Here is a 72089-nt window from a genome sequence, read left to right as displayed (position 1 = left end):
GGAGCCGAACTACAGTCAGACTTGTTCTCTTTCATGGACTGTTTTAAAGAGACAACATTGTGTTTTCTGGGGTAATTTTATACTGTAGAAGAAACTAAATGGTTGAATACTCTTCAGGAAACTGGCTACAATCATTGTTGTAAATATGTTGCTGTAAATACGTCGATAAATATGTTGTGAGCATTAACAATGTGCAACCATGTCCCTGGCACAAAGGCTGCCAAAGATGATATGTAAGTTGGTAAGCATGACTATGTTTCAATGATGCTTACTTGCAAAAACAAGTGATGAGGTAGATGGAGCCTATGATCTCTGGTTTGATAATTTTTGTTCTAGAGTATAGAACAAAAGGAAGGGGCCAGTGTTAAGACTGAAAATTTGTATATATTTGGTATTTTGTTCATAACTTAATCATGTAAAATCTATTGTGAAATAATCTATTAAGAAAATATGTGACAGTATAATTTTGTTTTGAGAGCATGATTTTGGAGACTGTGTGGGGAAAGGATCACAAGGCCCATCCATCCCATCGGTGTTAGAAGAAGAGAGCCTATTTGCAGTAAGCTGGGCAAGAAATAATAATTCTCAGTCTGGAGGGGACAGCAGAGATGAGATATGAGGGAACTGGTAACTCAGGTCTTCTATATTACGACATGGAGATGGGAGATTTGCCAAAGAAGCAGGATGGATTTTAGATTTTTTTTTTTTAGCTACAGATAAAATAGCACAGTTCAAGACATGGAAGACAGAGAAGCAACCACAAGTTCACTATCTAAAAGATTTTACTTTTTCAAGTCTGTAAGATATCCCTTGAGAATACCCGAATAAATAAGCACAAGTCAAAATGGGACACATTTTAAAAAGAAGCAGAGGAAAGACTGAAGTAAGACATGATTAATTCACACTAGAGTAAGCTTGGAGGGGATGCTCTTGACAGACCGTGATCTACAGATACCACACCTCACAGGCAACTGGGGACTTGCCTAAATGAACCGTAAACGTCACTTTCTCCCTCTTCAAGTGTAGGAAGCAGCATATCTCGGTCATGCGTCTCCGCTTTAGTATGTAGACTTCCAAGTGAGCATGACGGTGCAAGAGGACTGATTGCAGGCAGATAAAAATAACTCATGGAGAGAGACAGGATGTCAAGTGTGACCAGCAAACAATGCCACAAACACACTCAATGCAAGTTTCTCTTGCTGGGCTTTGACCACATCCGGAAACACAGCACCACACCTCGTCAGTATTTCCAGAGCTCATTTCCTTGCTGGAGTAATATCTCTCTTTGGCATGAGAAAATGGAAATCATTGCTCTTTTTTTTTTTTTGATTCAACTGAATGTCGTTGCTCCCAGAATACTGCTTCCCAAAGCAATCACAGCAACAGGAAATGAGTTAAGGAACTATGGAGTAGGACACAAGCTTAGTAATGTTTCACAGGTCATTCCATGTTAGTGGGCAAAGTTTCAAGAAGTACATTTTTGGTAAAATTATTTAATAAGAAGTTGTTTTTCTGAGGCAGAAATTTTGATTAACTAGATTTATTTATGTCAGAACATCTCTTGCTCATATACTCCCTCCTCTCTCTCACCGATTGGACTCCTGGAGCTCCACCTGGGGTTTGGCTGTGGATCTCTGCATCTACTTCCACCAGTCACTGGATGAGAGTTCTATCATGATAGTTAGGATGTTCAGCCATCTGATCACTAGAGTAGGTCAGCTCAGGCACTCTCTCGACCATTGCCAGTAGACTATAGCGGAGGTATCTTTGTGGATTTCTGGGGACCTCTCTAGCACTCTGCTTCTTCCTATTCCCATGGGGTTTTCAGAACATCTCAAGGCTAACTGGTAACACCAATAATGCTGAGATACAATATGAAATCTCAAGACAGTAGAGTTTGGGTATTTTCAAACATTGTAAACAAACTACAATTTGATAAACATACACATACATGTACAACATACAACATATACCCATTACCACAGAATTTGCAGTAAAGTCATCATCCCATTGGATAACTTGGAGATCCATTTGGATTGTGTTTTGTTGTAAGCAACAGAATGTTCAAGTTTACTACTTAAATAATTGGGGCTTATTTCATTTATAAAGCAAGAAACAGAAAGGCAGATATATGGCTTTACTCAACTGCACAACAATATCAGAAAAAAAAATAGAATTTCTGTTGACCTTTTCCTCTTAGTTGCTAAAAGGCTGCTGCAGCTGTAATATCATATCTGTGTATAAGGAAGGAATAGAAAAGTCAGGAAAGATGAGGTTGTAATCTTTATCTTTTCCTTATAGTAAGAAAAACAAAGTGTTTTCCAAAATCCTTATAGCAAATATTGTCTTGGGCCTTTTTATCTGGAATCAGACTATAGGGATCACATTCAACTACTATGCAGGGTGGGAGGGCAGAATGAGGCTTTGGGGATCTGAAAATAATATTCCCATGCACAATTAGATGCTTGCATTTTTTTCTCCCTCCTCCCAGCTCATCCTTCTTTGCCTTCCACAGATACTGAGTCCTCCATCTTTACCAAGCCTCTTATGCATGTGCATGCATGTGTTCAGGTCTTCTTTTTGGAGACCCCAACTGCTATGAAGATACATTAGGAAGTAAAGTGTACTTAAAGCATGTCCTTCTTTTATTTGAGCTCTAAAATTTGTTTGGGACTTTGTATTCCTTTTAAAATAAGAATTATTGGTTGGATATAGTGGCACACCTTTAATCTTAGTTGGAAAGAAGAGACAGGCAGATCTCTGTGAGTTTGAGGCCAGTCTGGTCTGCAAGGAAGTTCTAGGAGAGCCAGGACTATGTAGTGAGACCCTGCCAAAAACAATAAAAGCAATTATTATGGTTAAATCTAAGGTATATATGAAAGATGATCCTGGACGAGAGAGATGGCTCAGAGGTTAAGAGCACTGGCTGTTCTTCCAGAGGTCCTGAGTTTAATTTCCAGTAACCACATGGTGGCTCTCAATGATCAGTAATGAAATCTGGAGCCCTCTCTTGGCATGCAGGCAGAACACTGTATATATAATAAATGAATAAATAAATAAGTAAGTAAATAAATAAGATGGTGGACTAAAGGCTGCCTCTGCATAAGCCTGTCAAGTTGTGAATCAGAATAAGAATAAGAACAAGAACACCGGGCAGTGGTGGCACAGGCCTTTAATCTCAGCACTTGGGAGGCAGAGGAAGGTGGTTCTCTGTGAGTTCGAGGCCAGGATGGGCACCAAAACTACACAGAGAAACCTTGTCTTGTTTAAAAAAAAAAAAAAGAACAAGGAGAAGGAGGAAGAGAAGAAGGAATGTGTCTCAAAAAGAGGAAGGACTTCAGAGCTCCATGAAGGAAGTGAAAGGCTATCAGAAAAGGTCGGATGGGCGAGGTAGGGAAGAAAGTGGAACCCAGACTTCCCTGCACAGTTCTCTGGAAGGGAAGGGGAATCGAATCCACCGCCAAAGGGTAATCCAGAGGAAACTGGGCATCCCTGGCCTTAGGACAAGCCCACAGCCCTCACAGTCCACAAACACTTCAGGAGTTGGTGAGACAGTGACCCCGCCGGAAAGTGCAGGAGCTACAGAAAGAAATCCCATGCTGTCAGGCTAACAGCGCTTGGAGTGCAGTGGCCCGGATGCCATCTTGAGAGGAAAATCTAGGGGCCTGAGATCAGGGAACATCCACAAGTAAGGCCACCTCCATTTTTCCTGCTTCAGTTTGTGCTTGAGAGAGGAAAGGCCCAGAGCAACAGTTGTGGAGAGTAGGAAGGCTAGACACTTAGCAGCTGAATAGATAGGGGGCAGGAAACTGGCTTAGGCTAGGACTTGCACAAAAGAGATAGCTCCGGCCTCAGTGGCTGGGGACATGCCTCATCAAGAAAGAATTACTCTGGACTTCGATAGTTCTGAGCCTGAGGCCAGTGGACCACCAATCTCATCGATGACTATGGACCTGAGAACTCTGATATCCATCCCAGTATGTGTGTGATACACACAGAGGCATCCCTCCAGCAGGGTGATTTCTACTTAGTTGTCTTGAAAGTATGAAAACAGGTCCTCCTTGGATTGACCAGTGTGGTAGTTTCTTCCCATATTCCTAATAGACCTGGAAGACACCCCTCTGCTAAGGTATTAACCAACTCACTGGGCACGATCTGCAGAGTCTTTGGAGGATGAGAGGATATGGATAGACCACTGAATACAAAGCTATGCGTGACTAGCAGAGACCACAGAACAAAGAAGAATAATGAGTCCTGTGAAGACATCAGACACTGCTCCAAAGAAAGGCAGCAGCAACGTGGACGACGGAAAGCACAAGCGTCCATAAGTTCAAACCCTCCTTCGCTCCATGCATGTAAGCAGCAGACTCCAGTTCATGGGCTCAGAAGGGAGCTCTTTGGAAGATTAACTGTTGTTCTTGAAATAGTACCACTAAAACACTTTGAAAACTGGTCTGTATCAATCATCTAATCACGCTGTGAAGCTTAGAGCGTTAACCTTTTAAGTGAAAGTCTTGGTGATAATCACTGTCTTGAAGACAATCAGTGATTCTTTCACTGGATTGTACTTTTTTAAGCTATGTTTTCTTTGTTACTCTTCTTTATGAATGAATATACATTTGTTTATGCATTTTTTCTAGTTTGGGACGATGTTTATTTGTATCGGTTTGAGTTTCTTTTTCCTTTTCGCTCCCTCTATTTCTTCCCCTTCCCCTACATTTGCTAGTATTTTGTCTTCACCTTAATGTATAAAATATTGCTATGTTTTTCTTTTATTCCTTTATTACATTTATCTACCTAATGTTTTAGAGGTTTTCTCATTAGTAGGAAGCCCTTTATGATTCTAAGTTTTTAAATTTTTTTCTTCTTTTTATTTCTTTCTTCCTCTTATTTTACTATATTTCTCCCTTTATCAGTCTCCTTCCTTTATCTCATTAATTTATTATTTCCACACTCAACATAAATAATTTTTTTTTTTTTTGGTTTTTTTCAAGATAGGCTTTCTCTGTGTAGTTTTGGTGCCTGTCCTGGATCTCGCTCTGTAGACCAGGCTGGTCTTGAACTCACAGAGATCCGCCTGGCTCTGCCTCCCGAGTGCTGGGATTAAAGGCGTGCGCCACCAACACCATCACCACCGCCGGCCCCTAAATAAATTTTAACCTCATAAACACATTCTTCAGAAGCACAAAGTAAACTAGAGCAGCTCATTATCAACAATCTAGCCCTACTGAAAATACTTAAAGGAATATACAGAGGAGGGAGGGTAATGTCCCAGTTCTGAGAGCACAGGGAAGAATGAATTTTATAATAGCGACTGAACAAGGAAGCGAGGAAGGAATCAGAGCAAAGCAGGAAACACCTGACGTTATAGGGGAGAAAGTAAAGAGTACACAATTAACCAACTTTCAAAAAAAAATCAACAATATTGTAGGAATTAGAAATATCTGTCAATATTAACTTTAAATGCAAAATAGCTTCATTCATCAATAAAGAGATGCAGACTGCCTGGCTGGGTTAAAAACAACAACAACAGAGGTGTGGTGGTATTGTATTGCCTGAAATATTGTGCACGCTAATAAACTTATCTGGGGTCACAGAACAGAACAGCCACAATATTAAACATAGAGGACAGGCAGTGGTAGCACAAGCCTTTAATCCTAGCATTCCAGAGGCAGAAATCCCTCTGGATCTCTGTGTGTTCAAAGATACAGCCAAGCATGGTGACTCACGCCTTTAATCCCAAGGAGTGATAGCAGAAAGCAGAAAGGTATATAAGGCATGAGGACTAGAAACTAGAAGCTTTAGGCTGGTTAAGCTTTCAGGCTTTGGAGCAGCAGTTCAGCTGAGATCCATTTGGATGAGGACACAGAAGCTTCCAGTCTGAGGAAACAGGATCAGCTGAGGAATTGGCAAGGTGAGGTGGCTGTGGCTTGTTCTGCTTCTCTGATCATTCAGCGTTCACCCCAATACCTTGCTCCAGGTTTGATTTTATTAATAAGACCTTCTAAGAATTCTGCTACACAGAGGCAGCTAATTTTGTCTTTAAGAAATACACCTTACTAGTAAAAGTACCAACAGACTTGTGAAGAAGGAAATCGGGGTGAAATCCTGTTCACAATAGCTTCCAAATAAAACACAGTAAAATAAAATAAAATAATAAATGAAATAGCTAGAACTAAACAAGGAGGAGAAAACTTTTGCAGTGAAAACAGTAAGACCCTGAGGAAGGGAACCAAAGGAGGCCCTGGAGGACAGAATGCTAACACATGCTCACGGATGAACAGGATTAATGCCGTGAAAATGGTTATATTAAGTTATATCTCTATATTTGAATATTCCGAGGTTTTTCTCTTATCTCAATGAAATCTCATCAAAATTCTAAGGAAATTCTTCACAGATCTAGGAAAAGAAACCCCAAATTTATGTGGAACCATGAGAAACCCCCAAAAGTGACAGAAACACTTAGTAGAAAGAGAAATGCTGAAACATTCACAATACTTGATCTCAAATTGTATCCCAGAGCAATAGTAACAAAACCAGTATGGTACTGGCACAAAAGTAGAAATATAGTCCAATATAATAAAATAGAAAAACCAGAGGTAAATCTGCAAAGCTGTAACTCCTTTAATCTTGACAAATTGTCAAAAAAAAAAAAAAAAAAAAAAAAAAAAAAAAAAAAAAAAACCTGGAGGAATAGAACAGCTCCTTTAACACACAGTGCTTGTAAAACTGGATTTCACCCTGTAATGGCACGAAACAGGGTTCACTTCTCTAATCCTGCACAGAAACCAATTAAAAATGGATCAAGACTTAAACCTTGAACATGTTAGAGGAAAACAGTAAGAATACTTGATACCAGCATAGGCAAGGATTTTCTGAAAAGTCCAATGGCACAGAAAAATAAGTCGACAAATTGAGAAATGGGCTTAGACGAAATTAAGATCTGCACAGCAGAGAAACTAGCCAGCTGAATGAAGAGACCGCCTCCAGGTGGGAAAATCACTGTCAACTCTATAGCTAACGAAGGCTTGACATCAAAGGTATGTAAAGGATTATAAAAACATAATCCCCAAACCCACTTCATACAACCCACAGACGGATGGATGAAATAGGCAGACAGTCCTCAACTGAGGAAATGTTGGAAATCCTTCGAGATCAGGAGAGTGCAAGTGTAAACTACCTTGTTCTGGCTAGCTGCATTCTGAGTGGCTGTCATCAAGAGAAGAAATCCAGCTTCAGTTTTCACAACTTCGGGAAATGGAACCAGCTTAGGTGTCCATCAAGGGGTGAATAAAGAAACTGCGACACATAAACACAATTTAATTTTGTGGAGCCATCAGGAAAAATGAACTTATGATATCTTCAGGAAAATGGACATAACTGAAAATCATTATGTGTAGTGATATAAACAGATGAAGAAAGACAGATAGCACATCTTTATGTCTCTCTCTGTTTCTCTCTGTCTCTCTGTTTTTGTTTCTGTCTCTCTCTGTCTCTCTGTCTCTCTGTCTCTCTGTCTCTCTGTCTCTCTGTCTCTCTCTCTCTCTCTCTCTCTCTCTCTCTCTCTCTCACACACACACACACACACACACACACACACATACACACAGAACATACTTTTAAAGACTGTGGCTTGCCAGTGAAATTCTGTTATTTCAATATTGCCAAGTGTGAAAAAAATATTTACCATCTGCACCAACTGTTCAAGTCCTAAATTGAATAAACATTTGATTTTGTTTAGAAATATTTAACTTTTGGAAATAGTTTTTTAATTCAAAGTTAATTACCACTCATTATAAAAATTCAAAACAAGTAAAAGTTTATATAAGAAAAATAAATCACATGCCTACTGTTAGCCTTTGAGTGATATTTGTCCAGACTTTTAGAGTTTACATGTATTTTTGGAATTTTGTTTAGCCTCAGAAGAGGCAAAGGATGGTACTATCTATCCTATCTGCCATGTTAATGGAGGTAGTTTTTAGGAATCGAACAGTGTAATGCAAATTAAAAGAAAATTAAAAGGAGCAGGTGCAGGACCAGTCGCCATACCTCCTTGTTTAGACTTCCTAATGAATAGCTACCATTAGTGAGATGCAGCTGTGTCTCCCCTCCACTGTCTTTAGTCTAGTCCCCTGCTCTTGCAAGAAATGGTGTAATTGATAGAGAATGGAAGTGTCAGGAACTCGGAGCTGGTGACTTCCTGAGTTGAGATACTTGGGACATTTCTCAGCTTCGTTTCTCAAGCTGGGTGTGGGTGGAATAAGATCACACCTATGATGCTGCTGTGACTAGTTGTCTCTTGCAAGTTTTCTTAAAATTAAATAAATGCAGTGTATGAAGACCAACATGCCTCACACATTCATTAAACTGAACTAAGAACTACAGATGTTGGAGACACATTTTTGTTATCATAAAAATAATTTGGTCCTTTTATACTGGTTGTAACAGATTTGGGTAATATAGAATTCTATCGTCTGCCCCAGAAATCTCACTCTTCCTTATTTATTACTGCTAATTTAATTACCATAGTTTTTATAGACCTACTAATATTTCTTCTTCTAATTCAGTTTTGGTAATTTGTATCATTTTAGAAATTTAGTTTGTCTAAATATTAGCATTGTATGTGTCAAGTTGGTCATATTTTCTTATCAGTATTTATTTCCTATAGTATATGTATTTACTATCTATCAGCTTTGTTAATCAATCAGGGCTTAGGAAATTAAGCCCTGCAGAAGAAGGGGCAGAAAATTTTAAGAGCCAGAGAGGATGAAGGCTACCAAGAAAGCAGTCCCTCTCAGACATACTAGGTCTCATTGATATACATTTGAATTCACAGAGACTGTGGCAGAATCCAGAGGGCCTGCACATGTCTAAACCAGATGGGTCCCCCAGCACTGATAGGGGAAAGTTGACATTAATTTCCCTCCCTAACCAAAAAGTTGTCTCCAACTGATAACCAATTGCAAAAGAAAAATTAATTTTCTCCAATGGAATCTCACTTAACCACACTTAAGGCACTTAAGGGCAGGCCCATGCCCAGTAGAAGATGATCAACACAAAATGAACTCAATGGTATTTTTGTAGATTTTTGTTTTGTTTCATGTTGCTTTGTTTGGGTATTTTTTTTTTAACTTACTGGGTTTTGTTTGTATATTACAGTCACCCACCCACCCATTTTTTAAATGGATTGTGTGTGTTTCTGTCTTTTTTCATTTATTTTTCTTAAATTCTGGTTTATTTTGTTTGTATTATCTGCCTGCTTTTTTTTTCCTAAAAAGAGAGAAAGAAGGCATGGCATTGGGTACATGGGGAGGTAGGAGTGATGTGGGAGTATATGGGAGAAAGGAAACCATGATCAGAATATATTGTCTGAAAAATATTTTCAATAAGAATATATAATAATCCCCATTACCCATCTGTCTTGTGGCGACAGGGGCAGGAGAGAAGTTCCTCCTCACCCCCCCAATCCCCAACCCCCACCCATCAACACTGGAGGCAGACGGGAGAGGCAGCCCTGTGGTCATAAGAGTGGGAAAGCCATCCCTGACCCCCACCAGCTGCAACACTCTGGAGAGCAGGCCCTGCATCTTCCAGAGCAGCACAACAGAGCCAACAGGTTAGGGCAGGTGTAGTTGAGCCAGAGAGGAAATTGTGACCATGGGAGAACTGTCCACTGGCGGACCAACCCTATAGCTGCCCAGGCCCAGAACCAGGGTTATGACTTGGCCTGCCCCAACATCCACCCCATCCATCTATGATCTTCTGGAGCACGTGAAGGGACCTGACCCTCAGACCCAAAGCTGTAGAATCTCCACAACACAAGGAAGCAGCAGAATGTCCAGGAAGATTCCAAGTCGGGGCCCAGCATTGAACGTGTAGTGAGACCAGGGGCCTCGAACCAGACCAATGACTCTTAGTAATGAACATTTGCAAGTAGAAATGTTTGGACTAAGGAGCATATGGCGTGACTTGTTGGGTCGCACTGCAGCTTCCATGACAGGAATTTTAATTACTTTCCTTTTTCCCCCCTTTCATTTTATTTTCTTCATTTTTTTTCTCTTGAATTTTGTTTTATTTGGAGTGGGGGGTGGAGGGGTGGAGGGCGGATGAAAGGGATGGGGAATGAATGGGATTAAGATACATGATGTGAGCCGGGCGGTGGTGGCGCACGCCTTTAATCCCAGCACTTGGGAGGCAGAGCCAGGCGGACTCTGTGAGTTCGAGGCCAGCCTGGTCTCCAAAGCGAGTTCCAGGAAAGGCGCAAAGCTACACAGAGAAACCCTGTCTCGAAAAACCAAAAAAAAAAAAAAACATGATGTGGCAAACACTTAGAATAAATAAATTTTATTAAAGAAAAAGAATATATAATAAAATAAAAATACTCCCTCCAAAGTTTTCTTGTGTCATTTTGGGGCCCACTGCTTTCCCAGTCTCTAGCTTTTGAACTTAACAATATAATTTCTATTTTAATTTGAATCTCTTGGCATTTTAAATCAGATTATAAAATGAAAACAATATTTTTCTATTAATCTATCATCAACCAACTCCTGTTATACCTGCTGATAAGTTATAATAGACTTTTTGAAAATTCCATAGACTCTATAAGCCAGTTTTACTTCTGTATTGGTAACCCATGTCTTTGATTTCTCTTTAAAATTATTATTGAAACTAAAATCTCCAGGACATCATTAGTGATGGGAATGGATGTCTTCGGCCTATACTGATTTTAGAGGGAAAATAGCATTTCACATTCAAGGATGGTATGATGTGAAGGCTTTATTTTATAAGAATTGTTAATTATGTTGAAAAAAATTCTCTTTTAGTCCGACTTTCCTCGGGGTTTTGTTTCTCACTAGTCTGAAATGCATGCTGGGATTTGCCAAGTTATTTCTCCTTTATTCTAACGGTGATCCCGTGTTTTTAGTTTGTTGATCTGGTGACTTACACTGATTGGGTTTTTTTGGTTTTTAGAGACGGGGTTCACTGATTGGTTTTGAAATGTTAAATTTTCTTTGCATTTCTGAAATAAGCCTCCTTTGGTCACAATTATCCTTTTAACATGTTGCCTTATTATAGTTGCTAAAACTCTACTAAGGATTTTCTATTTGTGCAGATGAGGAACAATTTACCTCTAGTTTTCTTTTCTTACAATGCCCTTTAGAATTTGTTATAAGGGCAATGCTTACTAAGCATTTCACAGCTAGCAGATGCTGTCCTGGGTAATTTACATATTATGTTCAAACTTCTATTTTGATACAATTTTGGACTTTAGAAAACTACTATATATTCTCATATACTTCTATTGATTTCACACATCCTAACCACCTACTACATAGATATTATTTTCTCACTCATTCTCTGTTGCTTTTCATTTTCATGACTCGTATTTAAAACAGGGAAAATCCTATATATTTTCCTTATATCTCCTTTCTATCATTTTATAAAGTCATTGGGTAATTTCTGTCCTTAATTTTTCTTGTTATTCTGTGCAGAACCAGGTTCCTGATTTAAGCCATCTCAGATATTATTTCAGAGTCAATAAAATTGATCTGATTAATTAAGCTGAAAATCTCAAGATGAATTGCTATTATTTACTCCGCAGTGCTCTTGTAGATAAATCTATTTATAACACTATGAAGTCCATGTCTGACAGGACAGATAACGGCTATCTAAAACTAACCTTCTCCATGAACCACCCCTCCTATTCTTGTTTTTAGAGCCATCTCCTCTCTTAGAGAGATTGTAGGCTGATTTCTAAGGGCTACACCTCATGACTGACATTCCCTGATTATGAGCTTGACTAAGGAAGAAAGAGTGTGAAAGATTGAAAGCAGAGGAGAGCAGCTCATTTTGGTGTTGGTGACTAAAATCTGTACCTCCTGCCATGCAGCTAGGAATCTCACCAGGCTTTCTTAGCTGACATTCCTCAGATACTTTCAAGCCCAGGGTTGGTCATCAACATATTCTTTTTTTTTTTTTTTGGTTTTTCGAGACAGGGTTTCTCTGTGTAGCTTTGCGCCTCTCCTGGAACTCACTTGGTAGCCCAGCCTGGCCTCGAACTCACAGAGATCCTCCTGCCTCTGCCTCCCGAGTGCTGGGATTAAAGGCATGCGCCACCACCCGCCCGGCTCAGCATATTCTTTTGTTAACTCAGAAGCCTTTCACTTTCCCTTACGCTTTTCTGTGTGATGATTATTCTGGTCAGTTTGACTGGATTGAACAATACCTTAGAGATTACTACAGCACACCTCTAGGTGTCCTTGCTACAGTATTTCTATTGACAAGTATGTCATGAGCTCTCTGATCTAATGAATGGATTATTCCACGGATAGATTAAAAAATTGGCTAGAATATTGGGAAATGATAGATACAGACAGTAGGCCTGGTTAGAAGAAGTAGGTTGAGAGCTGTAATAGCCCTGTCCGTACTGTTCTGTTTCCTGAGAGCCAGATTCCTCCACCACTTTCTTCTTGCCATGATGGACTAAAACCATGAGCAAAAGAAATCTTTCCCCACCTAAGTGGCTATCATCCCAAAGTAATAATAAAACTAATGTGCCCTGCCTGCACCTAGGTAAGTATTCCCTTTATTTAACTCTTTCCAGCCTCCTTTGATTGTTAGCATTCCGCCCAGCCAGGACTCTAGCTGGTGCATCAATTCTCCGTGCTCCTGCTCTTGTTCTTTGCTCCTCCTCTCAAGAGTGCTCCAGTTCTCCAGTGAGAACTCCTGTCCCCAGAAGTACTCTAGCCCCAGTCATCTCTTGTTTTGATCAAAATTTAATCTACTACATGTCTTACTGGTGGAAGATCAACCAAACGAAGATTCACTGTGTCAGAAGCTCTGAAGTTTGCTGCTTGCATTGCAAATGTCCTCAGGCGTTTGGAGTTTGGGGGGATCCTTCCTTTAATCTCAAGAAAACTGTTTTTAATGAGGAAACTTCATATTCAGATGATAAAACTCGTATTATCATCCTGTCCTTCAAGTAAGCCTAGCCCTGCATGTGTAAGCAGTTCAGAAAAAAAAAAAAAAGCGCTTAATCCAGTGTTTCCTGAAATACACTCTTCACAACAATAGTCCTGCAAAATATTTAAGAGTAAAAGGGTAGTTACTTTAATGTAACACTTTTAGAAATAATTTTATATACACCGATTGGTAACTAAAGCCATTAGAAGTCCTACAGTATATAAGTATATATACTTACTTTGAGCTTTTTATATTTCAAACAAAAACAAAATTTCTCAGACTGTGTAGGCTGTTTGCTTGTTCCTCCCTCTAAGACTTGGAAGAGCATCTCCATAAAGGGACGAACTGTCTTCCTGAAAACCTGGACAGAAGCTTCTCCCATGGAAGAAAACAGCCTACATCTGCTATCATATACTTTTCTTTACTGCTTCTGAATTTTTGTTATCTGCTCTTTAAATCTTTGCTTTCCAATTCTGTTTCCATGAAGCACATAAAGGACATGAAAAAGATTCAAGTATCTTATGCCAAACCCACTTTTTGTTCTACGGCTTTTAACTTGGTTTCGCTTTCCTGTCTGAATAAGTAGATTTGCCAGAGGATCTCAGTCTAAATTCAATGAAGTTTAATAGAAATGTGAATGATCAATAAGGTCTAATCAGATGCAATTGTAGCTCTATAACTAGTTTTGAATGGTTTCATGGGTTAAAACTGCCTGGTTGCAGGTAGAGGGCGCTCTCCCTTCCTGTCTCCCCTAAAGCTGTGTGCTTCCTTTGCACATGCTTTCAGGATGGCTGAGTGATTTGCAATAACAAAAAAAATTCTGCAGAGTGATAAGTTCTAGTGCCATAAAATAGAAAAGCTTTTAAAATAGAATTAAAGTGGGAGCTTTTAAAATTACACAGTGCTTTTTATTTGGAATATTTCAAATTACAGAGAAATGAAACTATAAATATACCATAATGTCTGCTTTTAGGTGTTTAGAGTCTCTGGGAATAGATAGATGATAGATAGATAAGTAGATGGATGGATGGATAGATAGAAAGATAGATAAACAAATATAGAGATATGTGAATATGTATGTATGTTCCACACAGATATAAACATACCATACCAATAAGGGATAATTAATTATAAAAATGATAGATAACCATTAAAATAATCTAGACAAAGTAGGCCCATTTCTCTATACTGAGACCTAGTTTTCTATTTTTCTGTTTATGAAACCTGAGTGGCAGCTGTCATTGTGTGTTTTTTACTTCTGCCAGCAAAACTTCAATTTTCTTGCTCTTCAAATTCTCATTTCTTGACAGGTATCCATCAAAACCTCTCCTCAAATTTCCTACACTTGTAACATGCTTGGAGTGCATCAGGACATTTCTGCTCAGTCTAGCTATCTTTTAAATTTCGTTTTGATAACCCATCTCATTAAAATGTAGTGCAGAGTCCTCATGTTTATTTATTATTTGAACATAGCTCATGAAGCCATTATTCAAATCTGACTGTACTCACTAATATATTTCATAACATACATATATCCCTAGACTTTTTTGTATTCCGGTAATGTTTCCATTAGCCATCCATTCTTTAATGAAAAGCTACTTATTTTCCTGGAAATGAAAGAAAAAAATCTGTGGAGCTCTCTGCTGAACACTCACAGGCTTTCCCTGTGATTTTTGCACAACTTTGTTATATTTTCATCTTGTGTAAACCTAAGGAGTGGGTAGCATTGTAATACAGATCACATTTCAAAAATACTACAGTCATTAGAAACTATGAAGCAGAATTCTTAGCCTTGTTTTCTTTTTCTATTTCCAAGGTCTCAGTCATGCATTTGGGATATATATTTACTCCTTTAAGCCATTAAGCAATTCTCTAATTGAGCTAGAGTACATCACCTGTGTCCTGTGCTCTGATTTTCAGTTCCATTTAGACTTGCATGTGTGAACTCACAAGCTTGAGCCTGGGAAGCCCTGGAACAGCCACAGCCACTGGTGAGTTTGGTTGGAGTGTCTTCCAGTTGTTTTGTGTTTCTTGGGCCAGCAACAGAATTCTTGCATTTTTGCCCAAGTTATTCTTACTGTTGACCTGTGTACTGAAAGCCTGTTCCTAAATACTATTGTTGTTTCTGGAATTGAAATTCCTGGATGACCCAGGGTTTGAGTATCTTCTTCCTTCTCTCTGTTTTCTGGAATATTCCTTCCGGTAAAGATGTATTTACACCCAAGTTCTCAGCTCTGAAACCTTTTTCCAATGTCACCTGTATGAATCACATTACAATTGCTTGTTTGGTTAACCTGTGGGGTTCCTGCTTGGATCCATGGTCAGTTATCGTCCTTAATGACCAACCCCTCAAGGCCATCCCACAATGGCATCCTTTCCGTTTGAACTGATGTTCCAAGAATCTATGTCAGTGTAGATGTCTGGGATTGTTCAGCTGCCTCATCTCCATCCCAGTGTTCCCTCTGAATGAATCCTTCTAATTCTTCATTGCTTTTAGAACTCTACATGAACCAAATACTATTATTTTCCTGAAGCATTGTTCTGTGGGCATTCAGATCTGCTCCATGGAACCTGCTATCTTGATGGTAGCTGATGAAGAAATAGTTCTCTGGCTGAATACATTTGAGAAGGACTCTGAAGAAGAGATTAGCTAGTTTCCCTTTTTGCAGAACTTGTCTAGATTCAATATATTAATATGCATCCATACAGGCAAAATTAAGATTTTTTTCCTGATACATTTGTTTAGGAATATTGTTTTCTAAGAGCTTCTTAAAGCCAAGTATTCTGTAAAAAATTAGAAATGATTTATTATTGTTATTATGTGTGTGTATTTGTGCACTGTGGCATGTGTGGCGGGGGGGGGGGGGGGGTCAGGGGACAAATATTGAGTGTAAGTTCTCCTTCCATTGTGGGTTCTAGATGGACAATTCAGATATCCAGGCTTGTGAGACAAGCACTTCTATCCACTCAGCCATCTTGTCAGCCCTAGAACATACTTTTAAAATGCTTTTGAGGGTTAGATTAGAGAATCTTTTAGTGTTTTTCAGTTTTACAGACTGGTCCAATTATTCACAATAAGTATTCTGGCAGAAAGGAAGTGAAAAAAAAAAGTCGCTTAGTGTTTAGCCAACTCCATCCAAAGAAGCAAGAGCCATGAGCACGGCACTTGGGTTCCTATGTAGTTCTGGTCTACAGAGAAGCAAAGATACTGCAGAAGACCCCACCCATTGTGTTATGTTTTTCAACAGCATGATAATATTTATTGAAACCTAATGGGTCAAGCGTAATTCTAGGTTCTGAAGCTGTAATGGTTAATTAGGTTAATTCCATTTTGTATGTATGAATTTCTCTAAACATCATCTGGCGAACCTATATTCATATTACCAAGGATATGGAATCCACCAACAAGTCCACAAACAACTGAGAGCATATGGGAATGTGGCATGTACTAAATTGAATGTTATCTCAGTGGTTAAAAGAGAATGAACACACTGTATATGGACAAAATAGTTTTACTTTTGATGAAGAGAATGAAATATTGTCTTTTATGACAACACAGATTGGATTGGAAGGTAACACATTAATTTAAATAATTCAGTCCCAGAAAGACAAATACATATATTTCCCCTCATTCATAGAAGGTATAAATAGAGTTCACAGAAATAGAGGTTAGTGGTTACTGGAGGCCAGGAAGGAGAAGGAGAGAAGACAGAGTATAGCTAAATAATGAGAAGCAGGATGCATTTAGAGAGCAGAAGTTAATTTGTGTTCTATATCACAGCAGCATGAATACACTCTCTAACAATTTATGATGTATTTAAACATATCTCGACAAGTCACTTTGCAACATACAGAAATAATAAATATTAAGAGAGATGAAAGCTAAATACCTGGATTTTATCGTTATGCATTGTATGCATGTGCAGAATTATACCATATCCCATAAATATGTGCAGATAATATGTTAATTACATTACTTTTTTAAAGCTGAAGAAGCCTGTTAGATAAAATCTTTCCATTTGTCTACATTAACAATCATATATATATATATATATATATATATATATATATATATATATATATATGTAGCCAGGGCTGCACCATGCCAAAAATTGTGTTTCTGTGGGATTCAGGGTTACCCCCCCCAATGCGTTGCAGTACTGCTGCATAACACCCTTAGACACGGATGTTTAAGAAATCCCGGTGCTGATGCAGGGATAGTGGTAGAGCTTGCTGGTGAGTCTGGCTTACACAGAGCGCCTCATGTTGGCTACCGTGATGGCTGGTGGGACTAAGGCAGGCCCCTGGCCCCCTGGTAGGATGATGTCCATCTGACAGGCATTTATTACTCACTAAACACTCAGAATGTTCATTATCCTCTCTTCATTGGGTCTCAAAGGACAGAGCGAGCCACTGAACACACACCAGGGCTTGCTTACTATTGGCCCACCAGTTCAGTAGATTTCATTTGATTTTCATGTGAACTCAGAGGTGAGGAGACTCCCGGATTTTCTCAAGGGATATGGCGTATTTCTCCTTGATTCATTCACACCTTGCTTTAATTCTTTATTTAAGGCAGACTTTATTTTTAAATCAGGTAGTGATAAAAATTCAGCTCTCGGCATACAGAAGCACAGCAGATTTTTCTTCCCACGTTTCACCACTATTTAAGTCGACTCCGTTCAGACCTAAACTCTTGCTGTCTCTCTCACCACATTTCCTGTTTATAACTGAACAAAGTACACACCAAAGAGTTGAAGAAACAGAGGAGAGGAGAAAACACCCAAGTGCTGATAAAGATGTATGTCGGTGCTATGCTGTTTCTAACATAACAGAGCAACGGCATTTAGAAAAAAAAAAAAAGCTGGTAGGAGAATTCGTAGTCTGTCCTTCTTCTGTTTCATGGCTGCACACGGGCGCTTCTGAAAAGAACCATGTCAGGTGGGTGGCATTCTGAAGTCCTTTTTTTTTTTTTCATTCCTACGACTAACAGTTTATTTACTAATTTCTAGGTCTTAACAAAGAGATATTTACTTGTGGGAAAGTAAATTTGTTAACATGGCGTTTTAAAAAATGTACAATGATGTTTTGTATGACTGGAAAGTGGTTTGAATTGCATTTATGGGTATATTGATTATTTGCTCCTGAAAAAAAAAAAAAAAAAACGTAGGCAGTGTTTTCTAAAAACAAAGTTATCGTGGCTATTGATTAATGTTCACTAGTAACTGTGCCATGTGAAAGTTTGCTGTTTTTACAGAATCTTTTGTTGACTATGCATATTTCTCCTTGGTTGGTTTAGACAGAAAATGGGATAGGAATAATTGATTGTTAACTGTCTAGCAATTAGGCATTATAGTTTTCCCTGAGGGATCAGTAGAATTGCCAATAATCAGGGAGATGAAAAACTTTCAAAAGGCCAGTGGAAATCCCGTGATGAGATAGATTGTGATGGGAGCTCAGATGATTTCCCTGCTACGAATCCAAGTCCATCATTCATTCCTCCCGCATTCCTGATGTTCTCTTCGGTTCTTTAGGAATTTTTTTACAACAGAAAAAAAAAATGTGTATTATTTAAAGGAAGAGCATTGTGAAACAAAAGAACCTTTGTTTGTTTGTTTGTTTGTTTTTGTTCTCAAGACAGGGTTTCTCTCTCTAGCTCTGACTGTCCTGGAACTCTGTAGACCAGGCTGGCCTCAAACTCACAGACATCTGCTTGCCTCTGCCTCCCAGGTGCTGGGATTAAAGGCATGCACCACCACCACCACCCAGCAGAAAAATTATCTTACAAGCTCACATTTAATTTCTTTAAAATGCAAAATATTAACTTGAATTTCCTTCAAATTTTTACTCCTGTGCATTCCACATGGTTTGCCTTTTATAGCTGGAATAATAGCATGCATTAAATTATATACTCAGCTTTACTACCAGCTCTACAGCATAACTATTTCCTTCTTCATTATAGTATCTGCCTCGTCATGTTAAATAGATGCACAGAAAGATAGCCAGTGCACTAATTAGAATTTGTCCATTCATTCATCTATTGTTAGACACTTCTGTTGTATCCAGTTTTTTTTTTTTTTTTGTATTTTAAATGGCAGGAAAATGAACAACTCTAAGGCTTTCATGTATTGAGAGTTATTTTTCAGAAATTATATCTAGAATCAAAATTACTGAATAAGATGTTATGGATATTTTGAGTTTCGTTGTTGCTAAATTGCTTCTCCAAGGCTGATGGCAATTCCCTCCCATTCTAAAGGACTTCCTTTTAATTGTTGATCTCATTTGACAATCTTCATGAGCGCAATGTCCTAGTCCACTGCTTAATACGGGTCACTTTGATTACAATCAGCTTGGACACCAAACATTCTGCACAGATTTTTAAGCTGTTTGTAACTCTGTGGTTTGTACCTTTCTGACCGTATCTTATGCCTAATTGTTATGCTGTTGGCACATTTAATAGCAATACTTATTGGGCAATAGTAGAGCAAAGATATCACATATTATAATTTCTAAGAGTTCACTTCTCAGAATTTTGTTTGAAGGATTTTAAAAAAATCATTTGTCTGGGTAAGGCACAGGAGTGTAACTTAACATACGACATTCATATGTGCCTTCTCTTTCCTGGTTCACAGGAGAACAAAAATAAAGGGACTAGTTCTAATTTGGCTAGGATCGTGTAAGAAATAGACACAGCAGTTCTCTGCCCATGCTGCTGACAGGAGCTTGGGAAGGGGAAGGGCAAAGGCAATGAATGTGATGTTCAACTCTCTCTGGAACTTACTAATTCTCAATGAGAAGACAATGGTAAGCTTTCTCCATCCACTTCACAGCTCAGCCCTTGAGCACAGGGCAGGGATGCTGTCATTGTCAATGAGGCCTCCCCAAAACAGAGATGAAAGTGTTTGCCATTAAAGCTTCCTAGATCTTAAAAGTCAAAATGATCCCCACCCTGCAAAATTTAATATGAATCAAGGGAATCTGGTGACAAAATTTTCCATTTTTTAAATAGATAAAATAAACATACTGATCTAATAACTAAGGCCATGCTTCCCTATTCACATAAAATGAGTATTAACCAGATCAAAGGGAGAAATCCGTTCCTTTGGCCCATCATTTAATGAACAATGGTTCACCATTTAGTTAACACTTTGTTTGTTTGTGTTGTTTGCTTTATGGAGTTCTCACTGTCTTTGCTCACTGGAATTTCACTTACATTTCTGGGCAGAGTGACACTTTTTTAGAGACTAGAGTTAGCTAATTATGAATAGCCTCTTAAACCCAGGCATTCTTTTAAAGATCCGGAGACAATGTTTGCCATGTAACTTCAGTAATATTTGTCAGTAAATTTAAGACAAGCTAATCAAAAGAAAAAACACACCATCACTTAAAGGCCACAGGTATGAAACACATATGCTCACAAGTTAATAGTAACATGTCATTATTACACAAATTCTTACACATTTTAAATTTTATTTAATTATCACAGCATTCCTTAATTTAAAGAAAATAGCACAGGCATTTGCAAACATTTAACTCTAGTGTTTGTGGGTTGGAAGATTCCACATACCCATGCTTATGTCCACAGTCCTTCCAGGTTGCTTCTCTAACAAAAGACAGAGTGTGTATACAAGATGAAGTAACTAAGCATGGATGAGCAGCAGCTTGTCTACAGAGGGGATTTGGTCAGCACCTCAACCCCAACAGCATTTGTGACATTTACCAATCTCATATAAAGTTTAGTTTCAAAAGCAACAAAGGAATTTGGCATCGGAGAAATCTGCAGCATGGTCTCTTAAAATCTGCCATCTGCCTCACAGGCATATGTACACTTCTTTTTTTCCAGTTAACTTAAATAAAATCTAAGAGGAATCCAGATGCTTTAGAAAGAGGTGGGCTTGATGCAGCAAGGATGAAGTTGGAAGCTCCAGATTGACAGCAGGCTAACTGAGGATCAGTGGTTTGTAAGAAGGAAGTTACACAACTTGCAGAAGACTAGTCTTGTTCTCGTTCTCCTGCTGTGTGAAAAATAGACATATCAAAGGTTGTATTGCTATTTCGCTTCTCCCCCACCAATCTGTGAGCTATACCATTTACATCTCTGATACCCTCTATTCATGACAGGAATTCATTCTGAAGTTTGTGGGTTTCAAATTTTGCATTAGAAACAAGTTATTTACTTGGAAACCTAGAGCTAATGTGAGAGCTCCCCTGATACTAACATCTATGATTCTCATGCCTTTTATTGGTGATGATGGGCCTAGGTGGTGGAGGTTTGGAATATAGACATGGTGATAACATGCTATATAACCCCCACATCAAAAATATGCTGTGTTCAACACAACCACCAGCACACTGAAAAAAAAGTGTCATTAATAGACACATGGGAATTGTAACATCAATTTAATTTTCTTTCAGAACATTTCGGTGCTTCAAATAAATATGAATATTTGTGGAATGCAAAAGGATGTCCTTTGCTCTAATAGAGTTTATAAGTCAAACAAAGGAACTAAGAGGGGATGGTTAAATGTGGTAAATCCATATACTTGTCCTAGTTAAAGACAGTCTGAAGTCCAAAACATGTAAAGCATTATGTTTACTTCTTTTTACCGTTAATTGTTTAAGTGAAAGTTTCTGCATTAATAAAATCTGCTAATAGAGAAGCATTACATTTGCTTAGTCATGTCTCCTTCCATAACTCATGCAATTATGAACTCCATATACAGTGCCTGCTAATACCTGTTGACTTTAAGGGAGTCAGATCTCTTACAATCAAATCCGCTGGTATTAGTCATTGGTGGCTGAAAACTAGATAGAAATTCACATACGATTTTTCTGTCTGCCATAGCCTCACAAATGATTTCCTAAGCCCTTTGGCTTCGTAATGATGCAAATGCCCAAATTCATATTGTATATGAATTATTTTTAAGTCAAGAAAAACTATATACATGAAGGTACAATTAATTTAAAATGCTACTTAAACTTGCTTTTGTTGAATAGATGTTGAGTACAGTAGGATTCACTCTGCACTCACAGAAACTCCAAGGGATAAGGAGATATTTGCATTGTAAACAGAATTACTGGAGAGGGAAGCCATAGTTGTGTGTGTGTGTGTGTGTGTGTGTGTGTGTGTGTGTGTGTGTGTGTCTGTTGAGAAGTTCTTCCATTTAGTCACCCAATCTTTGCTCTTTTCATATATGTATTTTATTTTTCAATGTGAGGGTAAGCATTGCTGACCATCAAGAAAATGCAAAAGATGTTAAGAGTGTCACAAAGGCCGGGCGGTGGTGGCGCACGCCTTTAATCCCAGCACTCGGGAGGCAGAGCCAGGCGGATCTCTGTGAGTTCGAGGCCAGCCTGGTTACTACAAAGCGAGTTCCAGGAAAGGTGCAAAGCTACGCAGAGAAACCCTGTCTTGAAAAATTTAAAAAAAAAAAAAAAAAAAGAGCGTCACAAAGTACAAATCTTCCAAATAAAAATCTTCCCCTTTAAAACTCAAATCTCATTACTGAGGAAGAAGTTTCTGAAAAATAGAAACATGGAGTCTAAAGTCAGAGAGAAACTGGAGCCCGTGTTAAACTGCCTCTCCCTAACAAGTCTAAACCTCTCCCAATATATTGCAATTTAGAGTGTGTCATCAAAGTCTAGATTTGCTCATATAAAACAAATTTACTCTTTTGTAAACAATGAAACACATCCCCAAGGGGTTGTGTAGTGTGACCCAAGTTCTTACCCTGTACCACTGACATACTCCATGAATGCTGTCAGAATTTTAGCATAAAATGCTATTGGTATTTTGGTTGTTTATTTGTAGCTGAGAGAAAAAAATTATCTTCCTGTAGCAATTAATGGATTAATATAACTATTTCACTTCTCCTTTTAATTGGAAAGGAGAAAGTATAACTTCCATTTGAAATATAATTTTGCCCAAATGATAGGATGATTTATAACTATTTTTAGTGCAATTAAAAAGTAAGTGCTTTCTGTTTACTTCTTTGAACTATGACTTTTTATATGAGGCTTTATTTTATTTATTCCAAGTATAGCAATTTATTGACTGTATACAAAATTAGAAATTGGGGGAAATGAAAAAAAAACCACTAAGTAGAAAAATTAATTTTAGCAATCTTCCAAAAATGGTGAGTGCCAGAGATTCATTATTATTTTCTGTATTTGTTCCTCCACAGACAGAGCAGTGTCAGAGATATATAGTAGTATGAAAAGTCATCACATAAGTCAGGGTAGAGGAAAAATTAAGGATTAAAGGACACATGTCATCAAAATGACTACTATAAAGTTCTAGAAATTTGTCTAAGAAAGGCTGCAAGGAGGTTCGGTGACAGGCAATATTCAGCTGGACTGTAAGAGTGGACCATTCTTGAGATCTTTATATTTTAGATACCTTAAATAAACTGTTCTGCAATATGTTTATAATTAATAAATTTAGTGATGAGTTCCTAATATGGCTATTCCTTTTCCTTTAAACTTGTTTTCTTTTGTCCTGATAACAGGGCAGAACATACGGAAAACAGACCAACATAAAAAGGGCAATGGAGAATTCTAGATTTTATTTACTGACTACAACCTAAACTTCAGCTCTCTGTTTGTACACTTTAATAGTTTGTCAGATGGACAATGCTTTCACATTCTCTTAAGAATTGATACCTACTGGGGAGTAGAAAGTTATCTGAGCCTGTTCTTTCCTACCTATTAACAATCCCAGCTATTTTCATTTAGATAGTGTCAAATTCAATTTCCAAAATAAATTCTACATTCCTTGGGCTGAGTGCATGATCAAGATTCCAAACCCCCTTAGAGATACAGTGCATGACTTCTAGGTTAGATTATTTCTAAAGTTCAGTTTCACCAAAAGTAAATCATTGATGTATCCATTAAATGTTTACTTTTAGACAGTGCAACATTTGGGTCAAGTTTACAATAACTTAATTATAAGATGTGAACTAAGAGAATTAATAGTAAATTACAGTATACTGCATAATGTTTACTATCCTATGTAGCTGTGAGGAATACAGTTTTTAAAATGATGGGTATTTCTCAAAAAGTAATTTGGATTGCACTGATTATTCTTTCTTTGAAAATAACCAGTCAGCTTAGCTGCTTGGGGAAGTGCCTGAAGGAAGAATTATACTATGAACACATAGGAAAACATCTGGTTTTTGTTCCACAGAATGGTACGAACTTAAGGAAAATAAACACTTTAGGTTTTTAGGTTCAAATGCTGAAAAGAGAAGAGCAGAGAGAGCAAACCCTCATGACAGGCTTCTCAGCATTATTATATTGCCCACCAGGAGGTCATTTTCACTCACAGTGAGCTCTTCAAGACTTAAGATCTTGGCCTTATGCAAGTATACCTTTTCTGGCCTGGCAACTGGTCTCATAGCCTAGCTCCACTTGTAATAGTTTTCAAATTCTCTTTTCCAGACATTTTCTGACATCGATCAAACTCCTAAAAGAAGACAGGTTTTATATTTATAGTGGACACACCTCTGAGTTTAATCAGATGGCTAGCCATCACTAACTGCTTATTTCAAGTTTTCTGAGAAACAAATGAATAACCGCCACATTTCTTGGTAATTATGGATTCAGAGCAGACAGATGTCTTTAGTTCTGGGTATTGTTGATGCACACTTGTACCAAAGCTTCAGTGGCTTCATGCATCACTGTCTCTTGCACAGAGGTCTGTTTCCCAGGTGATGGGAGGTTGAGTCTTCTCCTCAGTAGAGTTAGAGATAAGTGGAACAGAATCTGTGGCATTTCTTCCTCAGTTGTGGATGTTTCTAGACTTCATACTTGGCCAGAACCTTTCTTTTGGCTCTTGGATATTATATTAATTATCTTTCATTCAATTTTACAGTTATTGAGTGATCTGATAGTGGTTAGTGAGAAATGACAATCTCTTGAATTTGTTACAGGAATAATAACATCCTTACCAGGGGTGAGAAGATAATGTAACAAAGATAATACTACAATATAATATCAACAGCTACATTTATTGAGCATTTTAATAGTTAGTCACACTGTTTTGAAAACCTCACTCAATCTCATAACAATAAACATTATTATTACTTTCCTTTTACAGATGGAGAAATTAAAGTATAAAGACAAAGATAAATAAGACAGTGTCTGGCCCTTAGAAGGTTCACAGTTTAGATTAGCAGTGAAGTTGGTACACAAATGATTAACAGAATGCTTGTTAAAGTGTAAAGAGATGAAGGAAAGTCTCAGAGAGAAGAATGTCTATTTGATTTCGAGTTAATCTGAGGAGAAAGGCATTTCAGGCAAAGGACAATTAACAGACATAAGAACATAATGAGGTATTGTATCTATTGATGACTACAAGTACTTCATAGTGATTGGAGCATGGTATATGATGGAGAGATGAAAGCAGTTAAACCCCAAATGATAAGCAGGAAATCTGATGTAGCATTTTGTGGAAAGAGTTTATGATAAGGAATAAAGTGATGTCATAGGCTGTGGAGAACATTTAACAAGAAAAACTTGGGGCTGGGGAGGTGGCTCAGAAGGTAAAGTACTTGCTGCTCATGAATGAGGACCTGAGTTAGGATCCCCAAAACCCATGTAAAACTTGGGTGTGGTGGCATTTGCCTATAACCTCGGTACTGTATGGCAGAGAGAGACAGAACCCAGAGGCTTACTGGTAAACCAGTTTAGCTGAAACAGTGAAATCCAGGTTCACTGAGAGACCCTGTCTCAAAAAAAAATTAATGTGACAAGCAAGAGAAAAACAGCCAAAGTCAACCTCTGACCATCATGTCCTCCACATGGGCAAGTACACCAGCATATACATCTATTCACATATATACAACATGCATACATGTCCATGGGTGAAAAAAAGTCTTCACCAACTTTACCCAGAGTTCTTCAGGGAGGGGAGCATATCATGCTAGATGGTAAGATGGTGATTCTGCAAAGGAGTGTTGAGTGATGTGGTGGGATCAACTAAAGCAGCAACAAATGAGAAGCTGCTGTCAACTGTGCATGTAGAAACAGAGCCAAGCTGGTCAGTGAAGATAGTGTATTGTAATTGTAAACCTTGGATGTAAGTAAGAAAGTCCTTTACATTATATATATATACTTTAAAAACTTCTGTAAAAATTGTACTTATTTATTTGTATATGGAGGTCAGAAGACATCTTGCAGGAGGTGGCTCTCTTCTTCCACCATGTGGGCTCCAGGGATCTTTCTCAAGATGGTGAGGTTTGGCTCCGAACACCTTTACCCACTGAGCAACCTCTCCAGTCTCAATATTATTTATTCTTTCATCTGGCCACTCATCTTCCCAATGCTTAACCTAAAAGCATAAAGGTGTGTAGTTTTAGCAGGTCATACTTTACTAATATTCCCAGGCTTCTTATGGTTTTATTTTTCAAGCAGTTACCTATACAGAAATCAATAAATGCTGAGCATGGTAGCATATTCTTATAATCCCAGCACTAGTGAGTTCAAGGTCAGCCTGAGTTACACAAGACTGTTTCAAACAAACAAAAGCAAGCAGGTAATCAAATAAACTGTTTTGTGTGTATATAAGATATCAGTGATATGCAGAATTTCTAGGTATATTTGACATAGTAGTTACTATATTATAGAATGCTCATAAATACTTGGTAGAGTTTTGTTCATGAGGAATACATCAGTTGCTGCCTCTTAATAAGATTTGGTTGTTTTTAATAACATTATTGCACAGGGAAAACATTATTAAGACTTCTATTGTTTTTACATTTTATGAAACACAAATATTCCCTTAAAGAAAGAAATCCACATATTTCATTATCATTATCAGTTATTTTTTCCATTATTAATTAACCCTTGAAAATTATTTTATAAAGAACACATTATATGTTGTCACATAAGGAAGTAAAAAATAGCCCTATTCTCAATTGTTTATGGTGTCCTGAAAATATAGGAACAATAACAGAATTAAATTAAATAGCAAGTAATAAGTAGACAAATATTTCTGGCTTTAAATGAAGTTCAAATTAGTTTAAATTGGAACAATATGTGTGTGAATATATAGTGTTCAGGGGTGGCTCAATGGGGGAGAGTACAAACAGGAAGAAGTGAGCTTTGATCCTATCATCCATGTTTAAGAAGCAAAACAACCAAATCATTGGGTGTGGTCTCGTGTGAGTCTGTAAAGCCAGCATTGTTGAAACAGGAGGATTACTGGAGCTTGTTGACTGCCAGCCTAGCTCAAAGTTCAGTGAGAAACCCTGCCTAAAAGGAACAAAGCAAAGAGTAATAGAGTGAGAAACCCCACACACCCTCTGGTCTTCATGTGCCCACCCACACATTCATGCACATACACCACATTCACACATATACAAATAAATGACATGTAAATTATATGTGTATATGAATGTGCTTGGCTATATCATAAATACATATGTAGTACAACTAATTCTTTATATGCCTGAGCATGTTTATTTAAAAATCAGTGATGCCCACTTGAACACAGGAACATCAGAGGGCAACTAAACAACAAGAAGTGAGTGAAGCAGTCCCAATCCAAACATCATATTTGAGATACAGAAAACAGTAGAGAAGCACGAAGATGTTTTCATGGACACCCAATATTCTCATTTAGTGCTTAAAGACAGGACAAGGGAAGCAAAACAATTTTCTCCTCTGTGAAGTTTTTAACACTGTTTATTGTGTTTAACAAAGTGATGTTTTAATTTCCTAAGAGGTTCTAGCTTGGTCTCTGACTTGGTCTCATGGTGAGAGAGTAGGGACTCAGAAGGACTGTGCTCTCTCTTACAGCTACTTTTACTTGCAAGCTATTTAGAGCTTGCAGTTCTAATGACATGTGCAACATCTATGTTCCCCACAAAGGAGTTTCATGAAAGCAAGGCCTCTGTTGGTTGGTTAGTTTTTTGTTTGTTTGTTTTAAATGTTTGATTCTTTAGTATCGGGTATAGACTCTGGCCTAAGGGAGTTATCAAATTTATATTGGTTTTTTAACAGAGATTTAGAAGTTACTCTTCTGAGATCAGTGTATGACATGGGTCATGTTGGCATGACTACCAAGATATAGCAACTGTGGTCTGTTATGTTCACAGTTGCTTATCAATCTGTGGAGGTAACAATAAATCATCTGGAGTAATCAACTAGCAATAACCACCTTAAATCCTTTTGCCTCTCAGAAATAAAATGAAAAGAGAGTCCTTCATAGCAGTGAACACTCCCCTGTTCATTAATAGGACACTCAGTCGTGAGGAAAGGTCCTTGTGGCCCATGCTAATAAAACTGTGCTACAATGATTGCAGAATTGCTGCTTCATCCCAATATCTAAAGTGTTGCAGTCCCAGGGCTGAGGAAAAGAACCAAGTGATTTCCTGAAAGAGAAACACACACACACACACACACACACACACACACACACACACACACACACACACATACACACACATAAAATTTTAGCCTGAAGAATTAAGTCTGGGAAGAATCTATGAAATGAAGATTTGGAGTGATCAAGGTAATCTTGATTTTTTTAAATTGAATTCTTATAATCAGTCAGCACTTCTCACCCTTTAAGAGCCAAATTTATCTTTCATTTTATTAGCACTAAAAATATGAAAATCTTGCTTTAACCACGCTGAATCCAGAGACTTATCAACGCTTTGAAATCTGCGAATATCTGGTTGTCAATGTTTATTAATCTTCTGGCAGATTTGTCACTCATTACAAGTAGAGGAAATTAATTAATTAATTAATTTTGAGGCAAACTCTTACTTTGAAGGCCAGGCTCGCCCAGACTCCTAGCCATTCTAATACCTTAGCCTCTCAAGTGCCGCACTCACCAGTGTGAATTGCCACACTCAGCTAAACACAGTGGTTTGAACTGCAGCATTTGCTGAAGTAAAACACATGTGTGGTAAGCTGCTGTATCACAGACATATCTAATATCTACTTTTGTTTCCAGGAATCTCCGGATGCCCCTTTTTCCTCTGGGGACTTCTAGCCTTCTTTGGTTTGGCTCTGGTTATATCGTTAATCTTCAATATTTCCCACTATGTAGAGAAGCAGCAACAAGGTAAGACCTTCTGGAAAATTGTTCTGTGGTTCCTGCTTGAATGCAGACTCTATCACCACTGGCAAACCTCCGGAGTAGATACTGCTATGAAATGTCATTAATAGCATATTATAATCATGGAAAATCTATGTGGTACTGTTTTCACCCTGAGGGATCTCTTTAAGAATGAAAGAACATTAGAGATGTGAGAAGAAGCTCCCAAACTTAGCTTTCTCTCTGTCTCAGGAGTGACAGCTGGAAGGAATTATTCTGGTAAGCAGGCTTTTCTAAATGAACAAATCGGGAAATGGAGATCTTTTGAGGCAGTGACAAAGGCAAAGAGTTGCTCCCCAAGGCTGGACTGAAGTTATTCAGTCCCCTCAGGCTCTGGCCACAGGACTCAGCACTGACTGGAAAAGCCACAGACTGAACCTAGACCTGTTACGACACAGCAGGTCTGGAACAGGTCAGTGGATCTGACACTCCCACTCTTAGCTTTGCCTGTTTTAGCCAGGTGGCTTTTGCCTACACATGCCATAATTAAAATGGTATAATGCACACAGTGGGCACCTGGCACGTGTACACTGAATACATGGATCATTGCACAATAGAACCAAAGCTCAACTATTTCTGGGAGGTGCTTTAATATTTGAAGGACAGAGAAACTTCAGCTAAAGCTGTAAGTGGTCAAGAAAGATTCAAAAAAAAAAAGTACTTTCTCCAAACTCATGAAAAGAGCTAAAACTAAGTTATCAAACTGGAGTTAAACAGAGCACATATGTCTAAGAAAACCTGCATAAAGCGAATGTAAATGCTGATCAAATTGTAGAGTGTGTCCTTGATCTACTTAGAAGCTTCCAAAGTGTTGATAATGTGGAGAAGTCATCGTCATGCAGATTTTAAAAACTGAGAGGTACTTAAGAATGAATGACGTCGCTGAGGTCACATAGCAATCCAATATCAAAATCATGCCTGAGTAGCCAAGGTGGACATATACTAGTTTTTCACATCTCAATATGAATAGCTTTTATAATTTTCACTTTGGGTGCTTTGCACATTAGATTTTATTTGTCCATATCCGGATCATTTTCCATCATACAAACAGAGGCAGTCCCTTTGCATTTAGTTTTGCATGATAGGTTTGATTTTTTTAAAAACGTATACAAGCCATAATTGGCTCAGCCTTACCATAAAGGCTCTAGTTTTTTAAAGTGGTTCAGTGGAGAAAACATTTTTGAAAATAGGAAATAATAAATTAAGTGTATGATGTCTTTCTTTTGCTTAATGCCAGCCATTCAATTTTTAACAGCCTAGCTCTTAAAGAAAATCAAATCTGATGGGAATTAAAATTCACTCTGATTTTAGGTTTCAGCTGTCAGATTTTGTGCAAGTAGCAGCTTCTCTGAGTCTCAGTTTCCGTTTTACAGCAAATGGAAAACACCATGCAGAATATAAGCATCTTGTGAGAAAAAGAAAACCTGCTTATATCTTAGCACAGTGCTGGGACTCAGCAGGTTGATTGTGTACCTGGTATAGTCCACATCACAAGCCTTGGGGACCTGGCGCTTCTTGCCCTCTTTCCACAGTAATTACTTCGCCCACAGTAATCACCAAGGGCCTTCTGTGGCCCATGTCACTTCATTTAACTTTAGTACGTTATTTTAGTAGGCATCAGCTTCCCAGCCTCTTTGCTGCTCCAACCATGCCTGTGCCCTGTAGATCCTCTGTAGCTCCTGGCTAACACCCTGTCCCCATATTTATATTATTTAACAAGGTAACAACATCTGGGACTTTAGCGGTCCCTGCTATGCCCCCGCGAGTCACATTCAACTCCATTTCAGTGGGTGTTTTGAGGCTTCAGTGGGATTGAGTCCAGACATCAGTGGATCTCAGGTCATTTCATTTGATATACACTTCTTAGGAGGAACCCACTGTATTGATTGATGTACAAATGTAAGAGGATCAGCCTTAGAGAAGCTTCACCAGGGCTCTACAAGTGCCAGTTGCTCTCATTCACCTCCCTGACTGCCCAACCCCTCCCAACAGCTTTCCTCAAGTGTGGCAATCTACCCTGCCATCTTTTCCAAATCACAGGAACAAATAATACTATCCTTCTGTTCCAGAAACTACAGGCAGCTAGAATTGTCTCTACAAATTCTCAATTCCTTCCTAACGCTGAAGACTTAGGCTTGCTCTGTTTCTTTGGTAAGGCAGGTTAGAAGAGATTTTGTCACATTAGCCAGCTTTCTCCCACGTGGTCTGTAAACGGAATGCTCCTGCTACTGGCCTCCCATCACTTTTATGTTGGCATCTTTGTGCTACTCTTTGGGGCTGAGAAACTTGCAAGATATGAATCCTCCTTGGCCAACAGTCAGTGAAGAAACTTTGGGGGTGTATTAAATAGCTTACAAAAGGAACTCTCCTTCCAGCGACAGTGTAATATCCACACATTCAGTCAGATAGACATGACAAGCCTTGTCTTGATGCTTTCTGTAGCAGCTAGCTAGAAGCTGTGAAAATGAGCCCTCTCTCTGCTTTCCAACATAAATCTTTATTTTTATTCAATGTACTGTCCAAATCTTTAGGAGCAGTATATTCATTTATTTTCCTGATAATGTCTTTTCTTCTTCTATTAAATCCAAAGAATATTATTTATTCAACTCTTTCTCTTTGATTTGAGAAGGCTAAACAAGCATGTGATTTATGTGTGTATTGGTCTTATCAGTCAACCTTCTTCTCACTAGACTGTGGCATGTTTTTGACTGAAATGAATCAGAAGAAAGAATTCAGTGTTAGAGTTCCAGCCATGTGCTGCTGTTTCTTGCTGTAACAGAGTGTGCAGAGAGGAGTGGACACCCTAAAGGGGAAACATAAAAGCAAATGTCTTTGCCTTGCAGCCTCTCACATACACACCAACCACAAGCCTTGCATCTTTATCACAGGGGAGGGTGGGGGAACCTCACCCAGCTCTTCTCACTCATGATCTTGCACGCTTTGCTGCTCCGTAGCAGAGCACAGTTTTCAATTCAGCCACATAGCACTGAGATGACTAGGCAGCATTTAAATCATGCCAGTTATTCATAAATAAACTTCTGAGCCTCTGTGATGGGGAAGGTCTTTGCAGGAGCCTGAGCTTGCTCACCTTCATGCTTAGCAAGAGATCATTGGTTATTAACCTGCTCAGAAAGAACTGTAAAACTAAAATTACCCAAGTAGTGAAGGGCTAGCTAGCATCCAAATACACATTTATTTTTTAAGGTTAGTGCAGCACATAGTGTCCTTGGACTTTTAAAGTCTTCTTTCACAGTGCTTCTTCTGCAGTTGGTATGATGTATAATATCCTGTATTCATTTATTTTCTTTTGTTAGTTTGTATTGTTTTAGACATCATTTGTCCTATTTAAGGACCTCGTGCTATTATATAATATCTTGTCCATAGTTGCTTTTATTCAACTTTTCTCACAGAACTTTATAGTGTTTTTTTTTCTTTTTTATTCTAGGGATGAAACATTCAACTATATTTCTCTACTCTACAGTTACTCTTTCAAACATTGCATGAGTATGTTTTCCAGGCACCAAAATTCATATTATAATTTTTTTTACCAAAAATTCTTTGTTTTATAAAAATATTTGTCAGTTTGAGAAAATACTTTATGGGACACCCAATTTTCCTTATTCTTATTACTAAATGACATTCTTTTGTTTTAGTTTAGTTTTGTAAACAGGTTTCATGTGCCTCAGGCTGGCATCAAACTCACTGTGTAGTAGAGGATGACCTTGAACTTCCGTTTCCCCTATTTTGATCTTCAAAATGCTGGGATTAGAGACACGCACCACCATGACCAGTTCATGTGGTGCTGGGGATCCACCTGAGAGCTTTGTGTGTGCTAGCCAAGCACTTTACCAATGGAGCTACATAGCCCAATATTCTTTATTTTTTTAATTTAAAAAAAATTCTTTATTTTTATTCTCAAATTTTTATTATAAGCAAAAATGTTCAACTGGTGGCAATTCTCTCTGTAATGAAATTTCAGTGATTTCCTTCAAAATCAAAATTTAATTATCTTATATATTTCACTTTATTAACTGAATGATATAAGTCTATTTCCAGTTAACTCATTTATGAAGAAACTTTACAATTCAATGAGCACAAATTGTGGTTTATATAATATGGATTTAGACCACATGATATTGATAAGTAGCTTTGTCATTTTATAAAATGCCCTGACACTGTTTTAATTATTTTCTATATCCACTCCAAGAAGCTGGTCTAGGTTTTGCTATTGTGTTCTACAGATGAATTGATCAGCATAGCTTTTGAATAATTTTCGTACTGTCACATAGCAAGTGCCCTGCAGGGCTGACACCCAATCCAATATTAGCTAATTTCCCAACCATGGATATGTTCCACGAGACATCATCCTAGAGTTTATATTCTTAGAGATGTACTTAAAATTCCAAGCACATTAGTTACTTTTCTGTTGCTGTGATAAAACATCATTATCAAGACAACTTCTAAATGAAGGAGTTAGGCTTGTGGTTCCAGAGGAATAGAAGTCTGTCATGGTGGGAGGTCAGGGTCATGGCAGCCCAAGCGAGAAGCTGAGAGCCTACCTCTTCAAAGTCAGGCACAAAGCAGAGAGAGAGCTAGCTGGAAGTAGGTAATGGTTTCTAACTCTCAAAGCCCATCCCTGGTGACATACTTCCTCTAGCGATGCTGTACCTCCCAACCACCTCAAACATCGTGACCAGCTGGAGACCAAGTGGTCAAATGCCCAAGACTTTGGGGGACATTTCTCATTTAAAGCACAACACCAAGGAAATCTTAAAAAGTTCCTAGTGATCCGAGTGTCAGTGGTTCCTTTTTCTAAGTATAGAAATAAATACATGCTATGTCATACTTTTTTCCCACTTTATAATTTTCTGACCATGTTTTCTTCTTGTGTTATTGATATGAGTTATTTTTCTCATGTTTTCTGACTTTGCCACACTTTCATTAACTTGGGACTACTGTGATGTGTCGTTTTTGACCTTTCTAGGCTCCCTCCAGGGTTCATCAGTGTTCATGTTCAGAAGACTAATCAGAAAGCAGCTGAAAGTAACTTCATATTTTATATGAAGTTTCTTGGTAGGGCATTTCCTAAAGGCTAGACCAACCATATTTCTGACATCCTAAATGGATTACTTCCATCATTTTGGGTTCTGTGGCGGCTTAAAAGACATGTTCTTCAAGAACATCCCTCCTTTGGTTGTCCTCAGAATTCCTCCCCATCACTGACATGAAACATGTCCATTTCCTTCACTAATGTGACCACTTTCATAAGCACTTCAGCTAATTGTTAGGAAATAGTCAGCATCCTCTCTGGAGACAAAGTCTACACTATCACATGTTCACCTAAAAGTATCTTTCCCAGTTGTTTGGTGAATGGCTCAATTATTTTCCATGGTTCTTGCTAGTGCTTTCCTGGGTCACAGTGTTTTTCACATATTAAAACTGTAAGGCCATTTAGTTTCTGATGTCAGCAACTGAGAGGGTACCAGTCTTTATTTTTATAGAATAACTCCAACAAAAGTTCAATTTTTGTTCTATGCCTCATTTGTAGTAGGAAATTCAAACATGGTAAATGTCATATTACATATATCCTTCTAGCTTATATATGATAATAAACATATATTATACATTACATATAATATATAAATATATAGTTATTCTATTCAAATATGATAAATGTCATATCACATATATCTTTCTAGTTTAGTATATAAGCCATTGATGAATAGATAATAAAATCTCTAAAATAAAGTTGATATTAAGCATCAAAACTGTACCTTGACTATCTCTAAGTCCATTAATTTCATTAATTTAGTATGAATCTATTACTTTCATAAAGCATTCCTCAAAAACTATATTTACCCATCTCTTTTAAATAAACAGATGCATTTAGCAAGCTATTTGTCTTGGAGCTACCACCTTCAAGATTCATTTTGAGCTATTATTATTATTATTGTCATTGTTGTTGTTGTTGTTTGAAAGGTCTATTAGAACCAACACAACCAAAACCAGAAGTAACAGTAAAACCCAGAAGGGTTAGTGGGATTCAAAGGCAGAAACTATGTTCATGTTCCACAACAGTCAGGAACGAGGGTTACAGGCATAGAAGTCTCAGATTTTCTTCATTGCTTTCTGTGCACAAAACAGTCATGCATCTGGCTCAATACTATGCCCAAGCTGTCTTGTTTTCATCTCAAAATATCAAGACATAATTTGATTGGCTCAGAAAGGAGTATGTCTCTATCCACTATATTACTACCACAAAACACCAAAGGCAGTTAATTTTATAAAGAAAAATGTTTTATTTAGCTTATAGTTCTAGAAAATTCAAAGTCTGAACAGTTATAGCATAGGCTCCACCCCTTGACTATGTCACCTCATATCAGATTGCAATGGCAGGGGTACATGTTAGAGTAACTGATCACGTCTTCAGCCAGGAGACAGAGAGGAGCAGCCAGTTTGGTTCCTGTTTATGACTGTCTTCCAAGAATTACCAAGCAGTCGCATGAGAACATGCTTAGTCCCTTTTGGTAGCAGCATTCTGGGTGATTAAAGGATTTTCCCTTAGATTCCACTCTTAAAAGTTCCAGTGCGCTCTGTGATACTGTCATCCTGAGGAGTAAACATTAGCACAGGGACCCCTTGGAGACTCCCAAATCACCTCCAAATCCTATCATCCCCTGTTCAATTAGTAGTAGCCGTTGTGACTTGACCAGATTTATTAATTTACACCAGGGCTTAGCTCCCCTCAGAAGACTTCATGAAATATTTTTAAATGTGTAAACATTTCTTTTAATTTGTATATTTTTAATATTTTTCAGATAAAATGTACAGATACTCTGATGACTACATTCCAAGGTATGTTAAAACTGAATAATGCATTATGATTTCCAACTAATAAGGAAAGTAACAATGCTATATAGCAATATGTGGCTTTGCCTCAGAAATGTTACCACTTGATCTAAAAGAAAATGAAAAGTAAATTATAATTACTTTACTCTCATCTGAAAATTGGAAACCGTAACATTATCATCCAGTTATTAATACATCAACCTAATCAAAGAGCTGAGTGAAGAGTAAAAAGACAGTCTAACGTGACATCTATAAAACTCTCATTAATATCTGATACAGATATCTATATTATAACTAAGATGAAACTTTAAGATTACAGTCTAATTTTATATAGCATTATATGGCACTTCAGAATGTAGAGTAGAAGGAAGTCCATAAAACATCATAAGACTTAAGTTACAAGGCGTGATGGCTCATGCCAGTAATACCAGCAGTGGAGAGGGCAAGACTGAAAAGAACACAAGTTTATGACTAGCCTGGGCTACATAGTGAATTTTGAGGTCAACCTGGGGTTTATAGGGCCTTTGTTTCAAAAAGCAAACAAAACAAATAGAAAACACACACACACACACACACACACACACACACACACACACACACTTAGTGGCATGTTGTTTGCAAGGATGATTTCAATCAATAGTTAACTGTGATGAATTTATACAGTAAAATAATACTTAAACTTAATTTCATCTCTTTACAACTTCCTGGCTTAGTCACAGAGAAAGTGTATAATACAAATTTTTAATTTCTTATTTTTGAGAAAGAGTCTCTCTGGATATCCTGGAACTCACTACGTAGACCAAGCTAGCTTCAGATACACAGAGATCCACCTGCCTCTGCCTCTTGAGTGCTGGGATTAAATACATGTTCCACCATACCCAGTTTGTACAATTTATTTTTAAAAGAAAGTCTAGGGAATGAATCATAGCAAAGAAATTTCATTTTTCTGGATAGTATATTATAACCCAAATGTATTATTTTATATTGGATATTTTATTTTAGGAATGAAAATCCAAACAAGGAGTATTTCCTGCAGGATTCTTCAATTCTGAAATGGTGGACTGAGAATTCTTTGGACGAGCTTTCTAACTGGAAATGACAGGATAGGACAGGACAGGACAGGACAGGACAGGACAGGACAGGATTTGAAGCCCTTGGACTCTGCAAGGACTTTTTATAACAGTTTCTGCTTTGTTTAAAAATGTCTCTTATAGATCCAAGATATGGTTGCAGGTAGATTCTCTGCATACAGATTTTTGTGACTATTCTTCACACTGCAATCTTTAGTGTGAGATAATTTCATGCCATCAAGAATGACTTGCTAACAACAAACATGAGAACACTTATCTCTTTTCTGATTAACTTGATTCTTGACGTTTGAAGGGCAATTAAGATACAGCGTGCCAGGTGCGCTGGTGGCACTAATCTGTATTCCCAGCACTAGGAAGGCAAGACAGGAAAGTCTATTCTGAGTTTCTGGCTAGTCTGGGTTGCATGAAGTGAGCCTACCTCAAAATACAAAAGCTAAAAAACAAAATAAAAAAGATACAGAAGTCTTGAGATTTGATTGCTTAGCTAAAGACTTTCTTTGGTATCAGCATGAGAAGAGTTGAAAAGGAAAATTGCTATAATACCCATCTCAATGTAAATAGGCTTTTATCTGTACTGTAGATGTGGGAATAAGGCTGGGTCTTATGTAACATTCATTCATCTAGCAAATAATCCCTCAAGAATTAGCACTACACTAGGAAATTACAAACTAAGATTACTGATTCCCAGAGTAAACTCCCTCTACATGAAGGAAAGCAAAGATCACCATCATGCCGATCATCAGGTATAGAAGTTTAAATGCTTCAACCCACTGTGTTTTGAGTTATACTTTCCTACCTGCCAGGCCTAGTGAGGAAGACTCTAATACACACAAGGTGTTTCATGGAAAGAGTTTATACATTACAATTGTGCAGTAAGGGACAAAGAGACCTCACATTCATCATGAATGGTTCCTAGAGGCTAGGACAGATGCTGCCTGGATGCTGCCTGGGGCACAGCATCTCATCTGCATGTGTCTTACTTGCACTGTATGTGAGCAAAATCAGAAATCAGCCAGCATTGGCTTTTATACCCCAGAGGCAAAATGACAACTAAAGCTGTTAAGACTCCTGTCTCTATGGAGACTGAAGCCAAGCCTGGGCTTTTCCAGTCAGTTCTTCCTCATCCCATGATGTTGTAGCCTCTGTTTCATACTCTGGTTATCCTTGAGCATTACAAATGTGACAGGAATGTTCCAAAGTCACCTGGAGGGAAGTTTTCCAAAAATAAAACGACAAAATGGAAAGACATAGATCTTTTCCTCAAAGATTTAATCATCTATTGTCTGATAATAAATGCCTTAAGTATCTATTGCTTTTTGTAATATATCCCCATTTATGCAAAAATTGAATATACAATGCAGATACTATCTCCAAACGGTATGTTAATTCCCAGTCTTCTGAACATATAACTACTCCCCTCTACTTGATTGTGTGGATTGAAGATGAAAAACACTTTTGTTAGGGAGGCCTTGAGACTATGGAAAACAAAATCACCATGATCTCCACTCACTAAAATGTAAAACTATCAACAGAAAACAAGTAGAAACCAATCTCTTTGAGGTGGGGCTAAAATCACTGAAGTCTCTTCAGTTAGACAGAAATAAACAGACGGTCTATCATCCTGGATTCCCCTTTTCACTCTCCTTGACTCTACAATAACTGCTAAGCTGGGAAAATGAAATACATATTCTGTGTTATTTATCCTTGGACTGCCTCATTTTTCTATGAAATAAATTGTATACAATCCTTCTCTTTTCTCTTTGTGTAAGGAAGTTATACCATCAATGTATTATTGGTTTGAGATCCAAGGAATTCAGAAATTTAGTGGAATTCTTGCAGTCATCTGTGTGCATGCTTGAGGAAATGTTCAGCATCTGTAAACTTCAGGTTTAGCATCTGAAAAACATGGTGATATTTTACTTGCAGTGGTAATGGATAGAAACTCTGATGAGTGAGACCTAAGAAACCCCTGTCCATCTCTAGCCTGTCTCACTCCAATTTACAAAGCTACATTGTTTGTGGTTCCTTTACCTGCCCAATCACTTCTCAGTCTTCAGTCTTTCTCAAAGAGTGTCACACATTTTTCATGGAGACAATGGGGCTGTTCTTATCACAAACCACTGTGGCTCAGCTGCCTTTCTACCTTAGGACAAGATCTGGATGTTTAGAACTCCACAGGGCACAGGCCCTCTTAATTCCATTCTTGTTGACTATACTAATGAAATATAAATCCCGTCCTTAACATAACCCATGCTAATGGTCTTCTAGACTAGTTCTCCAGACTGGGATTCTTTAAGACGGTGAACTCCCAGGTGTTTTTGCTGACCCAATATCACGCCTTTAATCCCAGCACTCAGGAGGCAGAGGCAGGCGGATCTCTGTGAGTTCGAGGCCAGCCTGGGCTACCAAGTGAGTTCCAGGAAAGGCGCAAAGCTACCCAGAGAAACCCTGTCTCGAAAAACCAAAAAAAAAAAAAAAAAAAAAAAAAAAAAAAAAAAAAAAAAGAATATATGGGCTGGGGCTCTTCTCCTTTTTTTCCTTTTATTGAAAATAGATTTTTTTCTCATATAATATATCCTGAATATGCTCTCCTCTCCCTCTCTTCATCCCATTTCCTCCCCACATCCTCTTCCATCCAGACCCAGTGCCTTTCTGTCTCTCATTAGAAAACAGACTTCTAAGGGATAATATAAAATATAGTAAGATAGAACAAAACTAACACATCAGAATAAGACAAAAGAAACAAGGAAAAGAGCCCCCCAAAACACAAGAAACAGAGATGCAGAGACACACTCTTGGGAATACCATAAAAATATTAAACTAGAAGCCATAACATATATGCAAAGGACCTGTAGGAGAGAGAGAAAGAGAAAAAGAGAGAGAGAGAGAGAGAGAGAGAGAGAGAGAGAGAGAGAGAGAGAGAGAGAGAGAGAGAAATAATTAAGAATTAAAAAATAAGACAAAATTAATAAAAACAGAAAAGCTCTGACAAGACACTGCCAGTGATGCCTTTGAGTTCATTTTCTGTTGGTCATCTACTGATGGGCATGCCTCCTACTCTTAAAAGTAGTTTCCCCAGTGAGACGCTCTTGTAGAAAACTAAATTTCATTTGCAAGTAGTTAACAATTGGAGATAGCTTCTGGGCTAGGGATGAGGGCTTGTGTCCACTACTCCTTTCAGTTCTAGGACGCCATCTGGTGTAGGCCCATGAAAGCCCCAAACATGCAGCCTCAATCTCTGTGAGTTCATATGTGTGTTGATCCTGTTGACTTAAAGGCCTTGTTCTCCTGGTGTTCTCTGTCCCCTCTGGCTATTACACTCTTTCTGCCTCCTCTTCCACAGGGTTCCCTGATTTGGTGGAGACATCCCATTTAGGGCTGAGAGTTCACACTCTGCATGTTGTCTGGCTATGGGTCTCTGTATTGGTTCCCATCTCCTGCAAGGAGAAGCTTCTCTGATGACCACTGAGCAAGGGACTGATCTATAAGTATAGCAGAATGTCATTAGGAATCATTTTATTACTGTTCTTTTAGTAGAACAGAAGCACTTAGTTTTATCTAGGTTTCTAGGATATCTAGTCTCAAGTTCTTGGCTACCCAAGCAGTGCAGGGTATGGGTTCCATCTTGTTGAGTGGGCCTTCAGTCAAATCTGACAAGGATTAGTTACTTCCACAAGATATGTTACGCCATTGCACTAGCATATCTTGAAGGCAGGGCAGCACTGTAAATCAAAAGGGTTGTAGTTGTGTTGGTGTTTACATTTCTCCTTTGTTAGTGTACAGAGTTCTTCCCTGTACCAAAGATGCTAGCATGTTGGGGTGAAGGCTCTATGCAGGCACTAACTCAACTTCTCCATGTTCGATGAGTTGTGTGGGTGTTGCCTTCAGCAAAAGAGCCTTGAGTTCAGTTTGTGGAGGGAGAGGGTCTATAAGCATGTCTCACAGGTACTCAGAAGTGTCTCTAAAATATCCTGTTGTAATTGTGATGTAAGCCCCAGCAAGTGTAACTTATGTAACTACAAGATATCCTTGTGAAGAGCCCCTATCTCTCCCAAGAGGTTCTTTTTTATTTGGAAGGAATGCATGTGTATGCACAGGTGTCAGTGTCTGTGAAAAGGCCAGACATCAACATTACTGTCATCCTCCATCAGTCTCCGCCTTGTTTGCTCAGACAAGGTCTCTTACAGAACTGAAAGTTTACCATTTTGGTTAGACTGGCTGATCAGTGAACCCTTTCCATCCATCTTTCTCAGCTCCCCTCTGGAACGGCTCTGGGAGGTAGGGTTACAGGTTTGCATCACCACTCCCAGCTTTTATAAGCCTACTGGGGATCTGAACTCAGGACCTTGTGCTTCTGTGTCAGGTACTTTACTTAGCAAGTCATCCCCTTGGCCCTCATTCTTCGTTGCTCCACAATCACCCTGGTTCTGTGTCACTGCTCTAGGATTCTTTCCCCATTGCATCAGAGACCTTCATGTTGGCATATCTTTTTGTCTTCTCTCCCTTAGGCCAGAAGCTTTTCTGTATGCACTCCAAAGCACAAGCAATATTGCTGGGGATGTCTTTCTGTATGCTGTGAATGTGTTGCTCTGATTGATTGATTGATAAATAAAATGCTGATTGACCAGTAGCCAGGCAGGAAGTATAGTATAGGTGGGATAAGCAGAGAGGAGAATTCTGGGAAGTAGAAGGCTGAGAGAGGAGACATTGCCAGCTGCCGCCATGAGAAGCAAGATGTAAAGATACCGGTAAGCTGGTATAGATTTATAGAAATGGGTTAATATAAGATGTAAGATCTAGCTAGCAAGAAGCCTGAGCCATTAGGCCATACAGTTTTAATTAATATAAGCCTCTGTGTGTTTACTTGGGTCTGAGTGGCTGCGGGCCTGAGCGGGACTGGAGAAAACCCCAACTACACAATATGAGCTCCCTGTGTCTAACCCCACAAAGACTTAGGCATATCAGAGAAGACTCTGAACACTGATCACGGCGATGAAGATTTGGTGTTGGACAACACGGCTCTGAGAGTCCAGTCACTGTCCCCTTTCACAGGGAACAATGCAATGCCTTTCCTGCCTCAAGCCAACAGGAAATATATCTGTGGCTTACATGCTTCTTCTCGATCAGGGCCTTCTTCTTTTGGCCCTCCCACTCTCTGTCCAAGATATTAGTGCCAGTCTCACAGTTCTTGATGAAGAAAGTAACAATTCAGCAATCATATATTCAGGAATACCCATATCAGCTTGTTCTTTCTCTTCTGTTTCAATATTCTTTCTGCTTCACTGTATTTTTGCCTTAATACATAAGCAGACTGCATTGTTCACGCTTTAAAAAATAAGAAATGAGAAAATATCAGCCTGATGCTATATCACTACAAAGCTGCCTGTCTACCATACACCTTTTACAGCCAACCATGATGATCCAGCTGCATTCTTATCATATTTGCTGGCTTCCCCCATTCTTTTTGAAAGTCTTGAATCTATGTCATTCAGTCTTTGGGTCTCTAATTCACTGCCTCAGCTCTTGCCAAAGTAACCATTGAATTCTATAGGGTCAAATCTTAATTTTGTTTTGCTGGCCCATCTGTAGCCCTGGGGACCGTGACACTTTCTTTGAAAAGCTCACTTTCCTGGCTCTGAGTCACCAAGAAACCTCTTTGGTTTTGCTTCCTGTGGTGGTTTGAGTAGGTATTGCCCCATAGACTCATGCTTTAGATGCTTGGCCCATAGGGAATGGCACTATTAGGAGGTGTGGCCTCTTTGGAGTGGGTGTGGCTTCACTGGAGTAGGTGTGGCCTTGTTTGAGGAATTGTGTCACTGTGGGGGTGGGCTTTAAGGTCTTCTATGCTCCAGCTAGGCCTAGTGTGGCAATCTCTTTCTGTTGTCTGTGGTAGAACTCTCAGTTCCTTTTCCAGCACCACGTCTGTCTACACACCACCATGTCCTGCCATGATGGTAATGGACTAAACCTCTGAAACTGTAAGCCAGCCCCAATGAAATGTTTTCTTTTATAATAGCTGTTGTGATCATGGTGTATCTTTACAGCAATAAAACCCTAACTAAGCCTGGCCTGGTGTCTAGTGGCACACGCCTTTAATCTCAACACTTGGGAGGCAGAGGCAATAGGCTCTCTGAGTTTGAAGCAAGTTCCAGGACAGCCAGGGCTACACAAAGAAACTTGAAAAACCAGAACAAACAAACAACAACAACAACAACAACAAACAAACAAGCCCTAAGACACTCCCCTTTCTAGTAGCTTCTTCCCCCTTGTCCCTTCTCCTGATTCTTAAAACCCCAGAGTGTCAGCACTCCCCTAGCAACCTGCTTTTCTACCAGTATTCATTCCCTAAGTAATTTCACCCTCCTTTGTGGTTGTAGATAACATTCAGATGCCAATGTAACCTGAGCTTATGTCTCTACCTAGTCAAAGAAATGCCTTTTAAGGAAATCAAGCTAACATTTGTCAACATCAACTTCTGATAGACTCTAAGCCCGCTCTTTCCCTAGCCTGATAACTCCCCAACTCCTTAGAACAACTTGATTAGTTTTGCAGAAATATCCTACCTTTTTGTTTGGGTGTTGGAACTCTATATTATATTTGAGAATTTGGAGGCTGAGAAGAATTAATTAATTTTAACATCCTTGATTTGTAAGTATTACAGTTAGAACTTACAGGATTGAAGTTCAAGGGGATCCAAGAAGAAATAATTTTTTTAAGAGTAATTCAAATATACTTAGATCACAAAGCATTTGAGGTAAATAAAGTAAATGTTTTTAAACAGTGATTGGATAAGGTCTAAATGAAAGCTCAAAATTTAGATAATAAAAGAGGTTACAATAATATATTTCACAATTTTGAAGTGTCAGTAAATGTTCCTAATGGCTAGAGGTCCTCTTTAGGCATGGCCAGATTGAGAGTCTGACTTGACCCCAAACTCGGGGTAAATTATCCTCTCAGGTATGAGCTCAGTTATTAATTTTTTAAAAGGCAGTCACTGTATAAGCTGGGTATATAACTCAGAGGAAGGATACCTACTTAGCATGCACAAGATCTGACATTTGATGCTCAGCACTGAAGAAGAAAAAAAAGAACAGCAATTATTGTAATCTCCCACATAAAACATTGCCAAACATTTGTTGTTGAAGTTTATTATATGTCTGCAAAAAGCTGGAACTATTTGGCATTGCCAAGTAAAAACACGTTTTTTAATTTGTTCGTTAAGCAGCTGCTTCTGAATAATAGTTTATTTGAGGTGATTAATCACTTGAGACCAGCCTGCAGACACAGGGCACTGCATTATAAATCACATCTTATTTTCATTCATAGGGAATAGAGTGATATTCATTTTTTGGACATGATTTATCATTTGCAGGTTGTATCTGCTATCTCTGTGGGCTGGGAAAATGGATGGCTCATCTTATTAAAAAGTCTTCAACTTTTGCTATAATATTTTCTGCATATCCAGAAGAAAACCATGATCAAGACCATTGGTTCCAGTATTAAGGTGTACTGGATGGAAAGAGTGTTGTAAATGGTTTCTTCACTATCAGATAAGTGAAACGTGGGCCAGCATCTAGACTTTCCAAACCATTTCGTGTGGGCATCTTTTGAACTGTTATTTGTTTAAGGAGACCTACTTAGTATTTATAGATACTCTGTCTTCTTTAAGAAATATGGGAAGCACTACTGGTGTCATGCCTTGGGATGACTTCCTTTCCCTTTGGTTATTATTCCTCCTAGCTCTTGGCAACATGTAATCTCAAAGTGAAAGTAGTGGGTGCAATTTCATAAAATTTCATTTACCAAGTGATATTTTCCTCTGTCCCTACCCTGTCAATGTAAAATTTAGCCAGTAGGGCCATTGTCATTAAGAGTGATATCAGTAGACAATCTGGTGATGTTGGTAAGGTACTTACTGTAATAATAGCATTACTCACATAAAGCAAGAAGAAAAGTTAATAAGAACCAATACTCTCATATCCCTGTTAACTCTCTTGACTAGAGAGACAGGAAACTATGATCTTTATATGGTCTTCTGGACTGTTTCCCTAAAGTCTTTAGATTATGTGTCTTTTGTATGACTTTCTTAGAATATGGGTAGAGCATGGGATGTTGCAATCAAATTTACATTGTGACCCTAGCTCTACAATTACTAACTGTGTGTCTGGATACTTAGCTCCAATGCACTGCAGATTTCTAGTGTGTACAGTATAGGGAATCATACTCTTCTATAAGCCTGGCCCAAGGGTTGAATGATCCCTGGCAGAGTGGGAAATTCTCATAACTGGCAATTATTTCTGATATTGCTCATAAAAGTAAGTTAATAAGTTAATCTATCTGAGTCTCAGGCTTCTTATAGTTACATTATAAGTGTAACTATATGTTGCTAATGTTGTCAATCATTATGTTTCATCTACCAATCTGAGTCTATAGAATTTACCTAACAAATGTAGGGTTTTTTTTGGGGGAGGGGGGGATTCAACACAGGGTTTCTCTGTTAAGTCCTTGCTGTCCTAGAACTCACTTTGTAGACCAGGCTGGCCTCAAACTCAGAGATCCGCCTGCCTCTGCTCCTGAGTGCTGGCATTAAAGGCTACATCACGGCCTGGTGCAATTTTAAAGAACCTTTCAGAGCTGCACTGGTAGCAGGCAAACAGCAGTATAGTTTACAGCACAGACGACCTGCGTTCTAATCCTCACTCTGCTGTTTTCTACTTTCGTGACATTGTGACCTTGAAATCGAGAAGTCATGCAACCTTTGTGTATTTCATGTTCTTATCTATAAAATCAAGGTGATACAGTCCTGGTCTGTTAGAATTGCTTTGAGAATTAAACAAACAAACAAACTTTATGAAATGTGCTTCCAAAAGTCCCTAGCACATAACAGTTCTCGGTAATCATTTGTTATCCTTATTCCTGAAAGAAGGTTCCAATCTCAACTTTTAATTTGCACATACATACACACACATAAAGACACACATAGACACACACATATGCACATACACAGATGTACATATACATATATACATACACACACATGAATACATGATTCATGCTTTCACTTATTCATATATGATCACTTCTACCACAGGAGTCTCAGACTGAACAAGAACATATGATGGTATACTAGATATTGAAATTAGCTGAGAAATTAGTTATTAGTTAACCAATTATTACTTAGTAATTATGTTTTGCCATGTGTAAAGTGGATTTTATCTAAAAGAGAAAATTATTTTCCCCTGTTACAGAGCTGAAGAATATTATGTTGAAGATACTCCAATTTATGGTAACTTAGAAAATATAATCCCAGGTAAGTTTTATTTTTCCATAACTGGACATCAACAATTTGAGGTATCCCATTTCTAAAACCATCACAGTTAGGCATTCTAGAAGCCATAAGTCATATATAGTATATTGCATAGGATATGTTTGCAAGGGCCACACTGTAAATTGTGCTTTGATAGTCAGTGCAAGCCAGCAACTCCTGTTTTTCTGTGTGCTTTATTTCACACTGGTAGCAACGATAATACATCACCACTAGAATAGCAACAGAAGGTTCTAGTCCCATGAATTTTAACACACAGAGAATTCTATGAAATGAAGCCACAGAACAGAATACGATCCACAGAAACTGTATCTTGTGATCTGTGTATAGAAGCCTGTGTACAGTTAATGGCCAAAACCATGAACACTTTCTCTGATTTCCTGTGTTATAGCCTGTTCTCTTTAAGTGGAGAACCTGGGGCTGGATGGATAGCAGCTGGGGAGAAAGCAGAACCAAGTCATCACTAAGTGGTTTGTGCTTTTATTCTTCTACAAGTGCTCTTCACTTGAACCTTTTCTCAAAACAAAACACTCTCAAGTGCTCAGAGCAAGCAGCTGTGATCTGATCCCACGGCTGATGAGAGAAGCTGCCACCCTGCTATGGGCCTTCCCTCTGCTCACGAGCAGAGTCTCTGAGTTTATTCTGCTTGCAGATCTCTGTCTCAAATACAAAGGTTTTCTGTGATCTAAAAATACCATGATAGCTGTGTATCCAAACCAATATAGAATTATAAAGCTAGAGATATGGGAATTTTATAATGATTCAAAGATTTAACTGTCTTTCTTTCCATTATGAATATCCTCTAACTTCTACACTGTAACAAGACAGAAATATTATATTAAAATAATGTTCCTTCTGCTTTATGTTACAGAATTATGATCTCATCCTTCATATTTAAGTTCCTATAAATTCTGATGGCCCAGAGCCCATCAGATCTGTACTTTCCAAACCAAAATATACCAGGGGTTTATTTCCAGATGCTGACCTCACATGCTCTGGATTGGATTTAGAAATCAGCTAACAAGGCTGGGCCATGGTGGCACACACCTTTAATCACAGCACTCAGGAGGCAGAGCCAGGAGGACCTCTGTGAGTTCGAGACCAGCCTTGTCTACAGAGCGAGATCCAGGACAGGCACCAAAACTACACAGAGAAACCTTGTCTCGAAAAATAAAAAAGAAATCTGCTAACAAGCAAATACAAGATTCTGATGCTAGTTTCCCATGGACCATGATTTGAGAAACACCACTCTAGGCTGTTTTCCCATGTTGTTTTTTAGATAGGATAGAAAGATTATTAGGTACCTTTTGGTATAATAAATATATCTTCCTCTCTGAGGTCAAATTGATGCATTGTACATTTTGGCTGGGTAACTAGCCACTCTAGTTCGGCTTGTATATGGATGTGTTTGGGAGAATAAAGATACAGAATAGGATGGTTCACTAGCATGAAGAATGTAGTGAGTACAAGTCTGTTGACTTTTAGACACTGCACAAAAGTTCTAGATCCTTCGAATGACATTGAACAATCTTGAGGATCTGAAACAGTCCTGTCTAACTGAGATGCTTCTGATTGGTGGGACACAAATCAGAATCTAAGCCATTTTGTTCAAAATTAGAGTGAGGCACTTTAAATGTTTCTGGATAAAGCATATTATTCATAGAATTAATTACAAAACTGTAATCATTGATGGACTTTGCAAGTGCCATGCTTTATGCTAGGGTGTACCACATGCAGCCACACCCATGTAGTAGATAACATAGGCAACCCTTTAACTTCATTGGATCTCCAGATCATTTTAAACAGTAGTTCAGATGAGACTTCCACATGTTGTTGTGGTACAGAAAATCCTTATGATACAGTCTCCATATTGAGCTTCTTATCATCTGTCAGTAATATTGTGGACAAGAGACTCCTCTGTCTAATCTGCCAGTAACAGTTTGTGCTTTCTTAACTTCTTTGCACGTCCATCTAAAAGACTACTTAAATAATTCTTGAGGCTGTATATTCTTAGCTAAATATTGTTTGGATCACGCATTTTATTTATACCAGCACTTTTCATTTTTTCACGGAAATCTCCATCACCTCTACTCCCAAGAAGCAATGGATGAGGACTGCTATGAGCAAATGAAAGCTCGACCACAAAGGTCTGCAAGTGATATGCAAGAAGCCACCACATCTGGACAGGTGACGTTTTCTGTATGAGTTAAGTCTAGTCTAGTTCAAAGCACCTGGACATGTTTCAAGAGCACAAAGGGTGTTTTCTGATATACATTTGGAGCAGCCTGTTAAAAATTTTGCAGCATGAATCACATGTCAAGCTCTGAGACTTGAGCTCTATAGGGAAATACAGAAGCAAGAGCAAAACTCAAACAATACCAGAAGACTCAAAATTAGGTGTAGTTCAAAGAACAATAGGCCCTGTCTTTGCATACAAGCATATATATATATACATATATATATATAAAATATATATCAACGAATTTGCATAATACTCTGAAAGCATCCAAACGTTCAAGTATTATTCTTTCTTCTCCAAAATCTTTTCTCTTATATCCCCTTACTAGACTAGTCATGGGCAATTGTGACAGCAATTGTGACAGCTTTGCTTCATGTGCCCCATTTGCAGTCTCTGCTTAGAGTCCCATGAAGGAGGCAGCATTAAAATTCCTAGTTTTTAAAACTTGCAAAGAAAGAAAAGCTCGTCCTGGAGCACGCAGATACTGTGTGAGGAAACAGAATCCAAAGGCAGATTCATCTTACATACAATATTCTTGTTCTAAAATAGGTCACAGTTTGAAAATTTTCTATTGTGGTAGAATTTTTCTCCTTTTCACTACAAGACGTTTATAAGAAATCAGACTTCTTAACAATTCTATTAAGAAATCAGGATGTAGTGATATTTGAGAAAAAAGCCACCACATATGCAATCCGACATTTGGTTAATTATAAAACACACTTTTAGGGGCTGGAGAGATGGCTCAGTGCAAGAGCGCTTGTTTTACATAAGACTGGGGTTCAGTTCCTAGAATCCACACTGAACAGCCCACAATCACTGCTGACTCAAGCTGCAGGGTATGACATCCTCTCTGCCCTCTGCAGGCACACACACACACACACACACACACACACAGGGAGAGAGAGGGGAGAGAGAGAGAGAGAGAGAGAGAGAGAGAGAGAGAGAGAGAGAGAGAGAGGGAGGGAGGGAGGGAGGGAGGGAGGGAGGGAGGGAGGGAGGGAGGGAGAGGGAGAGGGAGAGGGAGAGGGAGAGAGGGGATATGCACATATATACACACACATATACACATAAACACAAATCTTTAAAGTGCACTTTTATTTTTTTAAAGTAGGAAAAGCTACATGACATGATATTTCCTGTTAAACTCATGATGATAAAATGAAAGCTCTTGAAGGAGATTAAGGTGTAATTACACCATCTAGAAATGTAGAGACCCACCTACACCGTTTTAGCTGTAACTATGAGAAGAATTATGAATATAATTATGAGTAAACACATGGGAATTGCATGGAGTCATTTCTTTTTTTTCTTTTTTCTTTTTGTTTTTATTTTTTTGACTTAAAAATGTATAGTTTTATTTCTAGTTCCAACTTTCTACAATAATACTACATGATAATACGACACATAAGAAAAACATTTTGTGTTCAATACGTTTCCAGGATTTTTAGTAAATATTGCTTATATTTCATGTGTTAAATATTTAGTATGAGTGCTTTACAGTTTATTTGAATGACAAAGTACTTGCTTCATTTTAAATATGTGAGTAGCACCCCCCCAATTATTGATATATCATTTTATCATATTAGTATAGCTGAATGAGTTCTTTCTTCATCCATAATGTAGTTACAATATTATACTTGTAATAATTGTCCAAAATACAGGATATATTTGCCATTTATCTTGGGAAAGACAAAATTGACATGCAATTCCACAACTAAGAAATTCCTTGAAAGTACTTGATGCCGTCATAGCTATACAATCACTTTAAGAAGTCAAAATATGTTTGTATTTCAGAAGACTAAGAAATTTTGTAAAATAGTTTCTTCTTTGGAATGATGTTTGCATTTACTATGGAAAATTTCTTTTTTTTTCATTTTTCTTTATTAAGAAATTTCCTACTCACTCCACATGCTATCCACAGACCCCCCCTCCCTCCTCCCACTCCCCAGCCCTCTTTCCCAAGCCACCCCGTATCCCCACATCCCCCAAATCGAGGTCTCCCATGGGGAGTCAGCAAAGCCCAGCACACTGAGCCTAGGCAGGTCCAAGGCCCTTCCCACTGCACCAAGGAGGTGCAAGGTGTCACACCACAGGCACCAGATTCCAAAAAGCCTACCCATAGACCAGGGACAGATCCCGATCTCCCTGCCTGGGTGTCCTCCAAACAGTTCGAGCCAAACAACCTTCTTCCATATCCAGAGGGCCTAGTCCAGTCCCATGGGGGCTCCACAGCCACCAGTCCACAGTTCATGGGTTTCCACTAGTGTGGCCGGTCATCTCTGCACATCCTCCCATCATTATCTCAATGTCCCTCGCCTGCAGTACCTCTCCTCTCTCTCATCAGTTGGATTTCCAGAGCTCAGCCTGGTGCCTGGCGGTGGATCTCTGTGTCTGCCTGCATGGAGTCATTTTCTTTGAGAAGCATCTGGCTTTTCCTCAAGTGGAAAAGATGCAAAACCATGTAACATCTTTGAGCCAGCTCTTTTATGAATTATGTAGTTAAAGACACGATTCAGAAAACTAGTCTCTGTTCTACTACGTTCTTATAAATTCAGTTTCACAAATTGCTTATAAATTGTGAAATTGTGCTTATAAAAAAATCTTATAAATTGCTCCTTTTCACCTCATCAGCATAATCATGACCATTTGCTACTCTGATACTCATACACTGATTGGTCACAAAAGCGCAGGGAATCTACAATAACATGTGTAGGCTGAAGGAAGAAAGTGTTTTCTGAGAAACACAGGTCATTTCTTTGCCCTTTGCAAACAATGTGTGTGGTTCAGAGACTGTAATTTGAGTATCTTGGTCTACCATCGAAAAATTAAGTCCTAAGATTTCATCAGAAAATCTAGGAATAAGATTATTCCCCAAGTGCTCCCATAGCCTATAAACTTTAAGGATATACACATGTGCTATTCCTTTTATTTGTTTGTTGACCTTGGGTCAATGTCCTACCTCCTTACTCTGTCAAAAAGCATCCTCTCCCTTCTCAGACCAATACTAATTATGCTCCGTGTCATTTCTCCTGAGTTTCAGGATCTTACAACTTTAATTAATTTTCCTCTATTTTTCTTTTCTTCCTGGAAATGATCATTACCGTTTGCCTAACATGTGTGCAAATGATCTCAATATTAAAACAAAACCAACAGAACAACAGAAACTTCCTTTGCTCTGTTTTTCCCAATAATTTCAGAACTATGTGGAATTAGATGGGTTCTTTCCATCCCCTGTGGCTTCTATTTCTTGCTAGGGACTCACATTTCTTTACCCTTTCCTCTATGAACCCCCAATGCCCTCAACTAAGCCAGCACAGTGGAAATCTCAAGTAAATATTGAATGTACAGCCATGATCCTTTTTGGGACTCAGATTTTTTTTTTTACCCTGACACTGCCTGATAAAACAGAATAGTATTGCCACATATTATTTGGAGTGATTTCCTATAATTGCAGGAACCAAATTCCAACCACTTTGGTATTGAAGGGAGATGTCATGCCTCATATGACAGACAGAGCTAAGAATGTATTTTGCCTTTGAGATGATTGAGTAGTGACGCACTCCTCATTCTCCTCATTCTCCTCATTCTTCTTTCTGTTCTGTTATCAGCAGACACCTCAAGTGATGTTGGACAAGCCACTAAAGGCTTGTGCATTTTATTTTTCGATTCAAGGGAAAAGATGTCTTTTCTATTCTTGATAGTAAATATCAATTTTAAAATGCCATCAAATATGCCCATTCCTGGTGTGATGATATTACACGTGCTGGTGGGTGGAGCCAAGGTGCCCCACAGCAGGTGAGAGACAGAGATGCCATGCAGACAGAAGCTCACTGAAGAGTTTTATTTGGTGGGGGGGAAGAAAGGGGGGGGAAGAAGGAGGGAGGGAGAGAGGTGGGGGTGAGGGGTTCAAGAGGTGTGCATCTTGGGAGGAAATCAGAAGGAGAAGAGAAATGGGTAGAGAACTCTTAAGGAGAAGCCTTAAGAATAGGCTTCCACAGCAAGGCATAGGGTGGCGCCAAAGGGCAGGTTCAGAATATTAACACCTGAGTCATTCATTCTCTTGGGCCCTGTTGCCAGGGTGATGGGAGGCAATGGGTACTTGGTATAGCATAGGTCAGTTGCTTGGTCTTGCTGGCCTTGGGTACAGGACTCCAAGTCTCTAGAACAGGATAGGGCAGAATTTATCAGAGAAGATAGGAGAGTTCAACAAAGTCCCAAAAGACCAACAAATCATCACCCCTCCATGGTTCTAAGTGCACTTCGATAGCTTTTCACCAGTCGGCCTGGGGAAAGTTGAGGCAGACAACAGTACTAAATGCGTGCAGCAGTGAATTGACAAATTTTCTGGGATACAGAGCAGAGTAGGGGAGTACTGAGCATCAAAATAGAAAACCTTAAAGGTCAGGACATGAAATCCAGACTTTAGTCCATAGGCTGTGATTCTTTCTGAAGGACAGATAGTAAAAGACAAGGGTTGTACCTTACAGCGATAATTTGAAAACAGTACAGTGGGATGAATGGTGGAGGGAAAGATGAACGTGTGGACACCAGTTAGACAGCTATTGTACTTTTGTGGAAATGGTTAAGGAATAGCAAGTCTGATAAAGAAACTAAAGAGCTTGTAAATGGAGCCATCTCTTCTGCCTGACATAAAAACACGAGGCATTTTCCTTATACCAATAGGGAGATACTTGCCTAGGTGCGGGGAAATTTTTCATCCAAATGTTACTTCCTCGGCCTCTGGCCCCATGATTTTGGCCTGGTCTTAGAGGTAAATCCTGAACATAGATAGCTACACTATATTCAATGAAAACCCTCCAATTTTAGTTTGAAGCCTGTAATCATCATAATATCATCTGCTTTTAAATTACAGCTTCAGTATGAACATTCTCTATTTACCAATCATATCTGCACTATGAGATCAATATTACTGCTTTCATTTTAAAAGCAAGAATACTGAGACTCAGTACGATTTTCAAGAAGCCACCCAAGCTCAAGCTGCCCAAGATGTACATAACACAACTGAGACTTAATGCTGGAATTTTCCAACTATGCATTCAAGGTCTGGGCTTCAACCTGTTGTTTGCCCCAGGTTACCTTAGTCTTCTCTCCTCACCCTGACATTGACCCAGCTCTAGGACAGAGGGGAAGGGTAACAAATTCCATTCAATCTTAGGTGTCAGTTGTGCGAGGAGATCTGTTTGCTTTATTCTAACGAATCTTTAAAACTGTAAAGTAAGAGGCAGAGGAAGGATTTGTGGGTCCGACTAAATCATCATTTACTAAGCGTATGTAAAGCACACCTTATACTTGTTAGATGCCTCCCTATTGTGTGTTTTCCCTCCTAAACAAACGAAGGTACAGTTACTCGGTAGAAGTGACATAAGGCAGTAACTGCTTGAGGTGAAGGTGAAGATATAAGCAGGTGAGAAACTGTCTAATGTGTTCACGTAAATTTTGAGTATGAGGAGAAAAAAATCCATGAAGCTTCATCTAAATACTTTTCTTTTTCAACTCAAAAGTCTTGAATTAACTATTGATTTGTTGTTGTCTTTAACTGTCAACTTTGGCAAAATAAGGTAACTAAAGCCAGAAAAGAAATTTTTTTCCATAGGCCATGGAAATTTATAAAAGTCTTGGAAATTAAAGAATAGACCAACAATGAAAAACTAACATACCTTTTCTTTTCAGGGACGTGCTGAAGATCAGATGTGCTACGCCACACTGGATCACAGCTTCAAGGGGAAACGCAGAAGGCCCAGGAAACAGAACACTCATTTGTTAGAAAGGGAGAAGGATGCACAAGTGTGTGCAATGGATACCAACATTTCTCAGGTCAATTTGGTAGAAAGTTCCCCACCCGATAACCAGGCAGTCGAGGAAAGTGTTCATGACGACCCTGCAAGACTGTTTGGATTAATCCGTGCCAAGAGAGAGCCTGTAATCTAGCTGGATGATGATCCAGCTCAGTGATAAGCACCCTATCAGAGATGGTTAAGAAAACAAGAGGGCTGGCAGGACGGTCTGCTCATTTGTCGATGGGATGGTAGCTTCCTTTTTCTTCAGAGATTGCGTCTCCACACACTAAATCTAGTGCCATTAAATTTAGCTATATGAATTCAGTTAAAAAATAGCCAAGTAGGAAAAGTAAAATAATAAAATCCAGTTTGCAAATTAAGTTACTTGATAACAAAGCCAAAATGGATAGCAATACCTAGGAAATTTTTTAAAATCTAAAGTAATATGTGCTCTAGGATATATCAATTGAAAGATAAAAGTCAATGTCTTAAAATATTAATCAATTGAACATTTCCTCTTTCATCAATGTGAATAAATAATTAGAAATTTCATATGAAAGTACATTGCCAAGAAAAGTAGAATAATCTTGAGGAGTATTTTTCCAAAATGTAAATAGCATAATTAGTTTAAAATTTGTTATAAAAGTTCCATGTTCCTTAGAACAATAAAAAAGAACTTAGAAATTCTACTGCCAGAGATAATCAGTATGAATAACTTCCTTTTTGTGTTTGTGAATATTTTATGGACATAACCGTGTATATGTATCAGTTGTTCCCTTTCTCTGTTTTAACTTAAAAGTAGAGGATTATGTGTGTTATTTAAATTTTCTTCATGGATCAAGGTACTCTGGCTTTACTTCTACTATATTTAACTACATCAAATGTACTACATTTTGTCTGTGCTACTGCTGGAAGCAAACACAGGATCTTTCATACGAAAGTCAAGCGCTTGATGGCTGTGCTTCATCCCAAGTTCTGTCTCATAATTTAAAAGTCTGCGTTGTATCTCATTTATGATTCAATCAGAATTCATTCCATTAATATTGAAGACTACTTAAATTAATTCAACTTTCTATTTATCTGTTCACAAATAATATTCTAATGAGAATGTTCCAACACATGTCTGGATATTTATCTAGTTTCTTTTTTTGTGTTAAGTCCCCTAAAGGAAATTAAATGTATTTAAAGATATGTGTTCATATCATTCATCTCCATAGGGCAGATCTCTAGAAGGTCAGAAATTGGGTCAAAAATATGCATACAGTTTAAATTCTGGAGGATTAGCCCACATCTGTCTCCCAACCAGTTAACTCAATAAACCTCAGCATGGGGTGGAGGTACTTAGCTGTGATCCCAGCACGCAGGAAGCTGAGGCAGGAAGAGCCCATTAGTTCCAGGCCATCTGGTTCTGAATAGTGAGTTTCTGGTCAGCTTGGGTTAAGAGGGAAACCACGTTTCAACAAAACAAAACAAAAACCAAAAAAAACCAAAAACCTATCAAAAACAGAATAGCTTCTATTGTCTTCCACTGAGAAAAAAGGCTTGTTGGTAGTTTATAATTAACATATTTAACTCGTTATAATATGCATTTTAAAAGGCTACTTTGGCTGAGAAGCTTGGGCACAACATACCTCCTTTTTTTTCTGGCTATGTGCTATGGATTTTACATACATCACATTTTTATAGTGTTTTTAAATTTTATTAAGTTTAAATGTAGTTATATAATTTGCCATTTCCCCTTTCTTCTTCCAAAACTTCCCTGTGTATCCTTTCTTGCTTTCTGTCAGTGACCTCTTTTTTTTTAATTGTTGTTACATATATGTATGTGTATAATTGGAAAGCTCTACCCGTAGAAGACCATTTCTCCTACTCTGAACATTCTCCAGTTGCCCATAGTCCTTTGTCTAGAGTTGAGAAACTGCAAGCTTTTGGCCCTCTCCATGTTGGCACGTCCATTGGCATCACCATTGTTCAGATCTTGTCAAGTCACTCATATTGATGACACTTCATGGGTGTAGGCTTTCTGATGTCATATGTTTTTATTTAAATTACCATTTAAGCCGGGCGGTGGTGGCGCACGCCTTTAATCCCAGCACTCGGGAGGCAGAGCCAGGCGGATCTCTGTGAGTTCGAGGCCAGCCTGGGCTACCAAGTGAGTTCCAGGAAAGGCGCAAAGCTACACAGAGAAACCCTGTCTCAAAAAACCAAAAAAAAAAAAAAAAAAAGAAAAAAAATTACCATTTAAAATATTAAAATAATAAAAGGTACCTTCATAATTTTCCATGCAATTGGAATGTCTAATTTCCTTTAAGGGACTTAACACAAAGAAGAAATTTTCCATAAAATTGTAATCTCAATTTGTATGCATGCAGGATTCTGTCTGCTACCCTATACTTTAGCTTAAAGGATTTCTTTAAGTATTTTTGCAGTCCAGATCAATGAGTAATAAAACTCCCTTCGTTAGAATTCCTAGCCACTCTCCCAAGACCATGCAAGTGCTGGCAAGATGCTTAGTCATCCTAAGGCCTTACATCCTACATAATCCGTGAGCTGCATGATCGCATAATCTATGCGCATGAGTGGCATAGCTATGTTAGCCCATATGCGCATGTGCGGGGGAACATACGTGTGGGTCCCACTCATTCCCCCAACCTTTCTTCCTGCACGATCTTTCCATAGGCCTAAGCACCCCCTTCTGTTCCCTCCATTTAATAAACTCTTATAGTGGGTTTTGTTGTACCTTGTGGCTTTTCTCGCACAGTAAGCAACACCACTTAATAAATAACACCCTTGTCATGCTGTGCATCTGAAAAAGCCATTGTTTAAATTTTTAGAGACATTGTCACGGGTTGAAAAATTCCCATGGTTGAGCTAACTATGCTTCTCTGAACAATCTGTACTGTTCCATTTTTGAACAAGTAGATGCCATCCAAAACCTTCCTGGTACCCTTTGGTTTGAACTGTGTGGCTTGCTGAATCAAAGCTGCTGGATTTGAAACAAGTTGAATATCATTTTCTTCAAAGATTAAGTCATCCTTCTAGATTTGAGAAGCAGAACAAGCAGCCCCTGTCTCCATCTGAACACTGTGGATGTATTTTTCACCCAGTCAATTTTGAATTTCAACCAGAGGTTCATTCTCCTGAATAACAGCATTGATGGTGAAGTGTGTACTCACAGATCTCATCTTGTAGTGGAAGCCTGTTGTAACGCTCTGGATCATGTTGTGAACATGTCTACAGATAGTCTGAGCAGTGGCCAGTTCCGTTCTGCTTGCCTACCATTTGTCAACCTGGGGCCTCTTTTTCTTTTCAAGGAGACTTAGCTCTACACTGATGTGATTAGAGACATACCTGTGTGCCCCCTCAGAGTAGTGTCAACATTTTCTGGAACATTGACAGTTTAATTGTTAAGAATAGTCTTCATGGGCTGGAGAGATGGCCCAGAGGTTAAGGGCACTGACTGCTCTTCCAGAGATCCCTAGTTTAATTCCCAGCAACCACATGATGGCTCACAACCATCTATAATGAGATCTGGTGCCCTCTTCTGGTGTGCAGACATATATACAAACAGAACACTGTAAACATAATAAATAAATAAATCTTAAAAAAAAAAAAGAATGGTCTTTATTCTCATAGTAGATGTGGCAAAAAAAAGAGCTTTCTGATTCTTTAAAAGATAGTATTTTTATTGGGTAAAAGATACTGTGAATTGTACTTTATTTAATGATGGCTGTTTTAAAACTAGTTTGAACATTTCTTGTAAAGTCAAGTTATTTGAAGTTATTTGGATGTAATTTGATCCTTTATTTTTCTATTAATTTTTTGGGGGTTTTCTATTAATTTTTTAGTTACCATATAAAGTAATGAGTTTTACTGTGTGTGTGTGTGTGTGTGTGTGTGTGTGTGTGTGTGTGTGTGTGTGATTGTGCTTTGCTCTAATTTAATCCCTTCCCCTACTACCCTACTCTACATCACCCATCCACTGTGCTTTCATTCTCTTCCTTCCCCCAGGTAGTTCCCTTTTCTGTTTACATAGCACATGTGTGCCATACCATCTTTCCCCCTGACTTCCTCAGGAATCCTTCCTTCTCTCTCATGATTCCCTTCATTGACCGTCATACACACACACACACACACACACACACACACACACACACACACAGAAAGAGAGAGAGAGAGAGAGAGAGAGAGAGAGAGAGAGAGAGAGAGAGAGAGAGAGGTGCATATATAATGATAAATCTAGAGTCTGCATAATAGAGAAAGCATGCAGCATTTTTCTGAGTCTGGCTTATCTTGCAAGAATATAATGATGCTTGCAAAGGTCATGATTTCATTTTCCTTTCTGACATAAAACTCCATTTGTATATGTACCACATTTTTGCTGTCTGTTCATCTGTGGATGCACAAGTAGGCTGGTTCCGTTTCCTGTCTACTGTGAATGATCCAGCATTAAGCATGGATGCACAAGTGTCTCTATGGTATGCTGATGTAGCATCCTTTGGGAATATCCTCTAGAGAGAAATAGCTGTCTCATATGCTAGTTCCAATTTTAATTTTTTTATAACAGCTATACTGATTTCCTCAATGGCTACACAAGTTTACAGGCCTACCAGAGAGAGTATCGTCTCTAAGTATTTGATGTCATTTGTTTTCTTGATGATAGCCACTGCAATCAGAGTGAAATGGATTCTCAAAGCAGTTTGCATTTGCATTTTCCTCACAGGTAAGGTGAATATTTATTGGCCGTTTGTATTTCTTTTGAGGACTGTCTATTCAGTTCACTACTCCATTTGTGAACTAGATGTTTTCAGTTTTCTTACTTAACTTGTTTGCAGTTCTTCGTATATCCTGTATATTAATTTCTTCTCTGATATGTAGTTGGCAAAGGCCATTTCTTACCCTCTTCACATAGAAGATTATTTCCTTTACCATGCAGAAACTTTTAAAAAACTTTTTATTTATTTAATTTTTTTCATTTTACATACCAACTACAGTTCCCCCTCCTATCCTTCCTCCCACTCATTCTCCCTCATCAACCCCCCATCCACTCCTCCAAAAGGGTAAGGGCTCCCATGGGAAGTAAACAAAGTCTGGTACATTCAGTTGAGGCAGGACCAAGCCCCTCCCCCCTGCATCAAGGCTGAACAAGACATCCCACCATAGGGAATGGGCTCCAAAAGGCCAGCTCATGCACCATCCTGACCCTACCCATGCAGAAACTTTTAACATCATCTCCTCATATCACTTAATTCTTATTCCCTGGGCTATTGAATCCATTTCTAGAGTGCTCGCCTATGCCTGTATCTGTAGGTGTTTTGTTTGTTTTGAAGTTTCAGGTCTAAAATTAAGTTCTTTGATCCACTTTGAATTTATTGTCATATAGTGTGAGAGATAGAGATCTGTGTGTGTAAATTCAGTTTTCCCAGTTAAAGAGACTTTCTTTCTTCAATGTTATACCTTTAATCTTTGTCCAAAATGATGTGGCTATAACTGTAAGGTTTTATTTCTGAGTCCTCTATTCTGTCCTATCATCTATATGTCTGCTTTTGTGACAGGACCATACTGTTTTATTACTATGGTTCTGTAATATGCTCTGAGATCAGGTATTGTGATATCTGTATTGCTCTTTCTGCTAAGGCTGTCCTTGCCTATTTGGGTTTTGCACTTCCACATGTATATCAGGTTTTTTTTTTTTATTGTTGTTGTGTGAAGAATGCCATTGGAATTTTGATGGAGATTGTGTTTGGTCTGTAAGACAGCTTCTGGTAGCATAACCATTTCCAAAATATTAATTCTGTAAATTCATGGTCAAGGGCAGTCTTTCCATCTTCTAGTGTCTTTTTCCATTTCTTTCTTTGGTGTCTTAAAGTTTTTATTGTAGAGGTCTTTTATGTGGTTACCATGGGGAATCAAAATGATGGCAATAGCCTGTGCTGTTTTGGAGTCTTCTGGAAGCTCCCTGAATAAGAATTTGTAGAAAGACCAGTTTGTCATTTGCATTTTGTGATCAGTATTGAGTGAGTATTTGAGGAGTGCCTTTTATATATCTCTAGAACTTACACTATTACTCGAACACTCTCACCAACAACGTTTTTTACGTTAACCTGTTTCCTCATTTCACATGATGCCTAAGCTTCCTCTGACTTATGAGAGTATCTAAAAACATACTCCAGATGATAATGGAGAGAAACAGAAGGTTCAGCTCCTTTGTTACCATATTCCTGGATCCTTGTCCCTCACTGCTTAATGTTCAATGTCTTAAATTCCATTAATTTGCCTATTTTGTCTGGAGTTTATCTCTTTATCCAAGAGAGGATGACAAGTCTTATGTGTTATTTCATCTTGACAAGATGCCAAAGCACTCACATCATGTGACTATAATTCTGTACTATACATATATTTTAGTCTAGTTCTTGGACATGATGATAAGCTATGAGTCAGTAGTCATCAGGCAATAATTAGGGGAATACTTCACCTGTGGAAGCTTGAAGAGTTTATGTTCCAAAAGGAGTATCATTATAAACCCTCTCATTTCTGCTGAAATGTGCAGAGAAAAGCAAAGAGAAAATCAACAGAAGGAAGCAGATGACTTTTTAAACACTTGAGTTTTTCATTGATGTTGCCGGAGAGGCTTTTCCTGGCCAGATACAACACACACATCCATTTACCCCGAATAGTGAGCCCCGAATAATGACAAACCAAAGTGACAACTGTACAAAAGCCCAATTTGCAGAACCAGTGAGTTCTTGTTAGGTTCCAGCTTCATCTCTGTAAAGCCCAGCAGAACCTAGGTGAAATCTCACAGAAACTGCAACATTAAGCTCTATGCATGACTTGCAGGCAGCTTGATGGGCCCAATTTCCTCTCAGCCACTGGCTGATTAAAGGCCCCTTCCCTGGCTGTTCTTTGTTGCTTCTGTACGTCTGGGGGTAGGGGTGGGGGTGGGGTGGGTTCTCCTGAATCTAGCAAGTCTCAGCTTTCCTAGGCTTGTAAAATCAGTTTACTTCCTGAGTCTTGTGAGTCTATTCCCTTCCCACTGGAGGGAATGTTTCAGTTCAAAGGAACTTGCTATACAATAATTGATATTACCTTAAAGCTAAAAGGGAAGAAAAGAGCCCAACTCAAATCTCAAGAAGAAAAATGATTGCTTATTTCCTTTTGGTATTAAATAGCTTATTTCTGGTAGAATAAAGGCAGAGGGATTAGTTTTGGTACATAGTTCAAGTCTCTCTCTCTCTCTCTGAAGTTTTATGATCATTTGTGTTTTAGTGAGGTGTGTTCTCCTCTACTATTTATTATTGTTTTAATCTCTATGATGAATTGAATTATAAATGTCCCCCATAGGATTTGAACCCTAGGTTTCAGTTGGTGGCAGTGTTTGGGGAGAGGGGAAGAATGGGACCTTTAGGAGGTGAAGCCTTAATGGCAGAAATATTCCTGAGGACAGTTTCACTTGCTGGACATTTAATTACCAAATTGCTATGGATCTGCCCTAATTCACAGAAGTCCAGCAGGCTATGGAAGACAAGATTCCAGCAGAAATGTTGATAACGGGACTCATCTCTCATGCAGAATGGAGAGTACCAGGGGCTGGGGAGACAGCTCAGTCTATGAACTGATTGCCTAGCAAGGATGAAGACCTACCTGAGCTCACTCCCTAGAACCATGTGAAAGAACTGAGCATGATAGTAAGTATTTGTAATCCCAGTAATGGGGAGAGAGAAAAAAATGGGTCCCTGGAGCTGCTGGCCCAGCCTAATCAGGAAGCTCCAAGTAGATGAAGAAAGTCTATCTCAAAAACAAAGCAAAGCCCACAGAGACTGAACCGACAACCAGGGAGCCTGCCTGAGACTGACCTAGACACTGCATATATGTTATAGTTGTGCAGCTTGGTCCTTTTGTGAGACTCCTAACAGTGGGAACAGGGACTGTCTGTGACTCTTTTACTGGCTTTTGGGACCCTACTTCTCATACTAGGTTGCCTTGCCTAGCCTCAACGCATGGGGAGGTGCCTAGTCTTACTGCAACTTGATATACCATGTTTTATTGATACCCACGAGAAAACTGCCCTTTCCTGAGTGGAGATAGAAGAGAAGGGGACTAGTGGGTGGATGGGCGGGATGAGGGAGAGGGGCTGGGAGGGGAGGATGGGGGAGAGGCTGCAGCCAGGGTGCAAAATAAATAGATGAATAAAGAAAAGAAAAGAAAAAAATCAAAGCAAACAAAACCAAACCCAAACAACAAAAACAAACAAACAAAAACCTGTCCGGCAACATAGGAAGAACAACAGCAGAGGATGACCTCTGGCCTCCACACACGTAAACACGCACATGTGCAAGCACACACGCATACACTTACAAACAAAAAGGGGGCGGTGACACAGGTTTCAGCTGGGAGGCAGGAGCTGAGGCCTCCTGTAGGGTTTGGGAGAGGCAAAGCTTGCCAGCTGGCAGCCATGTGCCCCTTCCCTGATGTTTCCGTCCTTCACCCAGTTTTTGAACAGTCCGTCACCTTAGGAAAGAAGTCATCCACCTGTACCTGTGGACAGCTCTTCTTCGCACAATTTGCCATTCTGTGATAATGACACATTCTTCGTTGACATAATCAAAATGTGTTCAAGATGAATGCCACATACGCCTCCTTTCACCATTAATAAGTAAAATCCCATTCACGCTTTATTCCATGTCTGCAAATACAAATGAAGTCTCGAGCCTGATTTTTTTTTTCACCTTTTCAGGCTTAGTTACAGGATTTCCTGAGCCTGGGCTTAAAAAAAATGAAAGTCTTGACAATTAACAAAAGGAGTCTAAGAGAGACAGAGCGATGTCCCCCCTCTCCTTAACTTAGAAGATAAAGCTTTCTGCATCATGAAACAAATTCAGATAGTCTGATTTGCTAAGGTTTTAAATTGAGAAGGTTCACAGGAATATCAATCTTGTTTCCTGCGCAACAAGGAGACCCATGTGAATATTCATAACCGCTGCCAGCTCCTTCCTGTCTCTCTGCTAATATAAATTTGTCCTTGGAAGTCTCAAAGACTTGCAAGGCTGAAGATTCTTGTCATTCCCCTGATAACACCCAGGGAAGTGTGCAGTTCTCTCTGCTTATCTTATTAGGCTCGATATTATTATTATAATTGACCTGTCAGTGCCCTTAGACAATATAAATACTTGTGGTATTGGTAAGTTGTACCAGAAAAGACTCTCTGGCACTTTTTTTCTTCTTTTATAGGCATGAGGGGGAAAGTTAAAATCCACAACTGCAGCTTCTCTTGTTTTTAACAGGGAGATTAAGGGTCTAATTTATCCAGAAAAATACCTGCTTAAATCTACTTACAGGGCTATTAAGGGGGTCAGACAAGGCTATAAATGAAGAAATAAGCATTACGCAAAAGAAGGAATGCTGAGATTTTCAAAATGGTTTCATAAGGTATTTTTCTAGCAAATACTTCTTAGAAGCTGTGTTAATCATTATTCTACTGTCCTAGCCAGCTCAGGACCCATTTTGTCTGTCCTTCCTGCTTTCTATCATCAATAGTAGCATCTGATTTTGTTTATATTGCTACATGGGCCCTCCTTTCATCTTTCAAGCTATAACCTCACTGCCTCTTTCTCTTGAGCCTCATCTTTTGGGCAACATGAAAGACACCCCAAGCAGCTGGAAAGGTCTCCTAACTCACACTCATAATTGAATGCCACTCAAGCTTGACAGGAGAGAGCATGGAACAGAACTAATTTGATTTGCACAAATAAAACCACGTAGAATTACTTAGAGCGAAGTGTCGCAGAAAACCTTGCATCTGGTACATGACAATGGTGAACTAACATTTTCAATAACTGTTTGATTTTTATCTCTTCTTATTTGAAGGCCAGCCTTACTTTGGAGTGTACACATAAGAAACCTGAGCGTGAGAGAGGTTAGCATCTTATTTAAGAACATGTGTAATAGCTGTTACCCATTACTGCAGAGATTGGGATTTAAGACTGTCTTGTCTACTTATAAACATTCTACTGAATAAGCAGAGCCTTTCCTACTGAAACAAATTCCTCCATGTGTTTGGGCAGTCTTGCTTGGCTTTCCAGCCTCCTGTTTTATGCTGAAGCACTTGTATAAATCTTTCTTGATGGAGGACAGGTATCAGAAAGGCATACTAAGTGAATATACAGTGTGGAACGAGAAAAGTCATCCATTCCCATACATGTGTTTAGGGAAATTACCAAAATTTAATTGTTTACCTATATTGTGGCAGGCACAGTCCTAGACCCCGAGCTTTAGAAGAGGGGCGAGGTACAGGCTGTGCCCTGAGAGACCTCTGGATTCCTTACAGACCCATCACTCTGAACCACTTCGTAATGTCACAGAACCTCCTGGCCCTTCTTAGCAGGCTCTAACAGAGCTATGTCTTTTGTGATGTGGCTAGTGGGCAACCCGGTATTTCATTTCTCAGAAAGGTAGAGCCCTGGGCTGAGATCAGAATGAGAGTGGGGGAAGAAAGTCAAAATTCCTGTCAAGGCTTTGGGTTAACGCCTGTCTGGGGTGCTCGTGTGGGTCCAGCAGCAAGTGTACTAAATATTAACCAAGCAATGCATCTGAACTGACCTCAGAGGTGCTGACGTCATGTCTTGATTACTTTATTGACTGCTGCTTGCCCGTATTAGCTCCACTAAAACGACGCACATTTCTGTCCTGAAATTTTTATGGGCTTCATTTTCTACCCAGGATAACTAAACAAATAAAGATAATTGGGCAAATTAAGATGAAAAAAAGCACGCTAATCACTTGTCATTGTGTTCTCATCAGCAGATAATTCATCTAGTTCTGATGCTGCCATTTAATCTACTTCCTTTCAATTTGGGTAATGTCCTACTCTAGTCAGGGGAATTAAACGCCTACTCGAGTAGAAAAGACGCTTCCATAAGACAGAAGAACACAAGAACCTCAGCTGTTTGCATGTGCACTTTGTTCAATAGCACCTGCGCATCTGCCAGCAGCAAAGGGCCCACTCTGACTTACTTCCAGGGGTATTCAAGTGGAAGAAAATTAAATTTTGTATGATGATCAATATTTTGTGCTCCGTATAGAAAAAGGACCTATGCTGAAGAAAAGTGCAAACAAAAGGCTAGGCTGAAATTCAGAATTCATTCCATTCCTCCAAAATTAGATATACTCACAGTAAATCATTCCGCTGAGTCTCTGGGCTTTAGTAATTCAATCACAGTTTATTTATAATAGTTTCTTTTCCCTTCATCTGTAGATTTGGGAGAGGAGGAATGAGCCCTGCAAACAGCATAATAACAAACAGCTGTTGCTTGTACCAGAAATTTCCCAAGGAGCAAAATACAAGTAGTGTTATTTTCCTCATTTTTTTTGTGTGTGTGTGTTTTGAAAGCTTCTTGTCACTGAACAATCTTTCCATGATGTATTTGACACGTTACATAAGAAAGAGAGATTATACAGTGAGTTTAATCATGCTCGGCGTGTTGCAGGCAGTTTTTTCTCTCAGTATGACGAGGTAGAGAATGCCTATCAAAATCCCCGATCCCCATCAGTTGTGAGCCGCTGCTGACCCTTCCCTGTCATGCTGGACAGCAGTTGCTCTGACATTTATGTCCCCCTTCTCAGACATTTCCAAAGAACTCAGAAAAACACTGTAATGAAACTGGAAGAGCCGAGACACAAATTCTGCCACCTAAGAACTCTCTAGAGCCTTGTGGGGGTCCCTCCAGAATGTGCTTCAAAGCAAGGGGCTTTGACACTTTTCTGACAAGACATTAAACCCAGAGGAAAGCCCTTCCACTTGCTCTATATTAAAATCCAGTTTCATTTTAAAAATAAAAGTTGAATTAAATCAAACTGTTTGCCTCCTACTTATGTAAGATGCAAAATAACATCATATTGGTTCGTGGCTTCTTCAGGGAGCTATACCCTTCTCTGGCCAGAATGTCTAAAAGACCAGGGATCCTTTTTGTTGTGTTGAACCCCAAATCTATTTTCTACGTACATGCTCATTAGCATCTACACATGTTAATGGAAGTTAAAGGAAGGATTTGATGATTTTATTTTAAATTTATAAAATGTTTTCTCAGTCTACAGAGTTATCCAGCATATTAGAGGCGACTCTCACACTCTTTAATCCATTGCCCTGTCTACCTGCTGCTTCTGAGAGAACTGTCCTAGACAATTGTCCAGCAGATGTGGCCATGCCTGGTCTAATAATACACCATGACTGACTGTGGGCTGATGATGTAATCGGTCAAGTCAAAGCTTGGTGATCATTTATTGGACAATCAGATTCCTTTTTCAAAAGTCATTTTTAAAATTCACTATCTGTCTGGTTCTTGAAGCTATGTGATGAACACTTTATTATGATTCTTACTTTATAAATGGAGAAATTGGAAATTAGATACTGATAAAAAGTATTAGTTCATTAAGTTCCCCAAATCAGGCCTCAAATATGCTTTGTGTCCTGCCTCCTATAGTCACAATCATAACACATGCATTCACTCATTACACAAAGGGATGAATGCATGCTTATACTCAGCTTGCTTTCTTTACTCTTATATAGTTCAGAAACTCCTGCCTAGGGAGTGGTATCACCCACAGTGGGCGGGTCTTCCTACCTCAGTTAATATAATCAACGTCCCCTCAACAGACATGCTTCCAAGCCAACCTAATCTAAGCAATCCTTCATTGACACTTCCTAGATAATTCTAGATTGTGTCAAATTGACAACTAAAAGTATCATAACCCTGTCCCTAGTTAACTTGTCACATAAACATATCACTCTTAAGCCACAACATTATACTCTTTGTCCCTTAAACCTCATAATATAAAATACAGTCCAACTTTAAAAGTCCTCGTAACCTATAATAATTCTAACACTTTAAAAGCCTGAAGTCCCTTATCTATAAGGGATTATATACTTCTAACATATAATGGTACAGACTAAATAGTCCCATGCCAAAATGGAAAGCTGGATTATGAGTGATCAAACTAGGAAACCAAAAATCCAGCAGGGAAAATACCAAATCCTCCAGTTCCATATCCAGCAATACAAAAATATTTCTTATTATTAATAGATTCTAACAATCAACAATTTCCATTAATATATAGTTTAGGCTTTCTCCCAACTCAATCTAGTGTCTCATTTGGCTCAAGGCAGTGAAATCTTGTTTCTTTTATGATCCCTCTCTCTTTCACAGTCACCACGAGGTGAGTGTCCCCATCTGCAACATGCTCTCATTGCTCTGACTCTCTGTCTTACAATAGACCCATTAGCATAGCAGTCGGCCAAGCCTGGATGAGTCACTGAAACCATGGTAGAAAATGAACTTCTGTCCTTTGAAACTGCTTTCCTTAGGTACTTTGCCATGGGGACCAAAAACTGACACAGCAAAATCAGCACTGAAAAGGGGTACCTTGCTGTGACACTGACCATGTGGTTCCTAAGTCTTTGAGGTGGTAGGCAGGAGGATTTTGAAAATGTTTGGAGATGTAGGCTGTAAAAGACCTAGGATGCTGTCAGATGACTTTAATAGGAAATTATCTTGGGAGTATAGAAAACAATGGGTAACACAAACGTGGACAGTAAAAAGTACTCGTTAGATTTTAGAAGAGAACACGGACTCTCCTGGCAATTATACTAGAGGCCAATCATGCCACAGTCTGGCAAAGAACTTAGCTGTCTTTTGGACCTTTTCCATGAATTTGTGTGAGGCTGAATTAAAAGGTTATGGACTAACTGATAGGTGAAATTTAAAAGTGTCTCGGAATTCAGTCTGTGGCACGAATTTTGCTGCCTGTTATTAATCAGATTTACATTGAGAATTGGGAGCAAAGAGCAGAGTGCAAGGGTTAGAAAAGCTTGCAGATTGGCCAGAGAAGGAGCAAGTTGAAGGTTCAGTACAAGAAGGGCTTGATAAAGAGATTAGTATCATTCAAAGGAAGCCAGTCACTTTGCATTAGAATAATAGGAAAGATGCTTTGAGGACATATGGAGTCACCAGTAATCACAAAGCCAAGGGTGTAAAAGTGTAAATTCACTTGAAAGACCTTCTCTTGATAAGAGCTTACCCCTAGAATACACTATTTTCAAAGAGCTGATGTGGTAGTTTCTGTAGTTGGTCCCCATAAGATCATAGGGAGTGGCACTATAAGGAGTTGTGACTTTGTTAGAGTAGGCATGGCCTTGTTGGAGGAAGTGTGTCACTGTAGAGGCAGGCTTTGAGGTTTCCTATGCTTAAGCTTCACTCAGTGTATGAGACCATTTCCTGTTGCCTTTGAACTCCTACCACACCTCCCAATATCAGATAAGGAGCTATAGGATTTGGGGGTTTTCCTGCCCAGTTTTATGCTTGCTTTGGTTGAATCTCTTCATTCTATGATTCAGGTCTTGCCTTTTGGAATGGGAACATCCACCTTGTGCTGGTATCTCTTCCAAGCACACCTTTATACCTTTAAAGGAGCTTACAGGTGAATCTTCCCCACATCTCAGACCAAACATTGGTATTGAGATTGTGAGAATGCTGGAACTCTTATGACTTTGGAGAACAACAATACATTCTCAGCTGTAAATGTGATAGTTACATCAGTTATATTAGGTGGAATTGTTAGCTTGCTGTTGTTGTTAGAGTTTAATAGAGTTTTTAGTAGTTGTTAATAGGCCAAATAGAGTTGAAGGAGGTATGTCTGTTTAAATCTATTGTTGAGTTAGACAGAACTATGAAATATATCACCTTAATCTACTCATGTAGACTATTTACATGTGCACATTATTAGCTTTGTAAAATCAGGCTATAGGAAGAAGGATAGGTTAAATATTAGATTTATAAAGAATAATTCCTTCACCAAGAATCATGTAAGTTGTACATATTAGAAAGTGCAAAATGGTGGCAGAAGGCTAGAGCATCGGTTCAATGAATAAGAGTATTTGTCAGTCAGCATGAGGACTTGAGTTTAAGCCCCAGAATACACATAAATGTTAGATGTGTGATATAGTCCATGTGTTCCTACTGGGAGACAGAAGGCAGCCATAGAAAAATTTCCAGAAGCTTGTGGACCAGTTAGCCTGCAGAAAAACAACAAAGGAGACTATTCTGGTTGATTTTGTGTCAAGTTGACACAAACTAGAGTTATCTAAGATGAGAGAATGACAATTGAGAAAGTGTCTCCATAAGATGGCCTGCTTGTGGAATATTTTCTTAATAAGAAATTGATGTGGGAAAGCCTAGCCCACTATGGATAGTGACACTCCCAGGGCACGTGGTCTTGGACTACATAAGAAAGCAAGCTAAGCAAACCATGGGGAACAAGCTGGTAAGCAGTGTCCCTTTATGGCTTCACCTTCCGTTCCTGCCTCCAAGTTCCTGCTCTGACTTCCTTCAATGATAGACTATGATATGAAACTGTAAGCTGAAATAAACCTCTTCCCCTCCATGTTCCTTTTGGTCATGATATTTTATCACAGCAATAGAAGCGCTAACTAAGACAGACTCTGTCTCAAGCATGATGGAAATCCAGGGACAATGCAAAAGGTTGTCCTCTGACCTCCATGGATACATTGTGGCAGATGTACACCCACTCATACATTGTATATATAGACATGCTAAAAAATACATGCTAGATATGATAGAATCAACTAGATACATCTCCAAGGTATATTGGCACATGAAACAGTTTTGGCATGAAAAAATCATATCCATGCACACAAACAGAAAAAAAAATGGAAAATCAACACATAAGTCTAGAGAAGAGTCTGAAAGGATTCACATACAAATCAAAGAATGATTAATGAATGTAGGGCTTGGATGGCTCCAGTTTTACATAAAATTCAAGGTAAGGCAGACTTGAAGATGTTGACTTGAAGATGTTGGTTCTGGATACTTCTTTACAGAAGAATTCTTTCATTGCTTGTCAGTAGACAGCCTTCAACTGTCAGCTCTTTCTAGAACTGCTTCAGTTTTAAAGGACTGCTTTGCATAAGGTCGCACAAAGTGATAGAAATCAGTGACCCACATTTAATAATTGATCAAAACCCTAGACATTTTTAAAGCAATGTTGAATACTCTAGTGGCTGTTTTAGCCTCAGAGCCTCCCCGTGAGGTCAGCTGAGGATGTTCAATCTACATCGTGATGACTTTCTCTACTCTGCTCTCTTCCCTCCCCTCCCCTTCTCTTCTCTTTGCTTTTCTTCTCTCCTCTTCATTTTCCTTCCACAGGTGTTGGTAAAGAGCTCCTCTGATAAGTAAGTATTCTACATTGGAACTTCTGTCTCAGAATTTGCTTCCCACCAAACCTGGTGGATGACAATGATCTCTTGTCCTCTGAAAAAGCTGTATGTTCTGCAAAATTGCATAATAAAATCAACCAAGCTTATGGCAAACAAACACACAAAATACAAGGGCTGGGGTGAAATTTAAAACCCCATACAGCAGGGTAAGATATAGCCAACATAAACTGCAGTGAGTTTAGCCACTAGTATTTAGCCTTAATTCCTGACTCCTGCTTCCCCCTTTAGAATGCAACTCTTCAGGGAACATGGTACCAGGAGGGACCAGCCTCGTCATAATGAACAAGAAGGGGTTGCTTTCATTATCAAACATTTTTTTGTTGCATCCCAGGGGGCACCATCAGGTATCTTCCTCTTTTTCTATCTCTTTATATTTTATCTTTTGATGCAGGTTCTCTTACTGATTCTGGAGCTCACCAGTTGGCTAAACTGACTGGCCTGTGATTCCCCATAATCTGATGGTGGGTGGGGATGGACACACACACACACACACACACACACACACACACACACACACACACACACACACCACATACAGCTGCTCCCGTTCATAGTTGTCCTTACAGAGATGTGCCTGATTTTGACATGGGCACTGGAGATCTGAGTTCCTGATCTCATGCACACACTGCAAGCACTTCCACCACTGAGCCATCTCTTTACCCTCAACGGATTCCTTTCACAGTTTCTTGCTTTGTATTCCCAGTTTCATCAGACGGCCTAAAATAGTGGGAAATGAAGCAGCTTGACCACTTCTCGCACTGAGGCACTCCTGCAGGACTTCTGTGCTTTCTTGCTAAGCTCTTCATGTGTCACTGAGGCGTTCTCATTAATGTGGTAAAGCTTATCCTGACCACTTCACAATACTAATAGAATGGATAATCTCATTCAGAAGCCAGTGCAGCTTTTGTGCTGGAGGGCATAAATCCTGATTCTCATTATAAACGCAAAGCATGAAAGAGATGACACAGATCCTGCCAGACTTTTCTAAAAGCCCCTTCACGTGCTGTTGGCTGAACTGAAGTTTGAAATGCATGTGTATGGATGATGAATAAATTTTAAAGAAATAAAAAAAAAATGTAAAAATGATATTTTGGTACAACCTCGAACTTAAGGAACATAGTTCAATTTCAAGTTCTTGGGTTTTCTTTGGACAATTCTCTGAGGTCAGAATTGTCCTCATCTGTCCATTTATTCTTATTTGCAAGCTCATTGATCTGCCATAAATTGAGTTAGTTTTCACTTCTGCCATGGTTTGAATGGGTGCCCTTCAAAATTTAGGTGTTGTCAATGTGACTAGGAACTAGGGTGTTTAAGAGCTTTGGCCATAAGGACTGCTTTGTTGAAGATGAAGTTTTCATAAAGCCTTCTACTGGTTTTTCCTTCTGGCTCCAACTCCAAGAGAACGAAGAAAGAAGCTGTCTTAGTTAGGGT

At 38.8% G+C, this 72089-nt stretch overlaps 1 protein-coding gene and 1 pseudogene across 2 annotated transcripts; one reads left to right on the top strand and one right to left on the bottom strand.

Moving 5' to 3' along the window:
• Positions 1 to 17470: 17470 nt before the first annotated feature.
• On the top strand, positions 17471 to 55059 carry LOC128112082 (T-cell receptor-associated transmembrane adapter 1). Of its 2 annotated transcripts, none has more exons than XM_052740829.1 (6): positions 17471 to 17904; positions 28925 to 29035; positions 35887 to 35923; positions 46257 to 46318; positions 48432 to 48520; positions 54264 to 55059. In XM_052740829.1, the coding sequence occupies exons 1-6, from the start codon at positions 17898 to 17900 to the stop codon at positions 54519 to 54521; spliced, it is 564 nt and encodes a 187-aa protein (XP_052596789.1). In that variant the 5' UTR covers positions 17471 to 17897; the 3' UTR covers positions 54522 to 55059. The 2 variants fall into 2 exon arrangements, with proteins under 2 accessions (XP_052596789.1, XP_052596790.1); XM_052740830.1 differs by having other exon boundaries at positions 17474 to 17904; positions 48435 to 48520.
• A 1542-nt stretch (positions 55060 to 56601) lies between these two features.
• On the bottom strand, positions 56602 to 57970 carry LOC128112081 (60S ribosomal protein L9-like; annotated as a pseudogene).
• Positions 57971 to 72089: the final 14119 nt, after the last annotated feature.

This window comes from Peromyscus californicus, unplaced genomic scaffold (genome assembly GCF_007827085.1).
Source record: "Peromyscus californicus insignis strain IS unplaced genomic scaffold, ASM782708v3 Scaffold_16__1_contigs__length_79575227, whole genome shotgun sequence".
Lineage (NCBI taxonomy): Eukaryota > Metazoa > Chordata > Mammalia > Rodentia > Cricetidae > Peromyscus > Peromyscus californicus.
This window is presented reverse-complemented; position numbering and strand designations above follow the sequence as displayed.

Coding starts and splice junctions, on each gene's coding strand:
- LOC128112082 (XM_052740829.1), top strand. Junction 29,036..35,886: donor TGTAGAGAAGCAGCAACAAG/GTAAGACCTTCT, acceptor AATATTTTTCAG/ATAAAATGTACAGATACTCT. Junction 35,924..46,256: donor TCTGATGACTACATTCCAAG/GTATGTTAAAAC, acceptor CCCCTGTTACAG/AGCTGAAGAATATTATGTTG.